The following is a 72,089-nucleotide window of genomic DNA, read 5'->3' as shown; positions in this document are numbered from 1 at the left end:
GCCCCCACCCCTAGGGTTTCCAACCCTAGGCGCAGGGGAAGGCCCAAGGGGGGCGCACCAGCCCACTAGGGGCTGGTTCCCCTCCCACTTCAGCCCATGGGGCCCTCCGGGATAGGTGGCCCCACCCGGTGGACCCCCGGGATCCTTCCGGTGGTCCCGGTACAATACCGATTACCCCGAAACTTTCCCGACGGCCGAAACTTGACTTCCTATATATAAATCTTCACCTCTGGACCATTCCGGAACTCCTCGTGATGTCCGGGATCTCATCCGGGACTCCGAACAGCTTTCGGGTTACCGTATGCTAATATCTCTACAACCCTAGCGTCACCGAACCTTAAGTGTGTAGACCCTACGGGTTCGGGAGACATGCAGACATGACCGAGACGCCTCTCCGGTCAATAACCAACAGCGGGATCTGGATACCCATGTTGGCTCCCACATGCTCCACGATGATCTCATCGGATGAACCATGATGTCAAGGATTCAATCAATCCGTATACAATTCCCTTTGTCAATCGGTACGTTACTTGCCTGAGACTCGATCGCCGGTATCCTAATACCTCGTTCAATCTCGTTACCGGCAAGTCACTTTACTCGTGTCGTAATGCATGATCCCGTGATCAACCACTTTGTCACATTGAGCTCATTATGATGATGCATTACCGAGTGGGCCCAGAGATACCTCTCCGTCATACGGAGTGACAAATCCCAGTCTCGATTCGTGCCAACCCAACAGACACTTTCGGAGATACCTGTAATGTACCTTTATAGTCACCCAGTTACATTGTGACGTTTGGCACACCCAAGGCACTCCTACGGTATCCAGGAGTTGCACAATCTCAGGGTCTAAGGAAATGATACTTGACATTCGGAAAAGCTATAGCAAACGAACTACATGATCTTTGAGCTATGCTTAGGATTGGGTCTTGTCCATCACATCATTCTCTTAATGATGTGATCCCATTATCAATGACATCCAATGTCCATAGTCAGGAAACCATGACTATCTTTTGATCAACGAGCTAGTCAACTAGAGGCTCACTAGGGACGTGTTGTGGTCTATGTATTCACACATGTATTACGATTTCCGGATAACACAATTATAGCATGAACAATAGACAATTATCATGAACAAAGAAATATAATAATAACCATTTTATTATTGCCTCTAGGGCATATTTCCAACAGGGGACACATCAATAACTTTTAGATCTTCATCTTTATTTTCATAGGAACTAGAAGAACACGCTTTTATAAAGGCATCTTTCTTAGAACGCATCCTAGCGGTTCTTTATTTTCACTCATCAATGGAAATTCTCATGGCTTTGAGAGACTCATTGATATCATTCTTAGGTGGAATAGATCTAAGTTTCAAAGAATCAACATCAAGAGCAATTCTATCAACGTTCCTAACCAACTCATCAATCTTAAGCAATTTTTCTTCAATCAAAGCATTGAAATTCTTTTGTGAAGTATCTTTAATATTAGATTCAAAATCAGAGGGCATCTTATTATAATTTCCATAAGAATTGTTGTAGGAATTACCATAATTATTAGAGGGATTACTAGGATAAGGCCTAGGATTAAAATTTCCTCTATACGCGTTGTTACCAAAATTGTTCCTACCAAAAAAATTCACATCCATAGATTCATTATTATTCTCAATCAAAGTACACAAGGGCATATCATTAGGATCATAAGAAACACTTTTACTAGCAAATAATTTCATAAGTTCATCCATCTTTCCACTCAAAACATTAATTTCTTCTATCGCATGCACCTTTTTATTAGTAGATCTTTCAGTATGCCATTGAGAATAATTAACCATAATATTATCTAGGAGTTTAGTAGCTTCTCCTAAAGTGATTTCCATAAAAGTGCCTCCCGCGGCCGAATCTAAAAGATTTCTAGAAGCAAAATTCAATCTGGCATAATTTTTTTGAATAATCATCCACAAATTCAAACCATGAGTGGGGCAATTACGTATCATTAATTTCATTCTCTCCCAAGCTTGTGCAACATGTTCATGATCAAGTTGCTTAAAATTCATAATATCATTTCTAAGAGAGATGGTCTTAGCGGAGGAAAATACTGAGATAAAAGCATCTTTGCACTTGTTCCATGAATCAATACTATTTTTAGGCAAAGACGAAAACCAAGTTATAGCACGATCTCTAAGTGAAAAAGGAAATAGCTTCAATTTAACAATATCATTATCCACATCTTTCTTGTTTTGTATATCACACAAATCAACAAAGCTATTAAGATGGGTAGCGGCATCTTCACTAGGAAGGCTGGAAAACGGATCTTTCATGACAAGATTCAACAAAGCAGTATTAATTTCACAAGATTCAGCATCGGTAAGAGGAACAATCGGAGTGCTAATAAAATCATTATTGTTGGTATTGGTGAAGTCACACAATTTAGTGTTATCTTGAGCCATCGTGACAATCAAGCAAACTAACACACAAGCAAACAAAAAGCAAGCGGGCAAAAAGAGGCAAATAGATAAAGAGAGGGAGTATAGAGAGAGAGAGAGGCGAATAAAATGTATGGTGAAGTGGGGGAGAGGAAAACGAGAGGCAAATGGCAAATAATGTAATGCGGGAGATAAGGGTATGTGATGGGTACTTGGTATATTGACTTTTGCGTAGACCTCCCCGGCAATGGCGCCAGAAATCCTTCTTGCTACCTCTTGAGCACTGCGTTGGTTTCCCCGAAGAGGAAGGGGTGATGCAGCAAAGTAGTGTAAGTATTTCCCTTAGTTTTTGAGAACCAAGGTATCAATCCAGTAGGAGGATACGCGCGAGTCCCTCGTACCTGCACAAAACAAATAAATCCTCGCAAGCAACGCAAATAGGGGTTGTCAATCCCTACTCGGCCACTTACGAGAGTGAGATCTGATAGATATGATAAGATAATTTTTTTTTGTATTTTTATGATAAAGATGCAAAGTAAAATAAAACTAAAGTAAAAGCAAAGGGAAATAACTAAGTATTGGTAGATTAATATGTTGAAGATAGACCCGGGGGCCATTGGTTTCACTAGTGGCTTCTCTCGAGAGCATAAGTATTCTACGGTGGGTGAACAAATTACTGTTGAGCAATTGACAAAATTGAGCATAGTTATGAGAATATCTAGGTAGGATCATGTATATAGGCATCACGTCCGAGACAAGTAGACCGACTCCTTCCTGCATCTACTACTATTACTCCACTCATCGACCGCTATCCAGCATGCATCTAGAGTATTAAGTTAATAAAAACAGAGTAACGCCTTAAGCAAGATGACATGATGTAGAGGGATAAACTCATGCAATATGATGAAAACCCCATCTTGTTATCCTCGATGGCAACAATACAATACGTGCCTTGCTGCCCCTACTGTCACTGGGAAAGGACACCGCAAGATTGAACCCAAAGCTAAGCACTTCTCCCATTGCAAGAAAGATCAATCTAGTAGGCCAAACCAAACTGATAATTCGAAGAGACTTGCAAAGATAACCAATCATACATAAAAGAATTCAGAGAAGATTCAAATATTGTTCATAGATAGACTTGATCATAAACCCACACTTCATCGATCTCAACAAACACACCGCAAAAAGAAGATTACATCGAATAGATCTCCACAAGAGAGGGGGAGAACTTTGTATTGAGATCCAAAAAGAGAGAAGAAGCCATCTAGCTAATAACTATGGACCCGTAGGTATGAAGTAAACTACTCACACTTCATCGGAGGGGCTATGGTGTTGATGTAGAAGCCCTCCGTGATTGATGCCCCCTCCAGCGGAGCTCCGGAACAGGCCCCAAGATGGGATCTCATGGATACAAAAAGTTGCGGCGGTGGAATTAGGGTTTTGGCTCCGTCTCTGATCGTTTGGGGGTACGTACGTATATATAGGAGGAAGGAGTACGTCGGTGGAGCAACAGGGGGCCCATGAGGGTGGAGGGCGCGCCTGGGGGAGGTAGGCGCACCCCCTACCTCGTGGCCTCCTCTTTTGTGTCTTGACGTAGGGTCCAAGTCTCCTGGGTCTTGTTCGTTGAGAAAATCACGTTCCCGAAGGTTTCATTCCATTTGGACTCCGTTTGATATTCCTTTTCTTTGAAACCCTAAAACAGGCAAAAAAGAACAATTCTGGGTTGGGCCACCGGTTAATAGGTTAGTCCCAAAAATAATATAAAAGTGGATAATAAAGCCCAATAATGTCCAAAATAGTAGATAATATAGCATGGAGCAATCAAAAATTATAGATACGTTGGAGACGTATCATTCACCCAGTGCAATCCACTTGCGCATTAAAAGGGGGGCTCCTGAGCATCGTGACTCGGGAGCTCTTACTGGCTCTCCAGCCCTCACCCCCTGACCTTGACCACGGCATCGCGACCTGGCATACCAGCGGCGCTGAGCTTGCTCGACGGCCGGGACGTGAGGACGTCCTAACCGCCTTGCAGGAACACACAGTCACCAAGACTCAAGACCAGGCACAACCCGCCTTGAGGTAGGGCCTCATGAGTCCCGCGCTGGCTCACGAGTGCCCAGATACACCTCGCAGCCCTGCCGTGTAAGCCACGTGTCAGGGCGGGGCTGTACACGCCCCGGGGGCTCCTCCCGGAGGGGTCCCCCATCCCACGCACAAGTGGAAGCACCATGCTCCGCGCTGGCCGTCGACACTGCCGAGGAGCGGCTATGCCCGTGGACAAGCGGAAGCACTATGCTCCGCACTGGTGATAAACAACTGAGGGCGGCCCATGGTCGTACCAACCTCAGGGAGCCCAGAGCTCAACGTCCAGCCCCACCGCAATGCCTCCCCTCGGGAGAGCCACGCGAGGGGGCTAGGCACGGGGGCTGCGCTCGGGCCACACCCAAGCGCACACCACCCAACCAGGTCTCCCAGACCTGGGCATCGCGTGCCCCTCCCGAGGCCTCAGTGAGGGCAGGTATGGAAATTATTTGTGTGTCAAGGGGGACTCCTGAGCATCACGACTCAGGAGCCTAACTGGTCACGTAGCCCCTCACTCCTTGGTCCATCCTGGTCTCCGGTCGGTCCAATGGCGGTTGAGGTATGTGCGGGGCCAGGCCCTGCCGACGTAGAACATCAGTCTATCCCCGCAAACGCTCCCCGTAAGTTGTTTGCGCGTCAAGGGGGACTCCTGAGCACCGCGACTCAGGAGCCGAACTGGTCACGTAGCCCCTCACTCCTTGGTCCGTCCTGTTTTCCGGTCGGCCCAATGGCGGCTGAGGTATGCGCGGGGCCGGCCTCTGCCGATGCAGAACGCAAAGCAAATAGGAAGAAAATCACAAAATCTTGAAGCAAATATTACAAACATATTGTCCTCACACATCAAATGAAAAGTCTAAACGCCTAATGCATGTTGCAGGAACGAAACAGGAGAATAGCCGCAGGTCACCCTTGGACGCCGCCATCACCTGCAGAAGGCGCTACCTCATGAGCAACGTTGTCTTCTCCTTCACCACCAGCTGCAGGATCGACGACATCGCCGGACAGAGGAGCAGAGACAAAGCCATGGAACTTCTCCAACAAGGCATCCACCTGACCTTGCACAGCTGTGGCGGAGGCCTCGTATTGGTCTTCAGCCACATGCTCCAGCAGCTCGTCAAGGCAAGCGTCGGGATCGCGAAGGTGCAGGTGGCTGAAGACGCGAGCCAATGCAACTGAAGACAGGACATGAGCCTCTGCCTCCACCATAGGACCAACGCCGTCAACGACTTCCTCGAGCGCCTGCACCAAGAGAGGAAGCACCTGGGCAGGTCCGTCCTCGTCGGTGGCCAGCGACCTCTCCAGGCCGTGCTCGTAAAGCGTCTTCAGCGTCGTGCGGGACCTCTTCTCGAGATCGGCAAAGGCCGCACGGTCTTCGGTCAGGACTCGCACCTTGGCGTCGAGCTCAGCCTCCCTCACCTTCACCTCCCGCTCTAGCTTTTCCAACTGGCTGCGCTCGACGGCCTGCGTCCGCCCCAACTCCGCCAGCTCGGCATCACGGTTCTTGACGGCGTCCTCCCGGGCCTTCATTTCCCCCTCATTCGCTTGGTGGAAGCGTGCTTCTTCGGCGAGCTTGGCGCGCAATCCCTACAATTCGTCCTCCAGTGCCTGGCAGCGGTCGTGGGTGACCTCGGCGTCTTTCAACGCCATCTCATGACCAGCTGCGGCGTTGGCGGCACCCTGCTTCTCCTTCTCATAAGCCGCAGCGGCCTGGCCCAGTGCTGCGCGAACCGCCAAGTCGGAATGGAGCCAGCCTAAAGCCAGCTCCAGGCGCCCGGCCACAAGGCGTGGGTCTGCGTCCAGGAGATCCGCCTGCAGCTGGGTCATCTCCGAGAGAGCACGTTCCAAAGTAGCAGCAGGATCAGAAGAACCTGGGAGTGGAGGCGCAGCAGCGGGAGGGGGCGACATCATCACTAGGGCCTGGGAGACCGCGACTTTCGGAGCAGCTGGGACCTCATTAGCCGCGCCAAGCACCGGCACCTCCGGAGCTAGCGGGGCCATGGGGGCTGGTTCCGCGTGGCAATGCTCCTCCTGGCCCCGCGAGGACGACCGGGCTAGGGAGATGCGGGCGCTGCTCCCCCCCTTTCCCTGAGGAAGGGGGCACAGGCGCCGCATCCTCTTTCCTCTTCTTCGCAGAAGACGTCGGCCTGATCAACCAAGGGGCTAGCGTCAGGAAATGGCGTGTACAAACAGGGACAAGGCGAAGCTCGAGACACTTACCGATCCACCGCAAAATACTTCCGCTTGGGAAGTTTGAAGCCTGACAGCATCGGGACGGAGGCGGCATCGCGAGGCACCAGTGACGACCTACCCCTGTCGGGACCAGGGGCTTCTCACTCTCCCTTTGGTGGGCGTCGGCCTCGCATCATCAGGAAGGGCGCTGAGGATCTCAGCCTTGCTCAGAGGGGAAGTCTCTGATACTTCTCCGTCGTATCTACTTTTCCAAACACTTTTGCCCTTGTTTTGGACTCTAACTTGCATGATTTGAATGGAACTAACCCGGACTAACGCTGTTTTCAGCAGAATTGCCATGGTGTTATTTATATGCAGAAACAAAAGTTCTCGAAATGACCTGAAACTTCACAGAACATCTATTCGGAAATAATAAAAAATCCCTGCAAAAGATGAAGACCAGGGGCCCACCACCTGTCCACGAGGGTGGGGGGCGCGCCTGCCCCCCTAGGGCGTGCCCCCTACCTCGTGGGCCCCCTGGAGCTCCTCCGACCTCAACTCCAACTCTACATATTTGGTTTCGGAGAGAGAAAATTCAAGGAGAATAATTCATCGCGTTTTACGATACGAAGCCGCCGCCAAGCCCTAAAACCTCTCGGGAGGGCTGATCTGGAGTCCGTTCGGGGCTCCGGAGAGGGGAATCCGTCACCATCGTCATCATCAACCATCCTCCATCACCAATTTCATGATGCTCACCGCCGTGCGTGAGTAATTCCATTGTAGGCTTGCTGGACGGTGATAGGTTGGATGAGATCTATCATGTAATCGAGTTAGTTTTGTTAGGGTTTGATCCCTATTATCCACTATGTTCCGAGATTGATGTTGCTATGACTTTGCTATGCTTAATGCTTGTGACTAGGGCCCGAGTGCCATGATTTTAGATTTGAACCTATTATGTTTTCATCAATATATGAGTGTTCTTGATCCTATCTTGCAAGTCTATAGTCACCTACTATGTGTTATGATTCGGCAACCCCGAAGTGACAATAATCGGGACCACTCCCGGTGATGACCATAGTTTGAGGAGTTCATGTATTCACTATGTGCTAATGCTTTATTCCGATACTCTATTAAAAGGAGGCCTTAATATCCCTTAGTTTCCATTAGGATCCCGCTGCCACGGGAGGGTAGGACAAAAGATGTCATGCAAGTTCTTTTTCATAAGAACGTATGACTATATTCGGAATACATGCCTACATTACATTGATGAATTGGAGCTAGTTCTATGTCGCCCTATGTTATGATTGTTACATGATGAACCGCATCCGGCATAATTCTCCATCACCGATCCATTGTCTACGAGCTTTCCATATACCGTTCTTTGCTTATTTACTTTTCCGTTGCTATTGCTATCATCATTACAAAATACCAAAAACATTACTTTTGCTACTATTACCTTTTGCTACCGTTACCACTACTATCATATTACTTTGCTACTAAATACTTTGCTGTAGATATTAAGTTTCCAGGTGTGGTTGAATTGACAACTCAACTGCTAATACTTGAGAATATTGTTTGGTTCCCCTTGTGTCGAATCAATAAATTTGGGTTGAATACTCTACCCTCAAAAACTGTTGCGATCCCCTATACTTGTGGGTTATCAAGACTATTTTCTGGCACCGTTGCCGAGGAGCATAACTCTATTCTTTGAGTCACTTGGGATTTATATCTGCTTATCATTATGAAGAACTTGAGAGATCCAAAAACCGAGATTTATCCCTCAACTACGAGGGGAGGTAAGGAATTGTCATCTAGCTCTGCACTTGATTCACCTTCTGTTTTGAGTAAGCTTGCGACACCTAAACTTGCTTCTGCTATTCGTTCTGATATGTCGCATGTTATTGATGATGCCACTTCTGCTATGCATGATACTCATGATGAAACTACTTCTATGCTTGATACTACTATGCCACTTGGTGAATTTCTTGATGAACAACTTGCTAGGGTTAGAGAGAATGAAAATATTGAATCTGATAATATTGATGAAAGTGATGATGAAGACTCTTCCCCTAATAATGAATCACATGTTATTCCTAAGGGTTATGTTTTTGAAAAAGAAGCTTCTTTAGCTATTTTAGCTTGCAAAGATAGATACGAACTCAAGAGGTTATTAGCTAAATGGAAGCAGCAATCTCTAAATGCTAGAATGAAACCTGACCCTGTGTTTGCTACTTCACATATCTTTGTTACTGATAAGGATTATGAATTCTCTGTTAATCCTGATATAATTACTTTGGTTGAATCTGATCCTTTTCATGGCTATGAATCTGAAACTGTTGTGGCACATCTTACTAAATTAAATGATATAGCCACCCTGTTCACTAATGATGAGAGAACTCGCTACTTCTATATCCTTAAAATATTTCCGTTCTCAGTAAAGGGTGACGCTAAGATATGGTTTAATTCTCTGGATCCTGGTTGTGTGCGTAGTCCCCAGGATATGATTTATTACTTCTCTGCTAAATATTTCCCTGCTCATAAGAAACAAGCTGCTTTAAGGGATATATATAATTTTGTGCAAATTGAAGAAGAGAGTCTCCCACAAGCTTGGGGGAGGCTTCTCCAATTACTTAATGCTTTGCCTGACCATCCTCTTAAGAAAAATGAAATACTTGATATCTTTTATAATGGACTAACCGATGCCTCCAGAGATTACCTGGATAGTTGTGCTGGTTCTGTTTTTAGGGAAAGAACGCCGGATGACGCTGAAATTCTATTGAATAATATGTTGACAAATGAAAATAATTGGACACTTCCTGAGCCAGCTCCTGAGCCTATTCCTAAACCAACTCCGAAGAAGAGGGGTGTTCTATTTCTCAGTCCTGAAGATATGCAAGAGGCAAAGAAATCTATGAAAGAAAAAGGTATTAAAGCTGAAGATGTTAAGAATTTACCTCCTATTGAAGAAATACATGGTCTAAATTTACCGCCTGTTGAAGAAACATATGACCTTAATCCATTACCTATTGAAGAAACTCATGGTCTTAATAACCCGACACAGGTAGTAAAGGTAAATTCTCTCTATAGATATGATAAAACTGAAATCCCGTTTACTAAATTTGCTAGCCCATGCTTAGATGAGTTTGATAAATTTATGGTTAAGCAAGAAGACTTCAATACTTATTTTGGTAGACAATTGAAATACAATTCAAATATGCTTGAACACTTGGGTGATTATATGGCTAATGTCAAAGGTGAACTTAAACTTATTAGTAAACATGCTTCTATGGTTACCACTCAAGTAGAACAAGTACTTAAAGCTCAAAATGACTTGCTCAATGAATTGAATAGTAAGAAAATGATAATGCTGTTAGAGTTATGACTAGAGGTGGAAAATGACTCAGGAACCCTTGTATCCTAAAGGCCACCCTAAGAGAATTGAGCAACATTCTCAGAGAAATAATGTAGATGCACCTAGTCCTTCTAAAAGGAAGAAAAAGAAAAATGATAGGACTTTGCATGCTTCTAGTGAACCTATTACTGAAACACCTGAGAATCCAAATGATATTTCTATTTCTGATGCTGAAACACAATCTGGTAATGAACCTGAAACTAGTGATAATGTTAATGATAATGTTCATGATGATGCTCAACCTAGTAATGATAATGATATAGAAATTGAACCTGTTGTTGATCTTGATAACCCACAATCAAAGAATCAACATTATGATAAGAAAGACTTTATTGCTAGAAAACACGGTATAGAAAGAGAACCATGGGTTCAGAAACCCATGCCTTTTCCTCCCAAACCATCCAAGAAAACGGATGATGAGGATTTTGAGCGCTTTGCTGAAATGATTAGACCTATCTTTTTGCGTATGCGATTAACTGATATGCTCAAAATGAATCCTTATGCTAAGTATATGAAAGATATTGTTACAAATAAAAGAAACATACCGGAAGCTGAAATTTCCACCATGCTTGCTACTTATACTTTTAAGGGTGGAATACCAAAGAAACTTGGAGATCCAAGAGTACCTACTATACCATGCTCCATTAAAAGAAATTATGTTAAAACTGCTTTATGTGATCTTGGAGCCGGTGTTAGTGTTATGCCTCTCTCTTTATATCGTAGACTTTATTTGAATAAGTTGGCACCTACTGAAATATCTTTGCAAATGGCTGATAAATCAACTGCTATACCTGTCGGTATTTGTGAGGATGTGCCTGTTGTAGTTGCAAACGTTACTATTTAACGGACTTTATTATTCTTGATATTCCTGAGGACGATAGTATGTCTATTATTCTTGGAAGACCCTTTTTGAATACTGCAGGGGCTGTTATTGATTGCACTAAAGGCAATGTCACTTTTCATGTTAATGGTAATGAGCATACGGTACACTTTCCGAGGAAACAATCTCAAGTTCATAGTATCAACTCTATTGGAAAAATTCCATCGATTATATTTGGAGGTTTTGAATTTCCTCTTCCTACTGTCAAGAAGAAATATGATATTCTTATTATTGGGGATGTGCATATCCCCGTTGAGGTAACATAGTGTTATTCGAAATTTCTCCGGTTCCATGTTATTCAGAATGAGTTTGTTAACAAGACTTGATCAACCTTGTTAGTGGATTCCTTTTGATGAGCATGACATGGATGAAACTAGAAGGCACAACCTTTTGTACCTTCCTTTTACTTTCTATTATTTATATTAAATAAAATAAAATAAGTAGTTTCGTCTGTTACCTGAATTATCCATGCAATATAAAAATACCCCTAAAATAAAAGTTCTCCAAATGCCCTGAAATTTAAATATGATTTTCTGGAATATTTGAGAATATCTAGAATTGAGAACACAGCAGGGGGATCAACCACCTGGCCACGAGGGTGGAGGGCGCACCCTACCCCCTGGGCGCGCCCCCCTGCCTCGTGGGCCCATGGTGGACCTCCTCCACTTATTCCTGCACCCACACACTTCTTGTTCCTCCCACAAACACGAATATCCAGCTCAAGCACGAGTTCTAGCTCATTTTGCTGCCATTTTCGATCTCCTTGTTCAAAGCACCCTCACAAAACTGCTTGGGGGGATTGTTCCTTGGTATGTGACTCCTCTGAAAGTGCGTTATATCGACTAGAGGGGGGTGAATAGGCGATTTTTATGAATTCTTCACTGAGGAATTTGCTAGTGAGGAAATTCCTTAGTGAAGAACTAATAGCAGCGGAATAAGTACTCAAAAGTAAACATAACAGAAAAATAGCATAGTCATCATGATGAAATGAAGATAGGCACAGAGTACAGGAAGCGTAAGCACAGGATAACACAACATGAAGACAAACAGACTGAAGAAATTGAACTGAGGAAATTGAGAAAGTCTTCAGTCAAAGTCTTCAAACACAGATATGAACAAACATATAACACAGTTATGGGGAAATGAAAGAGTTGAGGAGATAGAACCAGTAAGCTTGGTGAAGACAATGATTTGGTAGACCAGTTCCAACTGCTGTCTCAATTGTATGTCTGGTTGGAGCGGCTGAGTATTTAAACTCGAGGACACACAGTCCCGGACACCTAGTCCTGAACACGTAGCTCAGGACACAAAGTCCTCACCGTATTCTCCTTGAGCTAAGGTCACACAGACCTCGCCCAATCACTCGTGGTAAGTCTTCAAGTGACTTCTGAACCTTCACAAACTCGGTCACTCGATGATCCACAATTCCTCTTGGATGCTCTAGACCATGACACCTAACCATCTGGAAGAAGCACAGTCTTCAAAGGTAACAAGCGTCAGATCCACGCAGGATCAATCTCTTCAGTGATGCTCAATCACTTGGGGTTTGAAGGTGTTTGGGTTTGGGTTTTCCTCACTTGATGATTTTCGCTCAAAGTCCTTGGAGGATGGGTTGCTCTCAAATGACAAGTGTCAGTTTCTCTCGGAGCAGCCAACCAGCCAGTGGTTGTAGGGGGGCGGCTATTTATAGCCTAGGGAGCAGCCCGACATGATAAGACATAAATACCCTTCAATGATATGATCGTTAGGTGGGTAGATATTTTGGGACAGCTGGCGCATAGCACAACAACGGTCAGAATTTTGACTAGCAAAATCCTCAGGGCTATCATGTTCCTCACCGTGTAGGCAATCTGCACTGGGGAATTCCTAACTCCTCGGTCAGAACAAAGTCCTCAGAGACCAGAAGAATTTCGTCTCTGTCACTGAAGAATATGACTGAACTGTATGAGATTTCCAATGGCTTCACTTGAAGGGATTGGTAGGTGTAGGATTTTGAGTTGAGCATCACATGGAAATTTTTCCTTAGTATTTCCTCGACCCCCTTTAACAGTACGGTGTTTCCTATGACTCAAGAAAGAGAAAATGAAACTATGAAAACAAAAGTCTTCACGCTTCATGTTCCTCGAATGAATACCAAGTATTCAAGGTCACACCAATTTCTTCACTTTCAAAGTCTTCAGAAATCCAAAGTCTTCAGTCGAAGAACTTCATTTTTAGGTGTCGACTTTCTCTGTAAATATCAAACTCCTCATAGACTTATAAACATGTGTACACTCACAAACGCATTAGTCCCTTAACCTATAAGTCTTCAATACACCAAAATCACTAAGGGGCACTAGATGCACTTACAATCTCCCCCTTTTTGGTGATTGATGACAATATAGGTTAAGTTTTCAATGGGGATAAACATATGAAGTGTAAATACTGATATTGAGGAATTTGATTGCAAGACATATAAGAACTCCCCCTGAATATGTGCATGGTGAGGTATTTGCTTCTGAAGCATTGCACACTTGAATAGTAGAATCATGGAGATCTCCCCCTATATCTTGTAATTCATACACGCATTTGACATATCACAATGAAGAATTCAAAATGCATGATGAAATATGGTGACTGATGTAATTCAGCATGCGTGCATTAGCATATATGAGGAATAAGCATGTAGAAAAACATATCAAAAGTATCAGAGCACCATCGGGTTTAAGTTTACAACTCGATCCAATAAAGTCTTAGAAGAACGAGAGTTGTAACTTAATCAAAAGACGCCCATATAGAAAGACCCGCTTGAAGACTAACTCAAAATTCTCCCCCTTTGTCATCAAATGACCAAAAGGATCGAATATGAGGACTAACGCCCCTAAAGAATATCAAGTTGATGAAGGAGCGCCAGTGTTGTTGGGGTCGTTTGTCGTGGAAGGGCCTGCCGCAGTGTCGTCCAAGTCTTCATTCTCATCGGTGTCGCGAGATGAAGAAAATGAGTTGGCCACCAGAGAAGGAACCTTGACCTTCTTGAATTTCTTCGGAGGAGGTGCAGACCAGTCAAAATCTTCCTTGAGACCCATTTGCTTGAGATCTTCTTCACCATACAGATGTGACAGTATTGCCCAGGTGCGACCGAAAACTTCATGGAGGTAGTAATGGTTTTTCTTCACTGCATTGTGCATAGCAGTCATGTTGTGAATAAATGAACCAAACTGACGCTTAACCCATTTATGATTTCGATCCACCTTCTGGTGAAGACTAAGCAGAAGCTCATGATCAGTCATCACACGCGGAGCAGTGGCTTGAGGAGTAGACTTGGGTGCATTGGCAGAGTCATGTGTGGCAGAGTCATCATTGGTGGAATAAGATGCAACCTTGCGAAACCGTCCATCCAATGGACGAATGCCTTCATCTATAACAGCTGGTGCCTTGCCCTTTTCATCAACTGAGGAATAGGTCCGCTTGAGGACTTCAATCGGGGGCAAGTAGCTGAGGTGATTCTGAAAATCAGCTTTGTAGTTGAGTGAAGACCTTGTCCTGAGGAATCTCATAATCCAAGGTGCATAAGGCTTCAGCTCAAACGGAGAAAGTGCAACATTTGCCAGAGTCCTCATGAAGAAATCGTGATAATTGACAGGAATGCCATGAACGATATTGAATACCAGATTCTTCATGATGCCAACAATTTCCTCATCAGATGAGTCGTGGCCTTTGATGGGACTCATTGTCCTCGTTAGAATGCGATAGACAATTCTGGGCACATATAGTAATTCCTTCACGAGGAATTTGGTTCGTGGGGCCTGACCTGGCTTCAAAGGTTTCATCAGAACTTGCATGTAGTGATTTCTAAGCTTAGGTTCACTGTAAATGCAACGAGCTTCTTCAAGGGGAGGACTGAGTGGTAAGGCACGAAGCAATTCAGAAGCTGGTGCTGTGTAGTGAGTGTTTTCAGACATCCAATCCAGCACCCATGAATTCACATCTTCAGAATCTCCTATGATGTGCAGCGTCGCATAAAATTGAAGAATCGGTTCTTCATTCCAATCACAGATGTCAGAGCAAAAATTTAGCAGTCCAGCGTCGTGAAGAACACTAAGGACTGGCACGAAGCACGGCAGAGATTCCATATCCACGTGAGGAATGTGCTCATGGTAGAAGATTTTCTCTTTATTGAACAACACTGAGGAATAGAAATTAGCTTGATTAGCAGTCCAGAAACGCCTCTTCCTTATGCGAGCAGAATCATATGGCTTGTAGTCTGCGAAGAATACGTGCTCGCCAAAGAAATCATCAGCCTTGAATTTTTGCTTCCTTGAGAAGGGATCCTTTGGCTTGGGTAGAGGAGTGTCAGTGATTTGCATCACAACCTCAAGAATCTCAATCACAGGTTCTTCGGGCTGAGGAATTTCTGGTTCCTCTTCAGTGGCAGTCTGCGTCTTTAGATGTTCAGCAGCAGCAGTTTCTTCAGCACAAGTGGCTGGAATTTCTTCACGTACAGATGAAGTGGGGTGAGTTTCTTCAGAGCCCATTTGAACAGTTTGTGCAGGGGACTGAGGTATTTGCTGCAATGGTGTGAACATTGGAGAGTTTGGATGCTGACTTTCCTAGAATTCATCACTCATCACTCGTGTGGAGCAGCCAACGTCCACATCTTCATCTTCCATTTCTTCAACGCCAGCCTCTTCAGTTGTGAACTGAGGCATGGGAGAGGAGACAACAGGTGTTGAAGGGATCGTATCCACTTCAATTTCTTCAACAATCTGCTCTGATGAAGCAGCAGAATGATTTTCTTCATCAGATCCGCTAGGGATCTCATAGTATTCACCAAAATAAACAAGGTCCTTTGATGGCATGGTTGAGATCGGAACAACATCAATGGGATTAGCAAATGAACTTTTCATGGGCTTCATCTTCTTCGGGGCTGAAGAATTTGAAGCAGCTGGTGCTTTCCTTTTCTTCACTGCTTCTCGTTCTGCAACCTTGGTTTTCTTCACATCTGATGCAGATGGAAGGATCGGAGTTGGTGTTGGCGCAGGAGGAGCAGAGGGATCTGGTTGATTTTCTTCAGGCACAACTGATGCAGTTGCCTGATTTCTTCATCTTCTTCAGGCACACCACTAGTGGATGCCCTGGCAATTTCTTCAGCGGCTGGAATGCAGTCATCAGCCCTGGAACTTACATTTTCTTCAGCAGCCTGATTTTCATCAGCGGTGCTGGTATGTTCTTCAGTCGGTTGAGCAGATGCTTCAGCCTGAGGAACTTCCTGTTGCGTTGGGGCTGCAACATTTGAGGTGAAGTTATCCGCAAGTTTCACAAAGCGCACCTTGGCTCCAAGCCAATCAGCGCGGTATGCGTCAAATTCATCACTGAGTTTCTTGATCTCAGTTTGAACGGTGATAAGTTCTTCAGTTGTCATGAAGACAACGTTTTTGTTCAGATAGCGGTCCTTCTTGTACTGCATTTTCTTGATCTGCCTGGCCTTCTCAAATTTCCATTTCTCTTCTTGAATGAAATGAGTCAGCATGTGATTTTGACCAGGAGTCAGCTTGAAGTCAGGCATGGGAGTGTTGGGGTCCTTGTGCCAAACATCAATGTACTCGAGGATCAACTTTGGATCCAAAAGTAGTGGCACATTTGTTCCCTTGATTCTAGCGGCCCTGACTTGCCTGTCTCTGATGATTTCTGCAAGTTCAGCATCATCAGCTTCGTCTTCTTCAGACGGCACTTGGAAAGCGACTTGCTTCTTCTGAGGACTAGGGCGAGGACCTCGTCCAGCAGTTGCCTTTGTCTTCAGCAGAGAGGGTCCTGTTGAAGAATTTGGTGCAGCTGAGGAACTAGCTGAGACACCTGAGGCAATGGAGATGCCTGCAGTATTTTGGCACGAGGCAAGATGCACAGGTGCTGAGGACTTTGTCGGAACAGCTGAGGACTTTGGAGGAGCAGGAGTTGCATGAGGAAATTGCCTTGAGGGCTTTGAAGATTCTGACCGTGAGGGCATTGCTGAGGAACTTGGCCTTGAGGGCACTGTTGGTGAAGCACTTGGCTTGCGTGCAGGCTTCTTTGCCATAGATTTCTTAGGCTTGACAAAGGCCTCAGTTGCAGTAGCAGCAGCAGAGTCTTCATTGAATTTCCTCACTGCCTCTTTTGCTTGTTTGGCCAACTTGGCCTGGCGCTTGTCCCATTCATCAGGAAAGTCCTCACCGCGTTTGATGCTGGTGGGATTTTCTACTTGGCTAGGTGCCAATGGAGCTCTTGGGCATGGAGGATTGAGTGCGAATTTCTTCATGTACTTTGGAGTTACATACATGTACTCCCTCCATTCTCTTGCCCATCTCCTTTCAATTTTCTGAATGCGCACCTTGCGCTGATTTTTATCTTCCTCAGGAGGTGTGCAGTACCTAGCATAGATGTCATCAGGGATCTCAAAGGCAGTCATGACCTCAGGCTTCTTTCCTCCTTTCTGTGGCCTTTTACCATCAGCCATTTTTTTCAGTTGAGGAATTTGAACAATCGAATTCTCTGAAGAAGTATGCAACTTTTCTTCGAGGAACGCTGTAAATGAGTTAAGTTGATGAGAACCTAGAGATTCAGCAGCTGACATGAGTACCTGTGAACAGAATATAGTTGCGAGGAATTTGGAGAGGTCATATGTGTTCTCAGAAGGTTTTTATAAAGAACAAGTTTGAGGAATTTGACCAGATGAGTCTTGAAGAATTTCACTAAGCGTTCTTTGTCTTAGGTTCCAGAGTTGTATAGATCGAAGATCCACACAATTGAGGAATCTTGAAGAAAAATGATGCTTAGAGAAACGAATCAAGAACAGATGACTTGTGAGGTGTTTAGTGTGTGAAGATATGAAGAAAAACACCTTTGAAGATTTTTTAGATAATCATTCGAATCAATGAGGGAAGTAAAAGTAACTTTTAATTACCCTGAAGGAAGAACACGACGAACTGGAGTGAGGAGATGTGAAGTTCGTCGGTGCGGATCTTCCACGCCCTAACTTGGCGAAGGAAGACAGCTACGGCGGCGGTGGAGCGAAGATTTCCGCGGCCGGCGCGAGTACGGCGGCGACGAGGTCGAGGTAGTGAAGCTCTTCCTCACCGACGACGATGAAGTAGCGGCAGCGCTAGGGTTTGAGAAGCTCGAGCTGGAGAGAGTTCGAGCGGAGTAAAGGAAGTGAGGAAGGGGAAGAGGGGTATTTATAGCCACGGTGAAAAACTGTTCGCCCGAGGAAATTGGACGAACGTGCCCCTGACCCTTCTCATTCGCATGACATGTGTCACCCACGTACTGAGAAGTGGAGATCGTGTTAGATCGTGGGTGAGTGGATAAGTATATCATGGGATGCAGAATGGTTTGAGCGGCAAAGCCAAAAATTTATATAGGATAGGTTTTAAAGTTCCGTTCGCAATTTCTTCAGCTGACAAGGACACAGTGAAGATTTTGAACGAGTTTCAAATAGAGCGCACATGAAGAATTTGTGAATAGATTGGGTTGAGTATAGCATAGAGGGGGAAGGGTCCGAGCACATTCACTTAGCAGAAAAACCAACTTGAAGAATTAGCAATAAGTGAATGTTGTAGAGGACATAAACTCATATATATAGCCAATGAAGAAAAACGACGGAAACAGTGAAGACAATGCAAAGTTGAAGGATTTGAACAACTGAGGAATTTCAACTTTTGGTGGTGGCGTGACCCACCGTATAAGAATGATGATTTCAGACACCGCGTACAATTATCATAGGGTTCTGAGAATCAAATTCTTCGTTAATTTCTTCACACTTAGAGTGTTATTCTCCATTGATTGAAGAAAAATGTTTCTTCATGTGTTGCACATCTAAGTCATCAATTTTGCATAAGTGTTAGGATGAGTGTCCTTTTCAAAGAACATTCGAAGATTCTAGGATATTTAGCGCACACCGCAACTTGCTAAATCTCTTCTCATCCAAGGGCTTTGTGAAGATATCGGCTAGCTGTTCTTCAGTCTTCACATGCTCAATAGAAATGTCGCCCTTGAACACATGATCACGAAGAAAATGATGACGAATCTGAATGTGCTTTGTCTTCGAGTGCTGAACTGGGTTGTGAGCAATCTTGATGGCACTCTCATTGTCATAGAAGAGAGACACATACTTCATGTTGACGCTGTAGTCCTTGAGAGTTTGCTTCATCCATAGCAATTGAGCATAGCAAGAACCAGCGGCAATATACATAGCTTCAGCAGTAGATAGTGATACGCAGTTCTGTTTCTTCGAGGACCAACAGACAAAAGATCGTTCGAGGAAATGACATGTACCAGATGTTGACTTGCGGTCCACACAATCACCAGCATAGTCAGAGTCAGAATATCCAATGAGATCAAAAGCCGAGCCCTTGGGGTACCATAATCCAAGTGTTGGTGTGTGAGGGAGTCCTGGATTAGGGGGTCTCCAGACAGCCGGACATTTGGATTATGAAGATACAAGATTGAAGACTTCATCTCGTGTCCGGATGGGCCTCTACTTGGCGTGGACGGCAAGCTAGGCAATACGGATATGTGTATCTCCTCCTTTGTAACCGACCTTGTGTAACCCTAGCCCCCTCCGGTGTCTATATAAACCGGAGGGTTTTAGTCCGTAGGACATATACAATCATACCATAGGCTAGCTTCTAGGGTTTAGCCTCTCCGATCCCGTGGTAGATCAATTCTTGTAATACTCATATCATCAAGAATAAATCAAGCAGGACGTAGGGTTTTACCTCCATCAAGAGGGCCCGAACCTGGGTAAAACATCGTGTCCCCTGCCTCCTATTACCATCCGCCTTAGACGCACAGTTCGGGACCCCCTACCCGAGATCCGTCGGTTTTGACACCGACATTGGTGCTTTCATTGAGAGTTCCTCTGTGTCGTCGCTGTTAGGCTTGATGGCTCCTACAATCATCAATAGCGATGCAGTCCAGGGTGAGACTTTTCTCCCCCGACAGATCTTTGTGTTCGGCGGCTTGGCACTACGGGCCAACTCGCTTGGCCATCTGGAGCAGATCGAAAGTTACGCCCCTGGCCACCAGGTCAGGTTTGGAAGCTTAAACTACACGGCCGATATCCGCGGAGACTTGATCTTCGACGGATTCGAGCCCCTGCCTTGTGCGCCGCGCGGTCACGATGAGTATGATTTAGCTCTACCGTCCGACCGTATTCAGGAGATCGCACCGACAGCCGCTCCGAGCCTCAATTCGGAGCCAGTTGCGCCATCCATGGACGGGTGGATAGACCCCGTCACGGAGGCCATATCCTCAGCGGCGATCGAGCCGAATATCGACCTTACCCTTCATGAGAGCCGCGTTGCCAAACTGCCGGATCCTTCTCCGGCCACGGGCTCCGAACCGCCTACTCCCATCGAATCTGATTGGGCGCCGATCATGGAGTTTATCTCCGCGGATATTTTTCAGCACTCGCCCTTTGGCGACATACTAAATCATTAAGGTCTCTCTCCTTGTCAGGAGAGTCCTGGCCGAACTACGTTCGGCAGGATTGGGATGCAGATGACGAAGAAATTCGCCGCCCACCCACCACCCACTTAGTAGCCACTTTCGATGACTTAACCGACACGCTCGACTTCGACTCTGAAGACATCGATGGTATGGACGACGATGCAGGAGGCGAAGAGGAACCACTGCCCACAGGGCACTAGACGCCCACTTCATCACATGACGTATACATGGTGGACACACCCAAAGAAAATAACGACGAGGAATGGAAGGACGCAGCGAAGGGTGGTTCCCTCGAGTAGCAGTCAAAGCAGCGGCGTAAACGCCGCTCCAAATCCCGCCTCAGCAGAAATAACGATCACATAGACCCAGCGTTAGAGCAGGGTGAACCATTGCCCGACCACGGCAACACGGAAAATCAAGCCGAACAACCCAACCCTGTCAAAGATAACAGTCCGGACGACATCACACCGGACAGGCGCCAGGAGCAACATAATGCCCACCAAAGGCTTGTTGCCACGACGAAGAGTCTGAAAAAACAGAAGCAAAGGCTCAAGGCTGCACAAGACACACTCAAAATCAAATGGAGTGAAGTACTCAACACGACAGCGAAATACGGCAGTAATCGCCACACCAAGAGCTATCTGAAGCAAAAGTTGCTACCTGAATTTGATGAGGAGGCCTTAGATCCTCCACAATTAAAAAATAAAACGGCCATCCGGTCGGATAGACGACCTCATAGCCAACATAAAGGGGCAATCGACGCCGCACATAAACCAGTACGCTATCCGCGTAAGGGCTCGCATCACAAGGACGGCGCAACCAGATCCATCTATGGACCACGCAGGCGCGCTCCAACATACAATACAACACAACAAACATCTGAATACTACGGTACACCCAAATACAGGGGTGCCACACACCCTCTATGTTTTACCGACGAGGTGCTGGATCATGAATTTCCATAGGGATTCAAACCTGTAAACATAGAGGCGTACGACGGAACAACAGACTCTGGGGTCTGGATTGAGGACTACATCCTCCATATCCATATGGCTCGAGGAGATGATCTCCACTCCATCAAGTACTTACCCCTCAAGCTCAAAGGACCAGCTCGGCACTGGCTCAAAAGCCTCCCCGAAAACTCCATCGGAAGCTGGGAAGAGCTCGAAGACGCCTTTCGGGAAAATTTTCAAGGGACATATGTCCGACCACCGGATGCAGACGATTTAAGCCATATAACTCAACAGCCCGGTGAGTCAGCCCGAAAACTTTGGAGCAGGTTCCTCACTAAAAAGAACCAAATAGTTGACTGTCCGGATGCCGAAGCCTTAGCAGCCTTCAAGCATAGCGTTCGAGACGAATGGCTTGCCAGACACCTCGGTCAAGAAAAGCCAAGAATAATGGCAGCATTAACAAGCCTCATGACCCGTTTCTGCGTGGGCGAGGACAGCTGGTTAGCCCGATGCAGCACCAGCGACCCAAGTACATCCGAAGTCAGGGATGGAAATGGGAAATCACGACGCAGCAAGAATAAGCGCTGGAATAAAGAAGACATCCCGAAGAGCACGGCGGTAAACGCCGGATTTAAAAGCTCTCGGCAAGGGCAGCAGAAGCCGCCCTCCAAAGGAGAGACGAATTGTCCAGCCTAAACAAAATTTTGGACCAAATATGTTAGATCCATAGCACCCCTGACAAACCTGCAAATCATACCCACAGAGAATGTTGGGTCTTCAAACAGTCCGGCAAGCTCAACGCCGAGCACAAGGGGCATGATACACCAAGTGAAGACGAGGACGAGCCTCGCAAGCAAAGCACAGGGGAACAGAAGAAATTCCCACCAGAAGTCAAAATAGTCAACGTGTTACACGTGCTAAAAGGGAGAGAAGCGGCACCTTTAGAGGAACATGCCCCAGGGCCTATCACCGCGGAGCTCCGCCACTGGTCATCCCAACCGATCACCTTCGACCATCGGGATTACTCGGCAAGTATCCGGCATGCAGGATGGGCTGCCTTGGTATTAGATCCAATAGTTAACGGATGCCACTTCACCCGAGTCCTGATGGATGGCGGTAGCAGTTTGAATCTGATATATTAGGACACAGTCCGCAAAATGGGGATAGACCCAACAAAAATTTGCCACAGCAATGCTACCTTTAAAGGAGTAACGCCAGGCCCGGAGGCTCACTGCAGGGGCTCCCTGCTACTAGAGGTTATATTCGGCTTCCCCGATAACTTCCGCATCGAAAACTTAACTTTCCACGTCGCTCCGTTCTAAAGTGGCTATCAAGCACTACTCGGACGTGAAGCTTTCGCCCGCTTTAACGCAATACCGCATTACGCTTCCCTCAAGCTCAAGATGCCCGGTCCACGCGGCATCATTACAGTAAATGGAAATATTGAGCGCTCCTTGCGCGCCGAAGACGGTGCGGCCGCTTTGGCCGCCGCACACTAAGCGGCCTCACCAACTCAAGCATTTGACAGGTCGTAAAGACCACGGACACGGCTAGACGAGTCCGGCTCAGTTATATGTAATTAATACAGGTTTGATGGCTATACCCCTATTACAATACAAGGGGCTCAACGCGCGCACAAAAGTGGCAATAAGGCTCACCTTTACTCATTTTCAACTATATATTGTTTATTTAGTATAACTTAACTTTTGCACGGCAACTTTCAATTAAGTTCCTCTCTTTTTCAGATGACCATCGTGCTACACCCGTCCAGGATAGGGCACAACAGAGACACAGGCGCAGACGTGCAGCAGGGACCCGTTCCAAGGATTCTTTGTAGATTAAGACCCTGCGTAAACCTTTTTTACTGTCTCTTGTTGATTTACATCCCTCGGATTCTCATTACAACCGAGAAGGATGCTGACGTCTTGGCATGTGGCCATGCCAGAATAATGCATGTACCTGGACACCAGGGGCTTATTACAAAGGGTACTGTTTATACCCGGTTTACACCATAAAGACCGAATACCTTAGGGAGTGTTCGGCGTCGCGAGTTTGGCCTTATATACATCAGCTCCGAATCATGTCTTTGGTCAAATGTTGGGTTTGCCCGGCTCCTGTGTTTTCCTGCCTTACGTTCCGCTCTATCGGCTAAGGCGGCACCAGGAGAACTACTGCGATTGTGCCCTGGTTCATCCGGACGAGCACCTCAGTAGAGAAAGCCGAAAATTGACTGTCATGATATAGCGTGAGACTGGTCAACCACTCGATGACCTATTGGAATCTTCGCGATTCCTCCGCATTAACGAAGGGCCGTTTCCCGGCTAGGCATGTACGCACCCCAAATCTGGACGAGTGCGGAGCCACCAGGGGCTATATAGTAGCCCCACTGTCAAACTCCTATGGCTAAGTGAAAGTGTTAAAGCATTATAGTCCGGTTGCCTAGTTCGCTGCGCTATCACCTCCTTATTAGGACCAAGACGTTGGATTAAGTGTGAATACGTGTCTTCTGCGAACACCCCCGCATTATATGCGTGGGGGCTGAAGCCGATGACTGCAATCTTTCAGGTTATATACATGTATACATAAACGGCCGCATAGGAGGCATCACAATACTTTCGGGCAAAAGTATAAATACAGCCTTGATAAATTCAATAAAACATTGTTTGTACAATGGGAATACATGTCACTCAAACATAACATTCTTCGATCACTGGGCCTCTATTGTACGAGCGCCCTCAAGAACTTCTTCAAAATAGTGCTCGACAGCCACTCGGCCTATGGCCGAACCCTGCGCCGTGACAGTGGTGGCATCCATCTCCACCCAGTATGTTTTGACACTGGCAAGGGCCATCCGCGAGCCTTCTATGCACGCCGACCTCTTCATCGCATTAATGCGCGGCACCGCACCAAGGAACTGCTGCACCAAGCTAAAATAGTTGTTCGGCTTTGGCTTTTCCGGCCAGAGATGATCCACGACAGACCTCATGGCGACTCCGGACAATCTATTGAGTTCGGCCCATTCGGCAAGCTGATCAGTCAATGGAAGCGGACGCTCTGGAACGTTAAATTGCGACCAGAACAACTTGTCCACTTCACAGTCTGTCTGATCTCGGAAGTATTCGGCCGCATCGACAGCGCTCGCCGCTAAGTCCAGATATGCGTCAGCCGAACTCCACGGCCGTTCCAGAGGGGCATACCGCGGATCGCCGAACTTCCTCCGCAGCATAAAGGGCTTCCCAGCCACAATGTCCCCGGCTTCACGCAGTTCCTCCTTCTTCGCTCTCATTGCAGAGCAGGTGTCTTTGGTCGCCATTGTGGCCTTTTCAAGGTCCGTAGCCTTCGCCCGGTTTTCTTCTTCAAGAAACTGGCAGCGGTCGGCAGTGTCTTTTAACTTCTCAGCCATTTTGGCCATTTTATCTTTGCTCTCGCTATGAGTGGCCTTCTCGGCTTTCAACTCTTCGTCCGCCTTCAAAGCGGCCGCATTACTACTCCTTGCTTGCTCCTTGGCTCGGGCAAGCTCTGCCCGCAGGGCCTCCACGGTGGCAGCTCCATCTGCAGTCACAACATATTAAAGATACTGGCATTACGCTGCTCTTACTATGTGACATTCACTATAAATATCACCTACCCTGTGCCTCGTCAAGCCGCTTGTTAACAAGCTCGATGTCGGCATCCGCCGCATCCAGTCGCCGTTCTAGTTCGGCAACCCCATCAGTCTGGATAGCCATCGGAGCTTCAGAGGCCTGCACATAACGGCAGTCTGGTTATTACCTGGGACTACGATCCTCTATTCGCCGCCGTTCTCGACGACAACCAGAGTCTCAGGGGCTACAATCTACACAGGGCGCACCTAAAAATGTGCGGATGCATATCATTTCACGTACCTCAAAGCCCGTCAGTAGACTCATAAAGGCTTCATGCAACCTGCTTTCGGCGGACGAAATCCTTTCAATCACTGTACCCATCAATGTACGGTGCTCTTCTGAGATAGTGGCTCGCCCTAGCAGATCCCGCAGTGCGTCCGACCGCATACCAGACAGTGCCGAATTCTTTTGGTTGCTCTCTTCAAGAGCCGGATACTGAGGGCTTCGGATGACCATGGGATTACCTTCTGGCCTTGCCGGATCCGGAGAAACTCTTTGTGATGACACTTCAAGGTCGCCCGCTTCTTGAGCCGGGGAGTCCGAGGGAGGCGTTTCGCTCTCCATCATCTCCGGAAGAAGATCCCCCGAAGACGAGCTCTACTGAGAAGGGCTCAGATCCGAACTGCAACATAGATGCTTCGGTTATCTTCCTCAGAAGTAAGGTAGAATATCTTCACTATTAAGTACTTTTTGATTACTTACAGCTCGTTAGAGGGCTGATCCCCGCACGGACTTTGTGCGGCAAGAGCACCCTCCGAGACGGGACCCTCTGGTGGAGTTTTCTTCTCCCGTTTGGAAACCTTAGTTTCCGGGTCATCAGAGGTAGTCCTCTTCCTCCGCCGGGGTGAGGGAATGTCAGATTCCTTCCCTTGGTTATCCTCCCTCGCAGAGGCGCTCGTTCCCTCGGTTGGAACAGGTAGCGGTGGAGGCCCGCTTTGGACCTCTCTATTCCCCCCTTCATCTTCCTTTGAGGGCACCGGGCAAGGTGCTGGCTCGAGCATTTTTTCTAGCACCAGATTGTCCAAGCCTTCAGGAAGGGGGTCCAAACACCGGATCATCTTCGCCTTTGTTATCCAGTCCTGGTCAAAGAGCGATCCTTCAGAATGATGTCATGATAAAAGAAAGACAGTGTGTTCGACTGGAGGATTACTTACTTGGGCCGTGGTGCGGTTGCTGCTCAGGCCCACGTCCTCGGAGGTGTCCGGACACTCTATTTGGGGTCCGAAGAACGACTTGTACATCTCCTCGTGCGTCAGGCCGAGGAAATTCTGAATAGCACGCGGTCCTTCTGGGTTGAATTCCCATAAACGGAGGGGCCGGGGTTTGCAAGGCTGGACTTGACGAACCAGCATGACTTGCACTACCATAACCAAACTAAAATCTCCCTCGAAGAGATCCCGGATGCGGCTCTGCAGTATGGGCACATCCTTGGCTGGACCCTAGCTCAGCCCCCTACTGATCCATGACATCAGTTATGGTGGACGGCCCAAGCGAAAGGCGGGGGAAGCTACCCACTTGGCACTTCTGGGAGCGGTGATGTAGAACCACTCCCATTGCCATAATCCGGACACCTCTGGAAAGGAACCTTTTGGCCACGGAGCTCCGGAAATCTTGCTTATTAATGCACCCCCGCATGCTGCATACTGCCCCTCGACCGTCTTCGGCTTCACATCAAAGGTCTTGAGTCACAGGCCGAAGTGAGGGGTAATGCGGAGGAAGGCCTCACATACGACAATAAATGCCGAGATGTGGAGAAAGAAATCCGGGGCTAGGTCGTGGAAATCAAGCCCGTAATAGAACATCAAACCCCTAACGAAGGGATCCAGAGTGAGGCCTAGTCCTCGAAGGAAGTGGGGGATGAACACAACGTCTTCATTGGGTTCAGGAGTAGGGACGACCTACCCTCGGGCAGGCAACCGGTGCGAAACTTCGGCGGTCAGGTATCTTGCCTCCCTCAACTTCTTGATATCCTCTTCCGTGACGGAGGAGGGCATCCACCGACCCTGGAGGCTGGATCCAGACATGATTGAAGGTCCGAAGCACCTAACCTAGGCTTTGGGTGTTAGAACTCGAGGCGGGGGAATGATTCGATTGAGCACGGGAGGAAAAAAGTTAAAGCCTTGTCCCTTTATAAAGAGGGTGAATATCAAGCGTCCTCCTCATGGCCGTTTGGGACTTGCCTAAAATCTAGGAGTCCTAAGCACAGTTGGGTTACCCACACCCGTATTGATGAGAATCCCATAATAAGGGGGACATGATCTCTGCTTTCACAAGACGTGTCAAGAAACTGCCTCGCGTTATGTGCGGGGCTAGTTAAAGGAAAAGGTTCGAATAATCACCGGGCCATGGCATAGTGTCATGTTGCCAAAATGTGTCAGCAAAATAGATTTGTGGAAATATTATTCTCTCTACGGTGGTATGTGGAACTTATTTTGCAGGGTCGGACACTATCCTTGTATTCAGATTTTTCTGTGGTGTATTCGGAGGAGGAACCCGCCTTGCAATGCCGAAGACAACACTGCGCACCGGACTCATCGTCATTGAAGCCTAGTTCAGGAGCTACTGAGGGAGTCCTGGATTAGGGGGTCTCCGGAAAGCCGGACTATATCCTTTGGCCGGACTGTTGGATTATGAAGATACAAGATTGAAGACTTCGTCTCGTGTCCGGATGGGACTCTACTTGGCGTGGACGGCAAGTTAGGCAATACGGATATGTGTATCTCCTCCTTTGTAACCGACCTTGTGTAACCCTAGCCCCCTCCGGTGTCTGTATAAACCGGAGGGTTTTAGTCCGTAGGACATATACAATCATACCATAGGCTAGCTTCTAGGGTTTAGCCTCTCCGATCTCGTGGTAGATCAACTCTTGTAATACTCATATCATCAAGAATAAATCAAGCAGTACGTAGGGTTTTACCTCCATCAAGAGGGCCCGAAACTGGGTAAAACATCGTGTCCCCTGCCTCCTATTACCATCCGCCTTAGACGCACAGTTCGGGACCCCCTACCCGAGATCTGCCGGTTTTGACACCGATAGTGTGTGAGGTAGATATCGAAGAATATGCTTCACAGCCTTATGGTGTGATTCCTTCGGTGTAGCTTGAAATCGGGCACACATGCAAACACTAAGCATAATATCTGGCCTAGATGCACATAAGTACAATAAAGAACCAATCATGGAGCGGTATACCTTATGATCGAAGTCAATACCATTTTCATCAATGCACAGATGGCCATTTGTGGGCATAGGAATTTTGACGCCCTTGCAATCTTGCATGCCGAATTTCCTCAGTACATCCTTGAGGTATTTCTCCTGAGATATGAATATGCCATTGCGCCGTTGACGAATTTGAAGACCTAAGAAGAATTTCAACTCTCCCATCATAGACATTTGATATTCTTCACTCATCATATAGGCAAATTCATCACTATAACGTTGGTCAGTACAGCCAAAGATAATATCATCAACATATATTTGCACACAAACAGTTCACCATCATAAGATTTAGTAAAGAGAGTAGGATCGAGTGAGCCGGGTGTGAAGCCATTCTTCATGAGGAATTCCTTCAAAGTATCATACCACGCCCGAGGGGCCTGCTTGAGGCCATAGAGGGCCTTGTTGAGTCTGAAGACTTTGTCAGGATTCTTTGGATCTTCAAAACCTGGGGGTTGAGCAACATAAACTTCTTCCTCAAGCTTACCATTGAGGAATGCACTTTTCACATCCATTTGATATAAAGTGATATCATGATGGTTAGCATAAGCAAGTAATATGCGAATAGCCTCAAGTCTAGCAATAGGTGCAAAAGTTTCATCGAAATCAATTCCTTCAACCTGTGTGTAGCCTTGAGCTACGAGCCGGGCCTTATTCCTCACCACAAGGCCGTTTTCATCTTGCTTGTTGCGGTAGATCCACTTTGTGCCAATGATATTGTGCTTGCAAGGATCTAGACATTTGACCAGTTCCCAGACATTGTTGAGCTCGAACTGATGTAATTCTTCTTGCATGATCTGAATCCACTCAGGCTCTAGAAATGCTTCATCTACCTTAGTGGGCTCTGTGAAAGAGACAAAAGCATAGTGCCCACAAAAGTTAGATAAATGTGAAGCTTTTGAGCGTGTGAGAGGACCTGGCGCTTTGATGTCATTGATGATCTTTTCAACTTGCACTTCTTTTGCAATGCGCGGATGAGCTGGTTGTCGTTGAGGAATTTGATCAGCATTCTCTTCAGCACCATTTTCTTCTGTATTTTCTCCAGGTGCATTAGCTCGACATTCTTCATGTTCTGGAATGAATTCTTCAGCAGATTCTTCAGTAGGAATGACATCCTCAGTAGCCTTGAACTTGATAGTTTCCTCAGGTGCTGGTTCATCTATCACAGTAGGTAGGTGATCTCTTTGCGAGCCATTAGTTTCATCGAACCGCACATCTACAGTTTCAACAACCTTGTGAAGAACGTTGTTGAAGACTCTGTAGGTGTGCGAGTCCTTTCCGTAACCAAGCATAAAACCTTCATGTGCTTTCGGTGCAAATTTTGAGTTGTGATGAGGATCTCTAATCCAACATTTAGCACCGAAGACTTTGAAATAACTTACATTGGGTTTCTTATCAGTGAGGAGTTCATAGGCAGTCTTCTTGAAGAATTTGTGAAGATATAGTCTGTTGATGATGTGGTACGCAGTATCAATTGCCTCAGTCCAGAAATGACGAGGCGTTTTGTATTCACCAAGCATAGTGCGAGCCATCTCAGCAAGAGTCCTGTTCTTGCGCTCCACGACGCTGTTCTGCTGAGGAGTATAAGGAGCAGATAACTCATGAGTAATACCAAGTTCATCAAGATAGTCATCGAGACCCGAATTCTTGAACTCAGTTCCATTGTCACTTCTGATGTGCTTGATCTTCACGCCAAAGTTGGTTGAAGCCCTCAAGGAAAATCGTTTGAAGACTTCCTGCACTTCATGTTTGTAAGTAACAAGGTGTACCCATGTGTAACGAGAGTAATCATCAACAATAACAAAGCCATATTGAGATGCTTCATTTGAAACAACAGAATAATGATTAGGACCGAAGAGATCCATGTGAAGCAATTCAAATGGACGAGTAGTGGTCATGATAGTCTTCGCTGGATGCTTAGCCTTTGTCATATTCCCAGCTTCACAGGCTCCGCATAGGTGATCCTTGAGGAATTTGACATTCTCGATGCCAATGACATGCTTCTTCTTCGCAAGCGTGTGCAGATTCCTCATGCCTGCATGACCAAGTCGTCGATGCCAGAGCCAGCCTTCTAAAGCTTTTGCAAGTAGGCACATGGATGGTTGTGGTCCTATAGAGAAATCAACAATATACAAGTCTCCTCTCCTAAAGCCTTCGAAGACTTTGGAATTGTCAACTTCCATAACCACAACACAATGGTACTTGCCAAAGACAACAACCATATCAAGATTGCAAAGCATTGAGACAGACATGAGGTTGTATCCTAAGGACTCGACAAGCATGACTTTGTCCATGTGTCGATCCTTTGTGATCGCAACCTTACCTAGACCCAATACCTGACTTTTGCCTTTGTCGGCAAAGATGATATGCTTCAAATGCGACGGAGATAATGGAGCATCCATCAATAGATTATTATCACTAGTCATGTGATTTGTACATCCACTATCGAGGACCCACTCAGTTGCTTTGGGTTGATCATCCTGCAGATGAATTAGTGCAACTTACGAACTCATATACTTCATCAATGAAGAGTATGACATCAATTCATAAGATCAATTTCATCAAGCAAAAGAACAGATAAAGCAGTAGGAGGACGTGAGAAATGAAAGTTCATTTCTTCATGATTAGCCTGCGTCCTTTCAGGCATACTCAGGTCTCCAGCAAATTCTTCAGACGATTACGTACGTCTGGAGACCTGACCCTGTAGAAGAGATTAGTTCTTTTTCTTCACCACCCACATCTGAAGGGGTGGCAAAGAGTTCATCATTCTGCGAGCTCCATACGAGAAAGATGGCATAGAAGCCAGTCCATTTCATTTTACATAAGAGGGGTTAGAGTAAGCATAAGAGTAAGCAGAGAAATTCTTGGAGGACTTATGGACATAATGATTTGAAGAATAATGCACATATCCATAATCCTTAGATCTTTCCTGCGAAACAGACAGGTTAGCACGATGATGTTCATATGAGGACTTTGATCCTTTTGAGGAATATGATCCATGTGAGGAGTTTGGTCTGTATGAGGACTTGGATCCATATGAAGAATTTGATCTGGGGTTCCTATTCTTCACAGGTGGCGTCATGATGACATTCACCTGAATATTTTCAAGGCATCTTTTGGGAACCCAGATTTTCTTCATAGGGGGACCGTTCCTGCAGTTAGTGCCAATATATCTAGCAAATACTTCACCATTCTGATTTTTGAACAGTTTATAGTTGGAGTCAAATGACTCATCATCAGAACGAGGGGATTCACATGCAAATCCAGATAAGTTAGATGGATCAACTGGAGGTCCCTTTGTAGCAACCCATGTAGTTTTGGAGTACTGCTCAGGCTTCCAATATGTACCATCAGCATTAAGTTTCCTCTCAAAGGCAATACCCTCTTTCCTAGGGTTCCTGTTGAGGATCTGCTTTTTAAGCACATCACAAAGAGTCTGATGCCCTTTGAGGCTTTTGTACATGCCTGTCATGTACAATTCCTTCAGCCCTGCATCGTCAGTGATACTAGCAATGTCCTCGGATGAGGAATTAGTGATAGCAGAGGCATGCGAAGATTTTGAAACATTAGCAGCATTGGAACATTCAGGTGAAGAATTAGCATATTCACGTTCAATGCACTTCAAGCATGGAGGAACAAATTCTTCCTGAGAAGCGCTGATTTGTTGAGCAAGTAATGAATCGCGCTCCTTCTGAAGATCTTCATAACTCACTCTTAGCTTCTCAAGGTCTTGCTTTCTTTGAAGAAATTCATAAGAAAGCTTCTCATGATCAGATAAGAGAGTGTTATGATGACCTTGAAGATTGTCAAACCTAGTCTGAAGTCTCTGAAGATTTTCAGTCAAGGCTTTAGTGCGATCCATTTCTTCACCCAACATATCATCACTTTTTTCTAGCATGTTTTGAACATTTTCAAAAGCCCTTTGTTGTTTTACAGCAATCTTAGCAAGTTTAGAATAGCTGGGCTTAAGGTTTTCATCAGATTCATTCTCACTTGATTTAGAGGAGGTATATTTGAGTACCTTGGAACTATACCTGGCCATTCCTCGGGCCGGGCCGGGCTTCGGGCCGGGCCAACCAAAGCCCGACGCAAAAAACCCAGGCCCGAGCCCGGCCCGGCCAGGCCATCGGGCCTAAAAATCGGGCCCGAGCCCGGCCCATCACACTAAAAGCCCGTCAGGCCTCAGGCCACGGGCCGGCCCTCTTCCTTAAATGGCGAAATCGATGGGCCCGGGCCCGGCCCGGCCCGGGCTTTGGGCTCAAAACCTAGGCCCGAGCCCGGCCCATGGACAAGGTCGGGCCGGGTCGGGTTGGGCCGACCGGGGCGGGCTGCCCATGGCCAGGTATACTTGGCACCCTTTGCCATGAAGCAATAGGTGGGAGTGTAGTCATCATCGCCTTCATCAGCCTTGTTGGTGAGGTCATTTTCTTTAGTGTTGAAGATAGACTTGCTGACGAATGCAATAACGAGAGCTAGGCTCGCCACTCCAGACTCGGACTCCTCAAATGTCTCATCTTCCTCATTTTCTTCAGATTCAGCCTCAGAGTCCACTTCCTTGCCAATGAATGCCCTAGCCTTCTTGGAGCTGCTCTTCTTGTGAGATGAAGACTGAGGATTTTGATGATGAAGATTTTGTGGATTTCTTCTTTTTCTTCGCATCATCAGAACTGTAATCCTTGTATATCTTCTTCTTTGATTCCTTTTCCCACTAAGGACAATCTTGAACGTAATGTCCAGGTTTCTTGTACTTGTGACAGAGCCTCCTCTTGTAGTCACTGGATGAGGAGTCATTGCTCCTTGAGGGTCTTCCAAAGCGACCACGTCTTGAGAACTTTTGGAACTTCTTCACGAGCAGTGCTAGATCATGGCTTAGTTCTTCAGGATCACCAAGGCTGCTACCAGAGTCTTCATCTTCGGACTCAGATACTGCCTTGGCCTTCAGTGCACGTGATCTGCCATAGCTCGAACCATAGAGATCTCTTTTTTCAGCAAGTTGGAACTCATGAGTATTTAGCCTCTCGAGAATATCAGCGGGATCAAGTGACTTGTAATCAGCACGTTCTTGTATCATCAATGCCAGAGTGTCAAATGAGGAATCAAGCGATCTCAGCAATTTCTTCACCACCTCATGGTTGGTGATGTCAGTGGCACCAAGTGCTTGAAGCTCATTTGAGATGTCAGTGAGGCGATCGAAGGTTTGTTGAACATTTTCATTGTCGAGTCTTTTGAAGAAGTTGAAGAGATTGCGAAGAACATCAACTCGAGAGTCACGCTGTGTTGAGACTCCTTCATTCACTTTGGACAGTCTATCCCAGATAAGCTTAGCAGTTTCCAAAGCACTCACTCTTCCATACTATCCTTTGCTCAGATGACCACATATGATATTCTTCGCTTGAGAATCGAGTTGCTTGAATCTCTTCACATCAGCAACATTCAGAGAAGGTGTGACTGAGGGAACACCATTTTCCACAACATACCAGAGATCGTTATCAATTGCCTCAAGATGCATTCGCATCTTATTCTTCCAGTAGGGGTAGTCCGTCCCATCGAAGGTAGGACACCCAGCAGAGACCTTGATCATACCTGTGGTCGACATAACTAAAACTCCAAGCGGTTAAACCAAAATCACATAGAACAAGGGAGTACCTTGCTCTGATACCAATTGAAAGTGTGTTATATCGACTAGAGGGGGTGAATAGGCGATTTTTATGAATTCTTAACTAAGGAATTTGTCGGTGAGGAAATTCCTTAGTGAAGAACTACTAGCAACGGAATAAGTACTCAAAAGTAAACATAACAGAACAACAGCATAGTCATCATGATGAAATGAAGACAAGCACAGAGTACAGGAAGCGTAAGCATAGAATAACACAAGATGAAGACAAACAGACTGAAGAAATTGAACTGAGGAAATTGAGAAAGTCTTCAGTCAAAGTCTTCAAACACAGATATGAACCACACAACACAGTTATGGGGAAATGAAAGAGTTGAGGAGATAGAACCAGTAAGCTTGGTGAAGACAATGATTTGGTAGACCAGTTCCAACTGTTGTCTCAGTTGTACGTCTGGTTGGAGCGGCTGAGTATTTAAACTCGAGGACACACAGTCCCGGACACCTAGTCCTGAACACGCAGCTCAGGACACAAAGTCCTCACTGTATTCTCCTTGAGCTAAGGTCACACAGACCTCGCCCAATCACTCGTGGTAAGTCTTCAGGTGACTTCCGAACCTTCACAAACTCGGTCACTCGGCGATCCACAATTCCTCTTGGATGCTCTAGACCATGACGCCTAACCATCTGGAAGAAGCACAGTCTTCAAAGGTAACAAGGGTCGGATCCACACAGGATCAATCTCTTCAGTGATGCTCAATCACTTGAGGTTTGAAGGTGTTTGGGTTTGGGTTTTCCTCACTTGATGATTTTCGCTCAAAGTCCTCGGAGGATGGGTTGATCTCAAATGAGAAGTGTCAGTTTCTCTCAGAGCAGCCAACCAGCTAGTGGTTGTAGGGGCGGCTATTTATAGCCTAGGGAGCAGCCCAACATGATAAGACATAAATACCCTTCAATGATATGACCGTTAGGTGGGTAGATATTTTGGGACAGCTGGCACATAGCACAGCAACGGTCGGAATTTTGAGTAGCAAAATCCTCAGTGCTATCATGTTCCTCACTGTGTAGGCAATCCACACTAGCGAATTCCTAACTCCTCAGTCAGAACAAATTCCTCAGAGACCAGAAGAACTTCGTCACTGTCACTGAAGAATATGACTGAACTGTATGAGATTTCCAATGGCTTCACTCGAAGGGATTGGTAGGTGTAGTATTTTGAGTTGAGCATCCCATGGAAATTTTTCCTTAGTATTTCCTCAACCCCCTTTAACAGTATGGTGTTTCCTATGACTCAAGAAAGAGAAAATGAAACTACAAAAACAAAAGTCTTCATGCTTCATGTTCCTCGAATGAATACCAAGTCTTCAAGGTCACGCCAATTTCTTCAATTTCAAAGTCTTCAGAAATCCAAAGTATTTAGTCAAAGAACTTCATTTTTAGGGGACTTCCTCTGTAAATATCAAACTCATCATAGACTTATAGACATGTGTACACTCACAAACGCATTAGTCCCTTAACCTATAAGTCTTCAATACACCAAAATCACTAAGGGGCACTAGATGCACTTACATCCTCCATTGGTCCAATTAGTTTTTGTTCTAGTGCTTTATTCATTGCATATTTTTGCTGCCTAGGTGACCATGTTCTTGAGCTTGCATGTCAAATTCATATGGTTCCAAGTAGTTTTGATGCATGATATAGGCTCTAGGCACTTGTAGGAGTAGTTGCTATCAATACTATTGAGTTTGGTTCACTTTTATTTGAAGTTACTAAAAATTTCAGAAATTTTTCAGAGGAAGAAATATGTTTAGGAAAATGTAACAAGGTGGCTCTTCAAGGAAACAAGAGCCCACGCTTGCAATGCGTGATGCTGATGATGAGCCACCAAGAAACACTCCAGTGCGTCCTTGTGAATGGCCTTCGGAAAACTTTATGGATCGAGCGGGAATTAAGGACAAAATTAACGCATATTTTCATAACGCTGATCTTGTGAACTTCGAGGAATAAAAGTGCCACCAGTATCACTATCTCGCTAGTTCCTTTGTGAGGAGGTTTGAATTTTCATCTTCACGCAATTCTCCAACTGTCATGTTCGATCTTTATGAAAAATCTTATACGATGGACTTAGAGGATTTTCCACTGCTTGCAAACTTCCACAATGGGGTAGTGTCAGGGAACCTCGCAAATCTGAATTTAGAGATTTTCTTGCTGATATAACTGTGGGGTAGTCCAGAGATATAACACAAGCTACCATAGGGAGCATTCATTTTCCTGCTATACATTATTTTGCTCTCTTCATAGGTAGATGCATTAACGGTAAAGATGAAGCATGTCACATGTGTGTCCCCGACCTCAGTATTCTTAGGAGTGTTGTGTTAGGAGATAAATCTTATAATTTGGGAGCCATTGTTGCACATAGGTTGCATCTGAATAGATTTAATGGAGATTTCTTTGATGGAATTTATGCAACCCACTTAGCTGATTTTCTTGGTGTAACTATACGTAATGATGATATTGAATTACCTCCTGCTTACCTAGACTTTAATGCTATGGTTCACCACCAGTTTGTCGAGAGGAATGAATCACCTCTCCAGTATCGTTTAATCTTTGACAGACATCGTGTTGTCCGTATTACTCTCCATGCTCCTGCCTTCTTTGATTATCAGGCAAAAGGAAGATATGTTATTACCAGAGAGGAGGCAGATGAGTACGAGAGGAGAGCGGAGGCCGCTCGTCGCCACGCTGCAGCTCAGGGGGCGACAGCCGCTGCATCTCAGTACGACCCCAACTATTACTATGGATATCAGCCAGGCCAGCCGTGGCCATAGACCAACTTAGGCCAAAGGCCTAAGCTTAGGGGAGTACATATTTCCCACCAACATTACATTCATGATCACACACTCATTGCTAGATGTCGGTGCTCATACTTTTTCATTGTATCATCCATGCTAGTTTATTTTCCTTTTCATGCTTTCTTCTTGTGTGTTTAATAAACCTTAAGAAAAACCAAAAAAATTAGTTGTAGCTTTTTATTAGTTTACTTTCCATGCTTGTAGTAGTAATTAAAAAGAAAACCCAAAAACATTTCATGTTCTTCTTGTGCTTGTTGGGAGCTTTCCCGTGTAAATAGTTTTATTTCTTTTCTTTTCTTTGGGGGTCTATAGGAGAAGATCATAATTAAATTGTTGAAGTGGCTCTTATATGCATTATTGTTGATTTAACCAAGAGCCCCTATTGCCTTGTCTTCTCCTGTTTGTTGAATGCTTGCAGATTCCAGCTTAGTCCAATGCACGTGCACTATTATTATTATTATCCACATCATTCGGTCGTGCAAGTGAAAGGCAATTATGACGATATATGATGGACTGACTGAGATGAGAAAACCTGGTATGAACTCGACCTCTTTTGTTTTTGTAAATATGATTAGTTCATCATTCCTGATTCAGCCTATTATGAATAAACATGTTTGCAATGACAACTAGAGATCATAGTTTCTTGTGCCATGCTTGATTAGCTAGGAGCTTATAATGGTTTACTTTGCGTGCCAACATGCTATTAAAATGGTTGTGATGTGGTATGATAGGGTGGTATCCTCCTCTGAATGATTTAAGTGACTTGACTTGGCACATGTTCACACATGTAGTTGAAACAAAATCAACATAGCCTTCACGATATTTATGTTCATGGTGGATTATATCCTACTCATGCTTGCATTCAGTGTTGATTATTTTAATGCATGTTCATGACTGTTGTCGCTCTCTAGCTGGTCGCTTCCCAGTCTTTTGCTAGCCTTCACTTGTACTAAGCGGGAATGCTGCTTGTGCATCCAATCCCTTAAACCCTAAAGTTATTCCATATGAGTCCACTATACCTTCCTATATGCGGTATCTACCTGCCGTTCCAAGTAAATTTGTATGTGCCAAACTCTAAACCTTCAAATAAATATCCTGTTTTGTATGCTCGAATAGCTCATGTATCAACTAGGGTTGTCCGTATCTTCCATGTTAGGCGGGTTATTCTCAAGAGGAGTGGACTCCGCTCCTCACTCACGAGAAAGTGGCTGGTCACCGGGATGCCCGGTCCCATGCTTTATGCAAACTAAATCAAAATAATTGCAAAACAAAACTCCCCCTGGGACTGTTGCTAGTTGGAGGCACTCGTTGTTTCAAGCAAGCCATGGATTGATGCTTGTTGGTGGAGGGGGAGTATAAACTTTACCATTCTGTTTGGGAACCGCCTATAATGTGTATAGCATGGAAGATATCGCCATCTCTTGGTTGTTGTGTTGACAATGAAAGTATACCGCTCAAAATATTATTCATCTCTATTTCAAAACCGAGCTCTGGCATCTCTACAAATCCCTGCTTCCCCTACGAAGGGCCTATCTATTTACTTTCATGTTGAGTCATCATCTTCTTATTAAAAAGCACCAGTTGGAGAGCACCACTTTCATTTGCATTCATTACTGTTAGTTTACATTGAGTATGACTTGACTGGATCTCTTTTACCATGAATTACAATGTCTTGTCAGTCCTTGATCTTTAAAGGTGCTCTGCATTTATGTTTTGCGGTCTCAGAAAGTGCTAGCGAGATACCATCTTGTTATATCATATTATGATTGTTTTGAGGAAGTGTTGTCATCCGAGATTTATTATTATTGCTCGCTAGTTGATTATGCCATTGATATGAGTAAACATGAGACCTATGCGTTATTTTAAATGTGGTTAGTCATAATATTTGCTGAAAACTTGAATGCTGGCTTTACATATTTACAACAATAAGAGCAAACAGAGTTTGTAAAAGTTTTTCTTTATCACTTTCAGTTTATCAACTGAATTGCTTGAGGACAAGCAAAGGTTTAAGCTTGGGGGAGTTGATACGTCTCCGTCGTATCTACTTTTCCAAACACTTTTGCCCTTGTTTTGGACTCTAACTTGCATGATTTGAATGGAACTAACCCGGACTAACGCTGTTTTCAGCAGAATTGCCATGGTGTTATTTATGTGCAGAAACAAAACTTCTCGGAATGACCTGAAACTTCACGGAACATCTATTCGGAAATAATAAAAAAATCCTTGCAAAAGACAAAGACCAGGGGGGCCACCACCTGTCCACGAGGGTGGGGGGCGCGCCTGCCCCCTAGGGCGCGCCCCCCTACCTCGTGGGCCCCCTGGAGCTCCTCCGACCTCAACTCCAACTCTATATATTTGGCTTCGGAGAGAAAAAAATCAGGGAGAAGAATTCATCACGTTTTACGATACGGAGCCACTGCCAAGCCCTAAAACCTCTCGGGAGGGCTGATCTGGAGTCCGTTCGGGGCTCCGGAGAGGGGAATCCGTCGCCATCGTCATCATCAACCATCCTCCATCACCAATTTCATGATGCTCACCGCCGTGCGTGAGTAATTCCATCGTAGGCTTGCTGGACGGTGATGGGTTGGATGAGATCTATCATGTAATCGAGTTAGTTTTGTTAGGGTTTGATCCCTAGTATCCACTATGTTCTGAGATTGATGTTGCTATGACTTTGCTATGCTTAATGCTTGTCACTAGGGCCCGAGTGCCATGATTTCAGATCTGAACCTATTATGTTTTCATCAATATATGAGTGTTCTTTGATCCTATCTTGCAAGTCTATAGTCACCTACTATGTGTTATGATCCGGCAACCCCGAAGTGACAATAATCGGGACCACTCCTGGTGATGACCATAGTTTGAGGAGTTCATGTATTCACTATGTGCTAATGCTTTGTTCCGGTACTCTATTAAAAGGAGGCCTTAATATCCCTTAGTTTCCATTAGGACCCCGCTGCCACGGGAGGGTAGGACAAAAGATGTCATGCAAGTTCTTTTCCATAAGCACGTATGACTATATTCGAAATACATGCCTACATTACATTAATGAATTGGAGCTAGTCCTATGTCACCCTATGTTATGATTGTTACATGATGAACCGCATCCGGCATAATTCTCCATCACCGATCCATTGCCTACGAGCTTTCCATATACCGTTCTTCGCTTATTTTACTTTTCCATTGCTATTGCTATCATCATTACAAAATACCAAAAACATTACTTTTGCTACTGCTACCTTTTGCTACCGTTACCACTATTATCATATTACTTTGCTACTAAATACTTTGCTGCAGATATTAAGTTTCCAAGTCTGGTTGAATTGACAACTCAGCTGCTAATACTTGAGAATATTCTTTGGCTCCCCTTGTGTCGAATCAATAAATTTGGGTTGAATACTCTACCCTCGAAAACTATTGCGATCCCCTATACTTGTGGGTTATCAGTCTCCCCCTCCCCTTCAGAGCCTTCTCCGGGTCCACCTCCTCTTCCCCCTCCCTGCGGGGCTCGCCAGAAGACACCTCCACCGGTTTCGGTGCCGCAGGGGCTCCCAGGAGCGCCGGCGGCACCAGCCCACGCGCACCAAAGGACGGCCTGGAGGCGACGAATTCCTCCCGATCCCTGCGCTGGAACAGGGGGAGAAAGGCGCTTGGTGGGTACTCCTGGTTGTCCCCAACTATGAGGCGCAAGACAGCATCCAATTCATCGTCAGGCAGGGCCCCTGGCCTCAGGCGGGTCATGTTCCCCTCTTCTTCAAGCTCCCACAGGGGCGTGCACACGCCTGGAGTGGAGCTACTCGCAGGGTCACGAACTCCCTTAGAAGCACAACCCCCGTCACCTTTGCCACCCTCGCGTTCCCCGGCTTCAGGTCGGTCACCATCTGCCCCAACACCAACGAGGCCCGCTCATCAGCAAGCTCCGCCCTGGGCCATCCCCCGTGGGAAGAGGGCGCCGCCGTGGGAAACGCCAAATGCGGGTCGGCGCACTTGGCGTCCATCATGACCCATTTGGATCGAATGTTGTCGGCCCTTTTCCCGGTACTCGAGATCGAGTTGGCCTTGCTGGATGCAACGAAATTAGCGCATCCGGAGATGTTACCCTCACTGACACGAAGGAAGAAATGGCGCAGGAGCGCCACGGACGGCATCACGCCCAGGTACGCCTCACAGTAGTAGGCGAAGATGGAAAGGAGGAGGACAAAGTTGGGATGGAGATGCAACGCCTGCAGCCCGTAGTGGTCGAGGACTTCGTAAAACAAATCGGAGAAGGGAGGAACCAACCGGACGGTGACGCTGCTCGAGAAGAAGGGGAAGAAGGTGATTTCCTCAGGCTCCGACGCGTCGAAGGCAAGCCGGAGCTCGGTCTTCCCCCACTCATTGCTCTCGCCCGCCGTCAGCAGGCGCACGGAAGCGAGGCTCTTCTCCGTGACGGTGGGCACCTCAAGGACCGGCTCGTACCAAGCCGGCGCTGAGGAAGCCTTGGCCTTGTGCGGCGCCATGGATCGCAGCTGCGGAATGAAATTGGAGCGGATCTGGAGATAGCGGTGGCGGAGAGCAAGGAAGGGGATCTGGAGCAAGGCGAGGGAGAAGCAATGAAGGCAAGTGCTGCCTGCGCCAACCTTTTGTCAGGGCGAGCAGTTGCCGAGGCAACATGGGGAAGCGGAGACGCCCACGTCCAATCAACCGCCACATGTCAACCGAGGCCGTGGGCTTTTGGGGCCCGCGGCGCTTCGTGCTTGGCCCTTGGCTTCGTCGCGAAGCCAAGCCTGAGCGCACCTTGGGCCCGGGGGCTACTGTCGGCGTCCTGGGAATGGGGGTCCCCAAACTTGCCTGCCTGTGGCCCGCGGCGTGGCGGAGCCAGCAGGCCGTACGGCCCATCTTCATCAATAAGGCACCCAAGACCCTCGCGAGGGGCCAAGGCTCGCGAGGCGGACGACACGAGACCTCCTCTCGACTGGCCTAGTCAGGCAGGCTCATGAGGAGCGGAGATATCAAGGCGAGGCGAACCTCACGAGGCTCTCGTGACGTGAGCCATGACGATCGATACCAGGCGGGCGTCAGGCGGGCGCCAGCGCGCGCAGCGTCCTTATTTCCTCTTTGGTGCAAAGGAGGCAAGCGCAGCCGCGGAGTACCGAGGCCTCAGGCAAAGGTTGCCATTTCGGTGCAACAAGACCAAAACCAGAAGGATGGCAAGACGGAGGTCATCGTGGAGCCCAAGACGGCGTCACCACCAGAGCCTTTCGCATGCGGAGACCATCTTTTGTCAGGATGGCTTGCACTAGCTGTCCCCCTTCAAATTTGCCCGCCATTGTTGGCTCCCTTTCCGCTCAACATTTGGGAAGAGGAACAGGGCCTCTATAAGTAGGACTAGCCACCACCATAGATGGGGGAGAGAGGAGAAGGGGGATCGGAAATCAAACGGAAGGAGGGGTGAGGAGACGACATTTTAGATCCCTCTCTCACCCACACAAGTTAGCCACGCATAAGAACACCTCAACCTCAGGAGGCTGTTCTTCCCATTGTATTGTTCGTCATCAGCCCAAGAGGCAATCCACCACCACCACACTGGAGTAGGGTGTTACACCACAACGGTGGCCCGAACCAGTATAAATCTTGTGTCTTTCTGTGTTGCGAGTTCGTCCGCGAGATCTTAGCAAGGTAGGGCATAGATCGGTAGAAGGAAAAGACTTCGCGCGCACCCCAGTGTTCGAACCTTAAGAATTTGCCGGAACCCCACATCCGACAGGGTGAGCATGTGTGCATTCACAGGATGAGTGTATGCGCGTATGTATGAACGCTTGCATCTGTACTATGTTCAGAAGAAAAAAAACATACGCTTCGTTCGACAGTTAACCAGTCAAACATTGACCTCTAGAAAAAACACAAAAAATTGAAAAAAAAAAACCCGCAGAAAATCGACAAAAGTTCGTGAATTCAACAATATTCATAGATTGTAAAAAACAGTTTACAAACTCCAAAAAAAATCTCAAAGTGGAAAAAAGGTCATCGAAATCCGGGAAAAAAAGTTCACAAATTTGAAGGAAGTCCATCGATTTAAAAAAAGGTTCACAAAATTATTATTTTTTAAAGATCAGAAAAAAGTTCGTGAAGTTGAAAAAAAAAATCATCTATTTTGAAAAAACATTCATTGATTTTGTAAAGAAGTTCATCCATTTTTTAAAAAGTTCATCGATTCCCCAAAAAAGTTCACAAGTTTGAAAATAAGGTCATCAATTTTGTAAAAAAATCATGGGAATTAAAAAATATCCATTGGTTTCAAAAAAGAGTTCATCGATTTAAAAAAAGTTTATTAGAACTGAAAAAGTTAATCAGTTTTGAAAAAAGTTAATCAAATTGAAAAAGAGTCCGTCAAATTTAGAAAACGTTCGACAATTTTTTTAAAAAGTTAATAGAATTTGAAAAAGGTTTGTTGGTTTGAAAAGAACGTTCAATGAATTTTTAAAAAATCACCAAATTTTGAGAAAAGTTCATGGTTTTGAAAAAAAACAAATTTGAGAAAAGTTCATTGAATTGGAAAAAAAGTTGAACGAATTTGAAAAAGTTCGTCAAATTCGAAAAATAGTTCAGTGGTTGGAAGAAATAGGTCGTCGAATTTTAAAAAGTTTGTGCATCTTTGAAAAAGAAAGAAAAACTGAAAATACAAACAAGAAAGAGAAAAGAAAAAGGAAAGAACAGAATGGGGAAATGGGAGTAACTGAACACAAGTCGTGTGTTGCCCCAGGCCGTTATTGCAACTCCCCGTGAAGGAGCTGCTTCAGGCGCCAGTTTGTAAAAACACTTGTAACCGGTGAAGGAGCTGCTTCAGGCGCCAGTTTGTAAAAACACCTGTAACCCGCGCCTGAAGCGCCAGACGCTAAATAGGATTTCCCTAACAATTTTGCTGCAAAATTGAATGCACGATGTTGCCTGGATAAGAATTTCCAAAATAAATTGCCTAGGGGTTACCAAGGCTACAACCTACACTCCCACAGATAAGGGCTGTCAAAAACAAAAAACAAAACAGCTACGTTTGGTTTGTTAACATATACTGTATGTTACAACTGCTGGAGCACTCATCACAGATACAATGAGTTAGCAAACATGATGCCACGGCGTAAGCTCTCACTAGCCGATCCAAACTTGTTCTCAAGGTTGACCTCCCCAACAGCTTCAGCAGCGGCTTTTAGCTGGCAAATAAATTAAGTCAGTTGGTTCGACAAAGGAAAACAAAGCAAGCTTATTTTCCTGACTATTTCCAGAACTTTGTAATATAAAAGTAAAGTGTTGGGCATGCAGAAAAGGGCAAAGAAGAAAATCGATGCCAATCACAACTTCTATATATGGAGATAAACATAAATAGATAACATTTCTTACATATCTTAGCTACAGTCCAACTTGTTCATCATATTCTGTCATGTCACAGTTGAGAGTAAATGCAGTTTATGGACATTTCGCTAGAAGGACATGTCACACTTGTATTCACATGCACATTGATCTAATGGATCAATCAAAGGCAGATTTTTTTTATTCGCATGCACTTTAAGTCAAATGGGATAATCAAAGACAGACACTCTCATTATCCAAGTGGTTTTAGTACTAGTGCCCGGAACCAACAGGTGGTTTACCTGATTCAGAAATTCATCCAGCCTCCTAACTAGCCGTATGATGCTTCCTTCAAAAATGTCAGTCATTTCTGTCACCTCTCCGAATGTGGCGCCCTGTGAGGAAAATGTTTCAGGACTCTACACATAATATAACTACAAAAACTGCAGCAGCAGTACAGATGCAGAGTATGATTGCATCAGATGTCGAGATTATGCATGATAAGAATCAATGTCACAATTGGAAATAAGATATCTTAATGCCTGGAGAATTTCCAAAAAGAAAAAATGGAACACAAGATCTATAGTTTAATGAACTGCATAGTCTGACCAACCTTTGACCAGCAGTATATGACGTCCATCAGGTAGGGTTTACAAGTTGATTCAACATATTCCTCAACATTGATGTCCAATTTGCATTCCCGTTGTACCTAAAACAAGAGTGAGAAATCAGAGTTCCCAATCAAGCACAGGGACTAGGGAGATGGGTGGCGATATAGTGATGATACAAGTATACAACAAGTATGCACCTCAGCTATTTTTCTTGCAGCCTCCTGGAGCTGCATCATTGGTTTAGAAAGCTCATTTCTCAGGCGTATTTGCTCACTTGACTTCTCACACGGAACAAAGCAGCTAACAACGGAAGCAACTTGATGATGATCAAGATCATTAAATGTACCTAGTCACATAAACATATTAATGCAATACTGAATATAAAGTAAGCAAAAACTGAACCCAGAGTCATATTAAACAGGTACCATTAAACATAAGCTCAGTGATAAGCAGCTCATCCCCAGTGTCTATCAAACAGGCAGCACGCCCCTTTAACTGGAGAACACCATCCGCATCAATATGACCCAGCATCTTCAGAACACGAGACCGGTTTTTCAGTTCATCCCTAAATTTTTGTAGCTGAATGGAGGAGAATGTGAGAACACATTTAGCTGTTTAACAAGGATCAACCATGCAAACATTCAACCAACCTGTGAATCCCGCATCTTTGACTTTAGTTGCTGAATTTCATGATTCAGTTCAGCTTTTCTTTGGTACCATGACAGTTGCTGCTCACTTTGATCAGACTGACACACAAAAATAGCAAAAAAAAATAAGTGCATCAAGTAAAAACAGGACTGGGCATTTCTTAATTGAAAGGTGACGATAAGGCATACCTTATGAAGTGGGTGAGAACATAGTTTCTGCTCAAGATCCTCAAGTTTATGAACCAGGTCAACTAATTCAGGTTCTTCAATACCCATGTCCTGTTAATTATACCAGAATGTCAAAAAATGACACCATAATTCAAAATTATTGCTTTAGGATGACAGGTGATATATTTTTAGGAAAGAATGATCGGAGAAACTTCTTTTTTTGCGGGCTATAGCATTTGTTTTCCCCGTCTGTATAACATGCATGGACGATGTACTGAGGAAAAACAGATATGATATATCTCATCTGGAGAGCTGTGCTAATGTGCATCTAAATCCTGACAAGATAAATTTGACTTCCTTTTTTTGGAACTTTCAGCCTCTAAACAAAAATGGTACTTCTAGTGCAAAATTAACAACGAGCTGAAAAGATTATGTAAGAAGAATTTTCACCGTAATTGGATGTAGCTTTGGAAGCCCTTGGGGGTAACGCTTTCCTAGTTCTTGAACTGCAAAAAGTATGTTTTGTCTTGCTTCAGGTGGTCGCAGATCAGATGGAATGCTGATTCTAATGCTGCTTAGACCACATACTAAAGGTAATGGTACAGGCACCTGCAAAAATCTCAACATTGGTCAAAAGTAAATTTTGGGCCATCGCTAAATGAGAATAATAAAATGATAGTCTAGCGAACTGAAGATAAACGACCACAATAAAATCCTTTGTCACGATCTTCAACTCACCACATGCATTTCTCCCTTCTCCCCAGGGCGAGGTGGGCATGGCTTCGAATGCAATCCGCTCTCACTCGAACTAGAAGAACAATGAAGCAAGGTATCCACTATATAGTTATTATTGCGGGATGCACTTAATGCAGGGGGGAGACTACTAGATGTTGAAGGTTTCTTTACAACATTTACAACCACACCCCATCCCCAGTCTGTTGAACCATCCCTCACCTTAACCTGCCATGATGCAAATTACTCAGTGAAATGGAATCTGTGTAAATTTTACAGAATCCACATCATAAGCGGCGATAACTGATGAAAATGTACATCTCATCCTCAAGCAAGAACAGAACCTAGGAGAAATAGTTACGTACCAGCCTTCCAGGAACCAAATATAACAAAGCTCTCTCTGGTCTAATCATCTCAGACATGATTTTCTTCTCAAGTTCAGATATATCAAGCCCCAATTTGTGATATTCAGCAAGATCATTCTGTACAAGTAGAGGTGATACATTGTTAGTCAAACAGAAGCGCAATAATGTATATTACAACCGAAATAGCATACCTCTCCCGAAGAGCCCAGCAAGCTAGCTTCATTTTCCAACCTTGTAATCTTCTGAACCACTTCAGGTAATGCCTGAAAAGCAAGGGAAGCTAATCTTTGGCATTCAAAAGGATATGTCATGAGAGGTATCTTTAAGGTTGATACAGACCTTTTCATACTGAAACTGGTGGAATGAATTCCGGATCACATGTTCAGCAGTAAATTGGCCCTCCGCGCGACTCAGCAAATTCAGAATGGTGTAGTAGCTCAGTCGGAAAGTACTGATGAGAGGTGCTGGTTTACCTAACACCATGTCCTTGATAACACTCATTTCCATCTGAAAAGTTAAATTATGTTAATACCAAAGGCCAAATGTCAAACTAAAGGAAGCACGTGAAAACAAAACAAAAGCTTTAGTGTATATATGTTGCATAAGAATCACAGCATACAAAATAGATCTTGAAAAGCAATTCAAGCATGAATATGTAACAAAACAAGTGTCTTGCAGGACAGCTTCAATAGCACAAAATGAATGTTAACACAACTACTAAGAATTCAGAGCAAATTAATTTTGCATAACAAGTATTGCAAGCTAAGTAAAGCTTGATATGAGAAGTAAATTCAAGCATGAACATAGAACAGTCTGTTGGGAGGACGACTTCAACAGAACAAAAAAATTCAACACAACTACTCAGGTGAGAACTAAGAACAGAGCATGTATCTTTCAAATGCAAAGTTCAATAGTCTAAAAAAATAAGCTCATAATGACTTCCGATTACATGCCACTGCATACCATAAATAACTAATAAAAACAGTTAAGTTTAAAAATCAAACTGGTAAACATCTACCAAAATCAGAACCATGACTACAAGTGAAATAGCAATGATTTGCGTTAGACAAAAATAAGGCAGTAATAAGTTATCACATTTCATTATCATAATCAACGCAGAAAGACAACTGCAAAATCTGGATGGAGGGTGCATTTGATCAAATTATTGTACTAGAAAGATATACTAATTCCGTGCATGATCATCACCACCATCATCATCATCAACAACAACAAAGCCTTTTGTCCCAAACAAGTTGGGGTAGGCTAGAGGTGAAACCCATAAGATCTCGCAGCCAACTCATGGTTCCATGCATGATCATCATGCTATATTAGTTGGAACAGAAGATTACACAGCCTTACCTTTTCATCTATCATTATAACACAAATGCCACGTTCATCCTTCCCACGCCGACCGGCTCTTCCACTCATCTAGAAAGAAAATACAAAATTATTGTGAGAAGGGCTCGTATATTCTATTCGACCTACTAACTCTACATATATATGCCTGACTTCACTTCATGTACATAAGATTTACCTGTATATATTCTCCAGAACCAATAAAACGGTTACTATCACCATCCCATTTTTTGACAGATGTAAAGACAACTGTTTTTGCAGGCATGTTCAGTCCCATGGCAAACTGAAGAATAACAATCATGAGTTAATCAAATGCTGCTACTAAAGAGTGAAAATAATTCAGAAAGTATAAAACAATAGTAATCTGATTTTCTCTAGTTCAAAAACCAAAATAGAAGTTCCTTTGAGGAGTACAATTCCAGATTATGCAGTCAATGGATAAAATAAGTTTAGCTCAAGTGGGATAATCAGGTTAAAGCGCACACCGTCTCAGTAGCAAAGAGAGCTTTCACAAGACCTTCTTGGAAGAGCAATTCCACCAGCTCCTTAATTATTGGAAGCAGTCCAGAATGGTGTACTGCAATACCTCGTTTAAGAAGAGGCAACATCAACTCTATAGCAGGTAAACCTCTATCTTCCTCGCTTAAACAGAAAATAGCACTACGGAAAACCTGTTCAATGCTATCCTTTTCTTCTTCAGTGTTGAAATCAAGTTTTGACATCGACATCGCATGGTGCTCACATTCCCTTCTACTAAAGCTGAAAATAATGACTGGTTGAAACTTGCGCTCCATAATCATCTGCAAATTAGCAATCATCGAAATTAAGCAGGGATATTGACTGGAAGAAACTAAACCAAACTATAAAACATCAACAGCTAAACAGTGAATATCATCAAGTGAAACACGAACTGTTCCCTAGTTTTAAAAGCCAGCAGGTGGTAAACTACAAAAATATGCATGCTTGTACAAGAAAGCATAAACCATCTATTATTTGTAAATTCAGAATGCACAATAAGGCCAGAATTTATCTTGCACTGAAGTATGTCAGTGGCTGCCTACCTTGACAATTCTGTATATGTCAGAAGTTCCAGAAGCATTCCCGCCTTTTGCAATTCGACCACTGGCTTTAGGCCCACCATTCTTCTTCCCATCTAGTTGACTAGGTTGCTTCGCAAATGTGTCTTGCAGCTTCAGAAAATTATCCTCCCTGAACTGACCATTTTCATCTACTACGAGGTAGAGACCAGACCCACCTATTGGGAACACGTAGTGCTGTAACGGTGTCGGCCTGAAGTCTGTGTACACCACATGACAAGGCTGCTTGTGCAGATTGCATATCCACTCAGCAAACTCAGTTGCATTCGACATGGTAGCAGAAAGAAAGACCATCTTGATGGCAGGTGGAAGGAAAACTATACTCTCTTCCCACACAACGCCTCTCTCCCGGTCCTTCATGTAGTGGATCTCATCAAATATAACCCAACCAACTTCCTTGATCACCTCAGAACCCCTATAGAGCATTGCCCTCAGGATTTCCGTCGTCATGACCAGGCAAGTAGCATTTGGCTGAAGCGTGACATCACCAGTCATCAAACCAACATCAGAAAACTCCTGACTAAGCTCACGGTACTTCTGATTGCTCAGAGCCTTCAGTGGAGAGGTATATATAACCCTCTGCTTGTCTCTAAACGACATTGCAATGGCGTACTCAGCAATGGCTGTCTTCCCCGCAGAGGTGTGAGCTGAGACCAAGACAGATTCGTTCCTCTCCAAGCAGGCGACCGAGACAGTCTGGAAGGGGTCGAGCTGAAACGGGTATGTCTTGGCCATGTTCCCATTAAACACAGGGTTTGAAAGGGTCCCATGTACGGCCTCGTCCTTAGACAAATCGTAGCCATTGGGGGCAGCAACCTCATGGATGCACGACCGGGCGAGGTTCTGACGCTTGGCAGCCGAGCCAGGCAGCGACTGCTGTCCATTCATAACAGCGGCAGCGGAACTGTCCTCGGAATCCAGCTCGGGTGCTTTGCGCTTGCTGGTATTTTCCACCTCTTCCATTTTTTTCGATAGGATCTACCTATCACATTAGAAACATGAGCCAATTGCAGCGATAGAATATCATAGACCTTACTTGCATTGCATGCCTAAAAATAAAAGAAGACATTACTTGCAGACACGAATGGGCAGGAGCAGCAGAGCTTGACTGGAATTACAGCTTAACATATCAAGGAAGTTGTGGATTTGGCAAAAGATGGCCAACTTGCAACATTCCAACACCACAGTACCAGTTAAAACGAGGCTAAAACCCTAAGCCACCGCAGTACCAAAATCAGACTATCTTTCGGTAATTGATGCCGGAAACGGAGCATCCCAAAAGCTTCGTAATACACTTCCCGCAATCACTTGCAGCAATTCCCACCACACAAAATCAATATACTCCAATTTAAAGAACTACCAGAGAAAAATGCTACAAAAGCGAAACGAATCGATCCGAGCAAGCTACATAACGTGGGGAATGGGGTTCAATTAAACCTTGGAACCTCAGGAACCTTAGAATCAGCATCATCCCAAAACCCTAGTGGAAAAACTGCAGAAAGGGGCCCCATAAGTCTTTTCCCCTTTCCTCGTGCTCGTGTTCTCGTGCGTGGAAACAGCTCGGCCTGGGAATGGTTTGGGCGGGAAACGGGTCCTACGCTCTTGGCACCTCCGCTGCCGTCGCAACGAGCACCGAATCGAGGCCCGGAACACGCATCGGAAGAACGTGCCCGCGAGGAGCTGGAGCAATAGACAGATCTCGGCGAGGGCTTACCTCTCTCACACTCTCTTGACGGCGAGGAAGGAGCAGCGCGGCGGGGAGGCGGCGCCAGATGAGCGGAGCTGGAGGAGGCAGGCAACCCCTCTCGCTCGCCTTCTGATGACGGGGAACGTGGTCGGGCAGCGCTCCGGCTGGTGGCAGGCAACCCCTCTCGCTCGCCCTTCGCTCGTCCGAATCCGTCGCAGAATCGCCGAGGGGCACCGAGAATGGGTTCGGACCGAAAGTACCAGCCCAAACCAAGCAGATCCAGTGCAGTTTTTGGCCACACCATCGCGGGGGCTACGAGGGTGTTTGTTTTCAGGAACTTATTGGTTTATGAATTTAAATAAGTCTCATCTAAATTAAATATGAGGGACTTATAGAGACTTAAAGTGGGTATTTGAAATTTATGAAATAAAACTTTTAAGAAGGGACTTATAAAGACTTATAGTTGTAATATGGTTTTATAAAGACTTATAAGTCCCAGGAACCGAACATGTAGAGATTTTTTATGGACTTGGGACTTATAAGTTGAAACTAAAAAAAGTCCTAAGACTTATAAACCAAATAAGGCCTATATCTCGCTTGTTGCGAGATTCCCGCCTAATCTCTCGCTCTCCCTGGAGCGGTTTTGAGAAGGTTCTAAGGACCGTTTTTACAACCTCTCATATAAAAAAAAATCTTCCTCTCTTTTATATGTGTTTTTATCGGTTTTCATTGTTTATTTTCTCCTTTCCTTTTTCTTATATAAATGCATGTTGTACATTTTTTTATACATCATGTAACATTTTTTTGACACACGTTGAACATTTTCTAAGTATATGATGGACATTACTTCAAATAGATGTTTATTTTTCCTAATAAATGTTAAATATTTTTAAATACACACTGAACACTTTTTGAGTGGTATGGAATATATTTTATATTATACAAACATTTTTTTGAAAGTTATGAATATACTTTTGGAACATGTGAACATTTTTAAATGTTATGTATATTTTTTGGATGGTATAAACATTTTTTAACTTACGTGAAAATCTTTTATATTGTATAAAAAATTTTAATTTCCATGGAATTTTTTCATAAATGTGTGAATGTTTAATTTTAAATGTTACGAAAAGTAATTAATAGTATGAAACATTTTTTTAAAATTATATTAACATTTTTTATTATTTTATATTAAAAAACATCATGAAAATTTTCTGAAACGCGTGAATATTTTTTTAAATGCCATGAACTTTTTTTAACTGTACAAACCTCTTTAAAAAAATTCTACGAAAACTTTACACCGCATTAACATCTTTTAAATTTGCAGTGAATATTTAAAACAAAATATAAATCTTAATTTTTGAAGTATATGTATTTTAAATGTTTTGAGATATAAACAAAAATTAGTGTATATGTGTATCCACATGGGTACGTGTATGACCTCATATGCGTGCGTGGTTATGACTTGGAAATAATTATTGGGGTCATGGTCCACCCCAAATAGGCTAGGCCTATTAGAGGGCAGCCCCTGGAATAAGTATAGGCCCCATGAACTGCCCCTTACCACCTTGCCTTACCCTACAAGTGAAGGGTGCGGCTAGGGTGGGAGAAGGGGCCCCAGCTCCTTTGGCCACCGCCCTTATGGGAGGGAGCCTCTCGTCCAAGTCGGCAACCCTCCCACAAGTCGGCCTCCTTCCCTCCCACCTATATATACTCATGGGGCACCCCTATTAAACACACAAGTTCCCGCGAAGTTCAGGCGCCCCCACTCCTTCTTGTTCTCCATAATAACTCTCCTCAAAGGGATGCTCCTCCCTCTACTTCTTCTCAGGCATCGTGAAGCTCTGGATGGCAAATTGCTTCCATCAAAGGTGTCATACATGTGCAATCCACAGAGGGGGCGTATGTTCGGTTCTAGTTCGAGGGATCGGTTCGTGGGACTTCAAGAACAAGATCTTCACCAACTCTTCTTCCGCTGCAACTTGTTGTTAGTAAAGATCTAATAACCTTGTATGCACATTTTCATAGTGATCTTGTTTAGATTCGTAGGCTTTTTTATTTTCTATTACGATTCCCAACAGTGACATCATGAGCGATCTATGAGTAGATGTGCAGGTTATGATCTAGTACATAGTTTTTTGTGTGGATATTGCACAATAATTTATAGTAGTAGATGAAACCTGTTGTGGTAGATATGATCTATTATTTAAGGAAAGTTTTGTGCGGGCAAAAGATAAGATCTATTGTGGTAGATGCAATCTTTTTCTCAATGTTCTTGCTTGCTTCCCTTGAATTTGCGTCTTTTCTATTCTTGGCGGCATGGTGGGGTTTTGCTACAAAGTTCTGGCTGTCACTGGTACACGTTGGTGCTATACAAACAGTTTTTAACCCCTTTTCGCGACGGCATTTGGAACCATCGTCAAGTGAGTGACTGCGATAGGGGGGTCCTTCCCACACGACTCAGGAACCGTCGGGGATATGCCCTCCTGGCACACACGCTCGGCAAAATGAGGTCGTGTGCGACTGACGAGCGCTCAAATACGGTTATGCGTACAGTAGTGCTAAAAAATACAATTATACAGGCGAAATCGTTTCCAGTCGTAAGTACATCCCACACAGTCGGTCCCCGCTAAACGTTTCCATTCGTATGTACATTCCACATAGTCGATCCAAGAAATTTGTTTCCATTAGTATGTACATCGCACGTGTTCTTCTATGACCAAATGTTTGTGATGCGCCCAACATCACAAACAGTCCATAGTTTTGAAGCGTGTATGATAAGGTGACTATCGCAAACATTTAATAAGGAAGAATTATGTGCGATGTTGTTGTTAATTGCACATGTTTTTCTTGGCTGATTGTGTGTGTAGTGGAGATTGATCGCACACATAGTGGATCCTAGAAACGTGTCTGATCTCCGCGTCTATCGCGGACGTTTCGCTTTAGCAAACAGTGTGCAGTGTAATCCCTAATTAATCCCTAATTTAAAAATCACATATTTTGAATTTGAAAGTAGGCAATCACTTATTTCATATCCAACCATGTTTATTACAAATATAGGTTCAACCACAAATGCATAATTCGATGCACAGGTACATATATCGAAGAACTACAGAAGCACCAAATAAAGAATGATGAACCACAGTTGTACTAAAAGACTGTAAAAAGAGAGGCGAAAGACATTCTGGTTGCTGGAGAAAGTGAAGCGGAATGCCCATATTGTGCCCTCCTCCATGCGTAATGCGCGCACGACTCTAGGCCAACCTCTTGTGATGGTTGCCCGTCCATCCTTCACTGTCTTCATTACGACTTCTCGGTGCTCATTGTAGTCTGGATGAAATACTTTAACCTTCATTGCATGTCCACCAGTCATGTACTTTGCGAGGTAATCTTGAGTGAACTGTTTCGGGAACCACTACGAACGAAAAAGATTCAGACATTGTTATCTAACAAGTCATTATGGGAAGTAAAAAGAGAAGGCTGCAGAGTTTGTAGTTACCATCCTACAGCTCATTGTTGTGTTGGATAGAGCATAAACAAATAATTTGCTTGCCACCATTCATATTTTTTTGCTAATAATCCTTATCAGTTCCCTCACTTGATGCTTGTTCATGAATATCTTATTGCCCCATACGCAAAAAGGGTCGATGCGTGGATCCTTGCCAAGGGTATATGTACCTACAAGCAACAAGTCAATATTAGAAACTAACAAGTGTCCAGGCCTGGATCTATATGCACTACATTATGAAACGACAGGGGGAGTACAAGCCGAGGGATGAAGCTGAAGGAAATATGCCCTAGAGGCAATAATAAAGTTATTATTTATTTTCTTATTTCATGATAAATGTTTATTATTCATGCTAGAATTGTATTAACCGGAAACATAATACATGTGTGAATACATAGACAAACATAGTGTCACTAGTATGCCTCTACTTGACTAGCTCGTTGAATCAATGATGGTTATGTTTCCTAACCGTAGACATGAGTTGTCATTTGATTAACGGGATCACATCATTAGAGAATGATGTGATTGACTTGCCCCATCCATTAGCTTAGCACGATGATCGTTTAGTTTGTTGCTATTGCTTTCTTCATGACTTATACATGTTCCTATGACTATGAGATTATGCAACTCCCGTTTACCGGAGGAACACTTTGTGTGCTACCAAACGTCACAATGTAACTGGGTGATTATAAAGGTGCTCTACAGGTGTCTCCGAAGGTACTTGTTGAGTTGGCGTATTTCGAGATTAGGATTTGTCACTCCGATTATCGGAGAGGTATCTCTGGACCCACTCGGTAATGCACATCACTATAAGCCTTGCAAGCATTGTAACTAATGAGTTAGTTGCAGGATGATGTATTACAGAACGAGTAAAGAGACTTGCCGGTAACGAGATTGAACTAGGTATTAAGATACCGACGATCGAATCTCGGGCAAGTAACATATCGATGACAAAGGAAACAACGTATGTTGTTATGCGGTTTGACCGATAAAGATCTTCGTAGAATATGTAGAAACCAATATGAGCATCCAGGTTCCGCTATTGGTTATTGACCGGAGACATGTCTCGGTCATGTCTACATAGTTCTCGAACCCGTAGGGTCTGCACGCTTAAAGTTTCAGTGACGATTTATATTATGAGTTATGTGATTTGATGTACCAAAGGTAGTTCGGAGTCCCAGATGACATTGGGGACATGACGAGGAGTCTCGAAATGGTCGAGATGTAAAGATCGATATATTGGACGACTATATTCGGACATCGGAAAGGTTCTGAGCGATTCGTGTATTTTTCGGAATACCGGGGAGTTATGGGAATACAGGGAAGTAGTATTGGGCCTTAATGGGGCTTAGTGGGAAGGAGAGGCAGCAGCCAGGAGGTGGCGCGCGCCCCTCCCAAGCCCAGTCTGAATTGGACAAGGGGTTTGGGGCGCGGCCCCCCTCTCCCTTTCTTCTCCACTCCCCTCCTTTCCCCCTTCTCCTAGTTGGACTAGGAAAGGAGGAAACCTACTCCTTTTTTTGCGGGGTGGAATATGGTGGAGGGGGGCACCGCACACGGCTGGGAGAGATCAACAGATCAACTTGTGCTAGGAGTACGAATCCTACTCCCTTGGCGCGCCCCTCCTAGGGCCGGCCTCCTCCTCCCTTGCTCCTTTATATACGGGGGCAGGGGCACCCCAAGACACACAAGTTGATATGTTGATCTCTCCCAGCCGTGTGCGGTGCCCCCCTCCACCATATTCCACCTCGGTCATATCATAGCGGTGCTTAGGCGAAGCCCTGTGTCGGTAGCAACATCATCACTGTCATCACGCCGTCGTGCTGACGGAACTCACCCGTGAAGCTCTGCTGGATCGGAGTTCGCTGGACGTCATCGAGCTGAACGTGTGCTAAACTCGGAGGTGCCGTGCGTTTGGTACTTGGATCGGCCGGATCGTGAAGACGTACGACTACATCAACCGTGTTGTGCTAACACTTCCGCTTTCGGTCTACGAGGGTACGTGGACAACACTCTCCCCTCTCGTTGCTATGCATCACCATGATCCTGTGTGTGCGTAGGATTTTTTTTTGAAATTACTACGTTCCCCAACAGTGGCATCAGAGCCTGGTTTTATGCATTGATATTATATGCACGAGTAGAACACAAGTGAGTTGTGGGTGATACAAGTCATACTTCTTACCAGCATGTCATACTTTGGTTCGGCGGTATTGTTGGATGAAGCGGCCCGGACCGACATTACGCGTACGCTTACGCGGGACTGGTTCTACCGACGTGCTTTGCACACAGGTGGCTGGCGGGTGTCAGTTTCTCCAACTTTAGTTGAACCGAGTGTGGCTACGCCTGTCGGCGTTCTGGGAACGGGGGTCCCCAGACTTGCCTGCCTGCGGCCTGCGGCGTGGCTCAAGTAGGGGCCCAGCAAGGCCCATCTTCATCGACTCAAGCTCAAGACCCTCGCGAGGGGTCAAGCCTCGCGGGGCGGACGACCAGAAGCTTCCTCAAAGGCAGCCTCTTCAGGAAGGCTCGCGAGGAGGTGGAGAGATCAAGGCAGGGGTACCTCGCGAGGAACCCGTGATGCAAGCCATGACGATCGAGACCAGGCGGGTGCCGGCCTGCGCAGTGTCCTTGTTTCCTCTTTGGTGCAAAGGGGGCAAGCACAGACAAAGGCATCAAGCAAAGGTTATCATTCCGGTGCAACGAGACCAAGACCAGCAGAGCGACAGGACGGAGGTCACCGTGGAGCCCAAGACGGCGTCACCGCCAGTACTTTTGGCAGCCGAAGACCACCTTTGGTCAGGATAACTTGTACCAGATGTTCCCCTTCAAAATGGCCAATTGTTGGCGCCCTTCCCGCTCATTATTTGGGGAGAGGCCCAGGGCCCCTATAAATAGAGCTAGCCACCACGGAGTAGAAGGGCGAGAAATCTAGTAGAGCCCTAGCACAGAGAGAGAGAGAGGCGACTGAACTCACCCTAGCAGTTCATAGCACTAGCTCAAGAACACCTCTCGCGAGGATGTTCTTCCTTTGAACTGTTCATCATCAGCCCCTGAGGCAATCCACCACACCACACACTGGAGTAGGGTATTACACCACAACGGTGGCCCGAACCAGTATAAACCTTGTGTCCCTTGTGTTGTTCGTTGTTTCCAGCTTAGATCACGCAAGGAGATTGGACGTAGATCGGTAGGGGAGAGATCTCCGCGCGCACCCCAGTGTTCGAACCTCAAGGGTCTGCCGGAACCCGAAATCCGACATTTGGCGCGCCAGGTAGGGGTGCGCCGGAATCTTTCTTCCGCTGTTCACGTGTGATCTTCCATCGTGTCCATGGCTGATGCTCGTCGGGCTCGCAACGAGCGCCGGGCTGCTCTCGCCACCTGCGTCGCCCAGACGGCGCCCGTCGGCGGTCACCCTCATCGTTCCCCGTCGCCTGCCGCCAACGCCGCCACCGGTCTGGCAGGGAACGAGCAGCAGGCCTCGTCCCAGCATCCATCGGTACGGCGGGAGGGCCGCACCGCCACACCGTCGCCAACTCCAGCCGCTTCGTCGTCCCACACCCGTCGCGCCCCCGCAGACGCACACGCTGCGCTGCTCCTGGCAAGAGAGCTCCTGCACTACCGCCCCGTCGACGACCTCTACGAGGACTGGCTCGCCCGCATCACCGAGCTCGTCAGCGCAGCAGGGGGCTCCCCCTTGCCGTCCTTCTCACTGCCTCGCCCTCCATTCCGCGCGGGAGGCAAAGATCAGGAGGTGCCTCCACCACCTCCTCCCCAAGAAGGTGCCCTGGCTCCAAGGCGCGCAGCCCCAGGGCGAGACCCTCCGCGTCCGGCGCCTGCGCAGCAAGAAAGGAGCTGCCAAGAGATCCCTCATCCCCGAGAAGGTGCTCGCGCACTCCCAGCACCGGCGCGCCAAGATCGCGTCCCTGCACCTCCACGCCAAGACCCCGCCCTGCTTCAAGCGGCGGCGCGCGACAATCCCCAAGAGCAAGGTCAGTACCATCAAAGGGCACCGGTGGCCACAGCCGGCTGCCGCGCCCTCACCCCCGAGCTACGCGGCGTCGCATGGCCAGGAAAGTTCAAGCCTGACCTGCCTCCTCGCTACGATGGCACGGCGGACCCTGCGGAGTTCCTGCAGCTCTACGAGCTGTGCATCGAAGCCGCCAACGGAGACGAAAGGGTCAATGCGAACTGGTTTCCCATGACGCTCAAGGACGGGGCCTGCACCTGGCTCCTGAACCTGGCCCCTGGCACGATCTCCTCATGGGACGAGATGCGCACCCGCTTCATCCCCAACTTCCAGGGCACTCGCGACCAGCCCCCGGCCGTGAGCGATCTGCGCCGCATCAAGCAGCAGCAAGGGGAAACCCTGCAGAAATACATCCAGTGCTTCAACAACGCTCGCCTCAAGATCCCCAAGGTGACTAAAGAAGCCATCATCTCGGCCTTCTCCGATGGCGTGCGCGACATCAAGATGAAGGAGGAGCTAGTAATCCACGAAGACCTGTGCACATCCCTGGAGCTGTTCAACTTGGCGACCAAGTGCGCCAGAGCTGAGGAAGGGCGCCTTTCCCTCATCGAACTCCTGGCTGCTGACCCAGAAGAGAAGAAACCGAAGGCCAAGGACGTGAAGCGTAAGGGGGCTGCCGTGCTTGCAGCAGAGCCAGACACCAAGCGAGGCAGGGATCAGCCCGAGTCATCCAAGGGCAGCCGGTACTGCGTGTACCACGACCTCCACACCCACAACACCAACGAATGTCAAGAGCTCAGGGCCGTGAGAGATAGACGTGTCGGCCGACGCCCCGAGCGCAATGACAGGGGCTATGGCCGAGGAGGAGGAAGAGGTGGCAGACGATGGGAAGACCGTGGCCCTCGCCAAGGGTGGCGTGACCGAGCTCGCGAGGATCGCTGGCAGGACCAGCCTCGTGAGGGAGGTTGGAGAGATCAGCCTCGTGAGGATCGCCTGCACGGTAACGCATGCCTTCCTCCTCTGCCATCACCACCAAGAAGGAACGAAGACCAACATCAAGACGAGGGGGCTGGGGGCTTCTAGGAGCCGCGCGCGATCGCTTGCATCTTGGGTGGCGCGCAGGCCCCAGCCTCACATCGCGTCTTCAAGTAGTTTGCTCGCGAGGTAAATGCAGTCCTCCCCAAGCTTGAGGCCACGCGCCCACTCAGGTGGTCTGCGTGCGCCATCACGTTCAGCTTAGCGGATCAGCTCAAGTGCGCGGCAACGGCCGGGGTCCTCCCGATGCTTTGCTCCCCGGTCATCAGCAACGTGCAGGTCACCAGGACCCTCATTGACGGCGGAGCAGGACTCAATGTCCTGTCCGTCAAGACGTTCGACAATCTCCAAGTGCCGTACGATCAGCTTCAGCCAACCAAGCCCTTCTCAGGAGTCACTAATGGTTCCACTGTTCCGATAGGGCAGGTTCGCCTTCCAGTCACCTTCGGGCAGCGCAACAACTACCGCACCGAGCTCATCGACTTCGATGTCGCCCACATTCGTCTGTCGTACAACGCCATCCTCGGGTACCCAGCCCTGGCCAAGTTCATGGCAATAACTCACCATGGATACAATGTCCTCAAGATGCCAGGAAGCGGTGGAGTCATCACTGTGCCCTGTGAGGAAAGGGACGCAGTGTGTTCACTTGAGCGCGCGTTTCAAGCCGCAGCAATTGAAGACCCAGACCATAGGAACGGAAAACTTCCCGAGGTGACCCTTAAGAAGAAGAAGGTTTCACCTGGCCCAAGCCACAAGGAGGCGGGCACCTCCGGAGGCATTGCGTCAGGATCGGCACCCGATCAGGGAGCGCCACCCTCTCTCGCATAGGAAGGCGCGCCCAGCGCCCTCCTCAGGCAGGGCTCGAGGGATCTTTCCTGGAGAGCCACCGACCTTGCCAAGGTCACGAGGGAGGCGCTCAGGCACCACTTGGAGGGGTGCTTCCAGGCATGTCTCCCTCAGGAAGGTACAAGGCACGGAAGACCGAACCCACAGGAGTTCATCTCAAGAAACACCCAGGAGCTGCAGGAGTCAAGAGTCATGTGCGGCAACCGCCGCTTACCCACCGTGGCCCCACATCCAGGCAAGGATGGTGGGCTGCGCATCTGCATCGACGTGCCAGGGCTCAACCGAGCCGCGTCTCAGGAGCGCCTCTGGCCTTCGCGCGTGGGGCGTTGCGAAGGTCCACCCCACAGCTACGTTCCCATGCCTTTCGGCCTGCCGAATGCAGTCACCGCTCATCATCGCCTGCTGAGGAGCATTCTGGAGGCTCAGGAAGTCAGGCATCATGCGGTCCTGGCGGAGATGGAGATGGCCCTCGGAGACCCACCTGCGCCTCCGGAGCCTCCCGAGCCTCCTGGGCCTGGGGGCTCATGAGGGTCGACGTCATCATCACGCCGTGCCCACTTCTTCAACATCACTTCGTCTTCAACGGCACCAGGTGACATCTTTCTAAGTTCTGTTTTAGCTGGGAGTGCCCACAGGGCCGCATCATTCCCAGGTCGCGTGGGTCCGTCCCTGCGGCATGTATCCGTTTTGCTTATGCTCTTTACTCACCTTGTTGGGGGCGCCCCTCGGGCTGCATCACCCCCGAGCTGCTCGGGCATGGCCCAGCAGCGTTTGCTTTTCTCGCATCTGCTTAAAATGAATTTTCTCTTTCACACTCAATTATCACCTGCTGCTTATCGCGGACTTCCCCGCTTTCATGCAAAGTGCTTGCACGTTAAAAGGGGGGTACCTGAGCATCGCGACTCATGGGCTCCTACTGGCTCTCCAGCCCTCACCCCCTGGCCTTGACCCACGGCATCGCGACCTGTCATACCAGCGGCGACTGAGCTAGCTCGAGGGCCGGGATCTGAGGATGTAGAGCATTTGCATTCTAACCACCCTGCAGGAACACACCATTGATAAAGGCCCAGAGCCAGGCGCAACCCGCCTCGAGGTAGGGCCTCATGAGTCCCGCGCTGGCTCACGAGTGCCCAGATACACCTCTCCTAGCCCTACCGTGCCGACCACGTGTCAGGGCGGGGCTGTACATGCCCCGGGGGCTCCTCCCGGAGGGGAGCCCCCTCCCACGTACCAGTGGAAGCACCATGCTCCGCGCTGTCTGACGACGCTGCCGAGGAGTGGCTATGCCCGTACACATACAGAAGCGCTATGCTCCGCGCTGGTGATAAACAACTGAGGGCGGCCTCCGGTTGTACCAACCTCAGGGAGCCCAGAGCTCAGTGTCCGACACCATCGCAACGCCTCCCCTCGGGAGTGCCGCGCGAGGGGGCTGGACACGGGGGCTACACCCGGGCCCCGCCCGAGCGCACGCCACCCAGCCAGGTCCCTTGGACCTGGTCGTCACGCGCCCCTCCCCGAGTGGAGCCAAGGTATGGAAACCCGTTTGAACGTGAAGGGGCACTCCTAAGCATCGCGACTCAGGAGCCTAACTTGCCCCGTAGCCCCTCACTCCTTAGTCCCGTCCTGGTTTCCAGTCGGGGCTAATGCTGAGTGAGGTACGCGCGGGGCCGGGCCCTACCGACGCAGAACGACCGATCCACTCCTTACTCCACCCTTTCCTACTTGTTGCTTGCGCGTCAAGGGGGACTCCTGAGCATCGCGACTCAGGAGCCTAACTTGCCACGTAGCCCCTCACTCCTTGGCCCCGTCCTGGTTTCCGATCGGGGCTAATGCTGGGTGAGGTATGCGCGGGGCTGGGCCCTGCCGACGTAGAGCGTGAGCAAGTAGGGGAGAAAAAAAAATGCAAATTTCAGGAAATTCAAAGCAAATATTACAAGCCATAGATTGTTTTACGACACCAAACACAAGTTTAAACGCCTCCGCGAGGCATGGTGCATGTTGCAGTAATAAAAACAGGAAAGAAGCTCGCGAGGACCTAACCCAGCAGTGCCTCAGCTGCCACCGCTCGGGCCAGGCGCTTCATCGAGGAACTACACCAAACTCAAGAGATAAGTCATGCCCTTGCAAGAGTTGTACCAACGCAGCGCAAAACCCTCGCCCAGTGCGGCTCTGTCACGGCGATGTTGCCTTCCTTTCTCGCTTAGCGAGGGCTGCTTGAGCGCTAAAGGGGACCTCCTGAGCATCGCGACTCGGGGGCTCTTACCGGACCTCGGGCCGCTCACCTCCTGGCCTTGACCACGGCATCGCGACCTGGCATACCAGCGACGGCTGAAGCCTGCCTGGGGACTGGGACCTGTCAGCGTAGAGCACCAAGTCCTCGTAAGGATAGAAAGGGGGAGCCGAGCCATGACAGAACAAGCACCTCACATTGATTCATATTAAGGATATAATGTTCACAAAAGACATGGCAGGCACCTTACATACCCCCACGAGGTGTTGCTTCGATTCCTCGCAGGGAACAAAAGTACTAATCCTAAGGAACGCTAATCGCCCGTGCCTCAGCAGGGGGCGCCATCATCAACAGTGGGCCGCCCAACGTCAGCGCCAACCCCATCCAGATCAGTGGCGTCGGCGGCTGGACGCAGCTGCCCCGCTCCGAGCACGGAGCGAGCTCGGGGGCTCGTAGCTATCGTCGCTCGTCTCCGGAGTCACGAGGAGCTCAGGGGAGCTGCTGGATTCCCCAGCTCCTCTGCTGCCGCCTGAGGAGCCGCTGGAGGACCGATGGGCGGGCCAGGTTCTCGCCAGTTCGTCGTCCCTGCCGCTCTCCTTGGGGCAGCACTCCAGCCGGCGTCCTTCAGCGTCAAAGACCTTGAAGAACATCAGGGAGGCGCCGTCGTATTCAAGATGAATTACGAGGGCGCCTATCGTCCGGCAGACCCGGGCGATTTCGCCCCAGCCCCAGGTCATGAAGACCTTGCCCGGAGCGACGACCGCGACCTCCGCTCCGGTCGCAAGGGTGCCGCAGTCAGCGTGCTGCAGCCAGAGCTCCAGAGCCCTGCTCGGCGGCATCTCGAAGGCGAAGGAAGGGGAGGCGGATCCAAGAGCTTGGAGGCATGGCGGCGTGGAGCACGAGCTCGTGAGAGGAGCGCTCGGCATGGAATCCAGGGGGAACAACGCGCACCACCGTGACTCGCCGACGTCGACGGCGGCACCGCCGATGTCGCTTGACGTCTTCTCCCCCAGGACCTACGACGCGGGCGTGCAAGGGTAGCGGAAACCCAGGCGGCGGCCGCTCGTACCAGGGCCTCGGTGCCTCCTGCTAAGCACCCTCATCTCATTGGCGGAGGGCCAACCGCTTCTTTGGCGGAAGTGGGTCAAGACCCTCTCGGGGGCCTTTCCCTTCTCTTCTGCAAAGAACCGGCGGATTGGTGCCATTGGCGTAAGGAGGAGCAAGAACAAAGAAGAAGAAGAAGAAGAGGAGCAGCAAGAAGGGATGGACTGAAGGAGCTCACCCGGCCCCGTACTTATAGCCAGAGGAGGCCAACCGTCGAGCACCATGATCGCAGGTAATCATGACCATTTTCTCTGCATGTAGGGACTTGTCAAGTCGTGCGGTCTCCGAGGCATCATGGGGAAGCGCATACGCCCACGTCCAATCAGTCGCCACGCGGCGCCCAAGGCCGCATGCTGTTGGGGCCCACGACGCTTTGCGCTTGCCCCTTCGCTCCCCTGCTAGGCCAAGCCCGGGCGCGCCTTGGGCCCGGGGGCTACCGTCGGCATTCTGGGAACGGGGGTCCCCAGACTTGCCTGCCTGCGGCGTGGCTCAAGTGGGGGCCCAGCACGGCCCATCTTCATCGACTCAAGCTCAAGACCCTCGCGAGGGGCCAAGCCTCGCGAGACGGACGACCGGAAGCTTCCTCAAAGGCAGCCTCTTCAGGAAGGCCCGCGAGAAGGTGGAGAGATCAAGGCAGGGGTACCTCGCGAGGAACCCGTGATGCAAGCCATGACGATCAAGACCAGGCGGGTGCCGGCCTGCGCAGTGTCCTTGTTTCCTCTTTGGTGCAAAGGGGGAAAGCATAGACAAAGGCATCAAGCAAAGGTTACCATTCCTGTGCAACGAGGCCAAGACCAGCAGAGCGGTAGGACGGAGGTCACCGTGGAGCCCAAGACGGCGTCATCGCCAGTACTTTTGGCAGCCGAAGACCACCTTTGGTCAGGATAACTTGTACCAGATGTTCCCCTTCAAAATGGCCAATTGTTGGCGCCCTTCCCGCTCATTATTTGGGGAGAGGCCCAGGGCCCCTATAAATAGAGCTAGGCACCACTGAGTAGAAGGGCGAGAAATCTGGTAGAGCCCTAGCAGAGAGAGAGAGGCGACTGAACTCACCCTAGCAGTTCATCGCACTAGCTCAAGAACACCTCTCGCGAGGCTGTTCTTCCTTTACACTGTTCATCATCAACCCCTGAGGCAATCCACCACACCACACACTGAAGTAGGGTATTACACCACAACGGTGGCCCGAACCAGTATAAACCTCGTGTCCCTTGTGTTGTTCGTTGTTTCCAGCTTAGATCACGCGAGGAGATTGGACGTAGATCGGTAGGGGAGAGATCTCCGCGCGCACCCCAGTGTTCGAACCTCAAGGGTCTGCCGGAACCCGAAATCCGACAACGCCCCGTCCTTGAGAAGGTTAAAATAGCACTAACTTGACGAACTATCGTTGTGGTTTTGATGCGTAGGTAAGAACGGTTCTTGCTCAGCCCGTAGCAACCACATAAAACTTGCAACAACAAAGTAGAGGACGTCTAACTTGTTTTTGCAGGGCATGTTGTGATGTGATATGGTCAAGACGTGATGAGATATAAATTGTTGTATGAGACGATCATGTTTTGTTGAAGTTATCGACAACTGGCAGAAACCTTATGGTTGTCTCTTTATTGCATAAGATGCAAGTGCCAAATAATTGTTTTACTTTATCGCTATGCGATAGCAATAGTTGCAAGAACAATAGTTGGGGAGACGACCATGTGACGACACATTGATATAGATCAAGATGATGGAGATCATGGTGTCATGCCGGTGACGATGGAGATCATGACGATGCTTTGGAGATGGAGATCAAAGGCACAAGATGATGATGGCCATATCATGTCACATATTTTGATTGCATGTGATGTTTATCTTTTGTGCATCTTATTTTGCTTTGGTTGACGGTAGCATTATAAGATAATCTCTCACTAAATTTCAAGATAAAAAGTGTTCTCCCTGAGTATGCACCGTTGCCAAAGTTCGTCGTGCCCAGACACCATATGATGATCGGGTGTGATAAGCTCTACGTCCATCTACAACGGGTGCAAGCCAGTTTTGCACACGCAGAATACTCGGGTTAAACTTGACAAGCCTAGCATATGCAGATATGGCCTCGGAACACTGAGACTGAAAGTTCGAGCGTGAATCATATAGTAGATATATGATCAACGTAGCGATGTTCACCATTGAAAACTACTCCATTTCACGTGATGATCGGTTATGGTTTAGTTGATATGGATCACGTGATCACTTAGATGATTAGAGGGATGTCTATCTAAGTGGGAGTTCTTAAGTAATTTTATTAATTGAACTTTAATTTATCATGAACTTAGTCCTGATAGTATTAGCATATCTATGTTGTAGATCAATAGCTCGCGTTTAGCTCCCCTGTTTTATTTTTTGATATGTTCCTAGAGAAAACTAAGTTGAAAGATGTTAGTAGCAATGACGCGGATTGGATCCGTGATCTGAGGATTATCCTCATTGCTGCACAAAAGAATTATGTCCTTGATGCACCGCTAGGTGACAGACCTATTGCAGGAGCAGATGTAGACATCATGAACATTTGGCTAGCTCAATATGATGACTACTTAATAGTTTAGTGCACCATGCTTAACAACTTAGAATCGAGACTTCAAAGACGTTTTTAACGTCATGGATCATATGAGATGTTCTAGGAGTTGAAGTTAATATTTCAAGCAAATATCCAAGTTGAGAGATATGAAGTCTCCAACAAGTTCTATAGCTGAAAGATTGAGGAGAATAGCTCAAGCAGTGAGCATGTGTTCAGATTGTCTGGGTACTACAATCGCTTAAATCAAGTGGGAGTTAATCTTCCAGATAAAATAGTGATTGACAGAATTCTCTAGTCACCATCACCAAGTTAGTAGAACTTTGTGATGAACTATAGTATGCAAGGGATGACGAAAACGATTCCCGAGCTTTTCATGATGATGAAATCGATGAAGGTAGAAATCCAGAAAGAGCATCAAGTGTTGATGATTAACAAGACCACTAGTTTCAAGAAAAGGGCAAAGGGAAAGAAAGGGAACTTCAAGAATAACGACAAGCAAGTTGCTGCTCAAGTGAAGAAGCCCAAGTCTGGACCTAAACCTGAGACTAAGTGCTTCTACTGCAAAGGGACTGGTCACTGGAAGCGGAACTGCCCCAAGTATTTGGCGGATAAGAAGGATGGCAAAGTGAACAATGCTATATTTGATATACATGTTATTGATGTGTACTTTACTAGTGTTTATAGAAACCCCTCGGTATTTGATACTGGTTCAGTTTCTAAGAGTAGTAACTCGAAATGAGAGTTGCAGAATGAACAGAGACTAGTTAAGGGTGAAGTGGCGATGTGTGTTGGAAGTGGTTCCAAGATTGATATGATCATCATCACACACTCCCTATACTTTCGAGATTAATGTTGAACCTAAATAAGTGTTATTTGGTGTTTGCGTTGAGCATGAATATGATTTGATCATGTTTATTGCAATACGGTTATTCATTTAAGTTAGAGAATAATTGTTATTCTGTTTACAGGAATAAAACCTTCTATGGTTATACACCCAATGAAATTGGTTTGTTGGATCTCGATCGTAGTGATACACATATTCACAATATTGAAGCCAAAAGATGCAAAGTTAATAATGATAGTGCAACTTATTTGTGGCACTGCCGTTTGGGTCATATTGGTATAAAGCGCATGAAGAAACTCCATGTTGATGGGCTTTTGGAATCACTTGATTATAAATCATTTTGATGCTTGCGAACCATGCCTCATGGGCAAGATGACTAAGACTCCGTTCTCCGGAACAATGGAGCGAGCAACTGACTTATTGGAAATAATACATGCTGATGTATGCAGTCCGATGAGTGTTGAGGCTCGCGGTGGGTATCATTATTTTTTGACCTTCACAGATGATTTGAGTAGATATGGTAATATCTACTTGATGAAACATAAGTCTGAAACATTTGAAAAGTTCAAAGAACTTCAGAGTGAAGTGGAAAATCATCGTGACAAGAAAATAAAGTTTCTACGATCTGACCGCAGAGACAAATATTTGAGTTACGAGTTTGGTCTTCAATTAAAACAATGTGGAATAGTTTCACAAAATCGTGCCACCTGGAACACCACATCATAATGGTGTGTCCGAACGTCATAACTGTACTATTATTGGATATAGTGCAATCTATGATGTTTCTTACCGATTAACCACTATAGTTTTGGGGTTATACATTAGAGACAGCTGCATTCACATTAAAAAGGGCACCATCTAAATCCGTTGAGATGACACCGTATGAACTGTGGTTTGGCAAGAAACCAAAGTTGTCGTTTCTTAAAGTTTGGGGTTGCGATGCTTATAAGAAAAGGTTTCATCCTAATAAGTTCAAACCCAAATCGGAGAAATGTGTCTTCATAGGATACCCAAAGGAGATAGTTGGGTACACCTTTTATCACAGATCCGAAGGCAAGACATTCGTTGCTGAGAATGGATCCTTTCTAGAGAAGGAGTTTCTCTCGAAAGAAGTGAGTGGGAGGAAAGTAGAACTTGATGAGGTAACTGTACCTGCTCCCTTATTGGAAAGTAGATCATCACAGAAATCTATTTCTGTGACTCCTACACCAATTAGTGAGGAAGCTAATGATGATGATCATATAACTTCAGATCAAGTTACTACCGAACCTCGTAGGTCAATTAGAGTGAGATCCGCACCAGAGTGGTACGGTAATCCTGTTCTGGAGGTCATGTTAATTGACCATGATGAACCTATGAACTATGAGGAAGCGATGATGAGCCCAGATTCCGCAAAATGGCTGGAGGCCATGAAATCTGAGATTGGATCCATGTATGAGAACAAAGTATGGACTTTGATTGACTTACCCAATAATAGGTGAGTCATTAAGAATAAATGGATCTTCAAGAGGAAGACGGACACTGATTGTAGTGTTACTATCTACAAAGCTCGAATTGTCGCAAAGTGTTTTTGACAAGTTCAAGGTGTTGAATATGATGAGATTTTCTCACTCATATCGATGTTCAAAAGTCTGTCCAAATCATGTTAGCAGTTGCCGCATTTTATGAAATCTGGCAAATGGATGTCAAAACTGTATTCCTTCAAGGATTTCTTAAAAAGAAGAGTTGTATACGATGCAACCATAAGGTTTTGTCAACCCTAAAGGTGCTAACAAAGTGAGCAAGCTCCAGCGATCCATCTATGGACTGGTGCTAGCATCTCAGAGTTGGAATATATGTTTTGATAAAGTGATCAAAGTATATGGTTTTATACAGACTTGCGGTGAAACCTGTATTTACAAGAAAGTGAGTGGGAGCACTACAACATTTCTGATAAGTATATGTGTATGATATATTGTTGATCGGAAAGAATGTAGAATTTTCTGGAAAGCATAAAGGAGTTTTTGAAAGGAGTTTTTCAAAGAAAGACCTCGATGAAGCTGCTTACAGATTGAGCATCAAGATCTATAGAGATAGATCTAGACGCTTGATAAGTTATTTCAATGAGTACATACCTTGACAAGATTTTGAAGTAGTTCAAAATGGAACAGTCAAAGAAAGGAGTTCTTGCCTATGTTGCAAGGTGTGAAGTTGAGTAAAGACTCAAAACCCAACCACAACAGCAAATAGAAAGAGAATGATAAGTCATTCCCTATGCCTCAGTCATAGGTTCTATAAAGTATGCTATGCTGTTTACCAGTCCTATTGTATACCTTAGCATCTTTCTGGCAAGGGAGTACACTAGTGATCTAGGAGTAGATCACTGGGCAGCGGTCAAAATTATCCTTAGAGGACTAAGGAAATGTTTCTTGGTTATGGAAGTGATAAAAGAGTTCGTCGTAAATAGTTACGTCGATTTAAGCTTTTTACATCAATCTAGATGACTCTAAGTCTCAATTTGGATACATATTGAAAGTGGGAGCAATTAGCTAGAGTAGCTCAGTGCAGAGCATTGTTGACATAGAAATTTGCAAAATACATAAGGATCTGAATGTGGCAGACCCGTAGACTAAACTTCTCTCACAAGCAAAACATGATCACTCTTTGGGTGTTAATCACATAGTGATGTGAACTAGATTATAGACTCTAGTAAACCCTTTGGGTATTACTCACATGGAGATGTGAACTAATCACATAAAGATGTGAACTAGATTATTGACTCTAGTGCAAGTGGGAGACTGAAGGAAATATGCCCTAGAGGCAATAATAAAGTTATTATTTATTTCCTTATCTCATGATAAATGTTTATTATTCATGCTAGAATTGTATTAACCGGAAACATAATACACGTGTGAATACATAGACAAACATAGTGTCACTAGTATGCCTCTACTTGAATAGCTCGTTGAATCAATGATGGTTATGTTTCCTAACCGTAGACATGAGTTGTCATTTGATTAACGGGATCACATCATTAGAGAATGATGTGATTGACTTGTCCCATACGTTAGCTTAGCACGATGATTGTTTAGTTTGTTGCTATTGCTTTCTTCATGACTTATACATGTTCCTATGACTATGAGATTATGCAACTCCCGTTTACCGGAGGAACACTTTGTGTGCTACCAAATGTCACAACGTAACTGGGTGATTATAAAGGTGCTCTACAGGTGTCTCCGAAGGTATTTTTTGAGTTGGTGTATTTCGAGATTAGGATTTGTCACTCTGATTGTCGGAGAGGTATCTCTGGGCCCACTCAGTAATGCACATCACTATAAGCCTTGCAAGCATTGTAACTAATGAGTTAGTTGCGGGATGATGTATTACCGAACGAGTAAAGAGACTTGCCGGTAACGAGATTGAACTAGGTATTGAGATACCGACGATCGAATCTCGGGCAAGTAACATACCGATGACAAAGGGAACAACGTATGTTGTTATGCGGTTTGACCGATAAAGATCTTCGTAGAATATGTAGGAACCAATATGAGCATCCAGGTTCCGCTATTGGTTATTGACCAGAGACATGTCTCAGTCATGTCTACATAGTTCTCGAACCCGTAGGGTCTGCATGCTTAAAGTTTCGGTGACGATTTGTATTATGAGTTATGTGATTTGATGTACCGAAGGTAGTTCGGAGTCCCGGATGAGATTGGGGACATGACGAGGAGTCTCGAAATGGTCGAGACATAAAGATCGATATATTGGACGACTATATTAGGACATCAAAAAGGTTCTGAGTGATTCGGGTATTTTTCGGAGTACCGGGGAGTTACAGGAATACAGGGAAGTAGTATTGGGCCTTAATGGGCCTTAGTGGGAAGGAGAGGCAGCAGCCAGGAGGTGGCGCACGCCCCTCCCAAGCCCAGTCCGAATTGGACAAGGGGTTTGGGGCACGGCCCCCCTCTCCCTTCCTTCTCCACTCCCCTCCTTTCCCCCCTTCTCCTAGTTGGACTAGGAAAGGAGGAAACCTACTCCTACTAGGAGTAGGAATCCTACTCCCTTGGCACGCCCCTCCTAGGGCCGCCTCCTCCTCCCTTGCTCCTTTATATACGGGGGAAGGGGGCACCCCAAGACACACAAGTTGATCTGTTGATCTCTCCCAACCGTGTGCGGTGCCCCCCTCCACCATATTCCACCTCGGTCATATCATAGCGGTGCTTAGGCGAAGCCCTGTGTCGGTAGCAACATCATCACCGTCATCACGCCGTCGTGCTGACGGAACTCTCCCGTGAAGCTCTGCTGGATCGGAGTTCGCTGGACGTCATCGAGTTGAACGTGTGCTGAACTCGGACGTGTCGTGCGTTCGGTACTTGGATCGGTCGGATCATGAAGACGTACGACTACATCAACCGCGTTGTGCTAACGCTTCCACTTTCGGTCTACGAGGGTACGTGGACAACACTCTCCCCTCTCGTTGCTATTCATCACCATGATCCGGTGTGTGCGTAGGATTTTTTTTGAAATTACTACGTTCCCCAACAGAAGCTAACCTCGGCGGAAAATGGTGGCCACTCCCGTTGTTGTCCTCCATAAGTAGTGGAAAGGCATCATAAGTACAACAACCTTAACATCAAACAAATATAGCAAAGGTAAACAACATCATCTCCAAAATGATAGCTTGAATGTGTTGGTTTCAGCATGCTGTTAAAGCAGATATAAAATGGAAGACAATGTTACCGATAGCAGGCTTAACAACCATCAAATATTGCAATTCAAACTGGTATTGTTGAAAATGAATAGAATGTAGGTAATGCTTATACATCACACTGGATAAATGTGTAAAACTTAAATAAAGGGCATGTGTTAACTACACCAGGCATAACTGGAACCAAATATAGCCATTCAAACTGGTATTGATGCAGTCGAGCGGCACAGTTCCGACTTGCACATAATGAACAACACATTGTGAATGACTGAAATAAACAAGGCATAAATGATCAATATAACAACTAAATATAGCCATTGAAAACTAGACAGAGTCTCACTTCAACCAACCTAACAAGCAAATACAGATAAACATGGCATATGCTTGAAAACTGGACAAATGCTCACTGCAACCAACCTAACAAGCAAATACAAATAAATAAGGCATCTGCTTGAAGACTAGACAAGTGCTAAAAAAGCAACCTAACAACCAAATACAGATAAACAAGGCATTTGCTTGATAACTGGACAAATGCTCACTGCAACCAAACTAAGAACCAAATACATATAAACAAGGCATCTGCTCGATAACTGGAAAATTGCTCACTGCAACCAACCTAACAACCAAATACAG

The 72,089-nt window shown here is 46.3% G+C and overlaps 1 protein-coding gene across 3 annotated transcripts; it reads right to left on the bottom strand.

Annotated features, from left to right (window-relative positions):
* Positions 1–43,618: 43,618 nt before the first annotated feature.
* LOC125550813 (DExH-box ATP-dependent RNA helicase DExH10) lies at positions 43,619–50,940 on the bottom strand. 3 transcript variants are annotated; one of them, XM_048713909.1, is made up of 17 exons: positions 50,718–50,940; positions 48,968–49,985; positions 48,392–48,706; positions 48,085–48,189; positions 47,910–47,978; positions 46,890–47,057; positions 46,742–46,813; positions 46,551–46,667; positions 46,192–46,413; positions 45,904–46,062; positions 45,475–45,564; positions 45,289–45,384; positions 45,064–45,217; positions 44,836–44,984; positions 44,641–44,736; positions 44,330–44,422; positions 43,619–43,891 (listed from the first exon to the last, which is right to left on the bottom strand). In XM_048713909.1, the coding sequence occupies exons 2-17, from the start codon at positions 49,964–49,966 to the stop codon at positions 43,781–43,783; spliced, it is 3,015 nt and encodes a 1,004-aa protein (XP_048569866.1). In that variant the 5' UTR covers positions 49,967–49,985; positions 50,718–50,940; the 3' UTR covers positions 43,619–43,780. The 3 variants fall into 3 exon arrangements, with proteins under 3 accessions (XP_048569866.1, XP_048569867.1, XP_048569868.1); XM_048713910.1 differs by having other exon boundaries at positions 48,968–49,981; positions 50,714–50,939; XM_048713911.1 differs by having other exon boundaries at positions 48,968–49,981; positions 50,718–50,939.
* Positions 50,941–72,089: the final 21,149 nt, after the last annotated feature.

The sequence above is a fragment of the Triticum urartu genome, chromosome 4 (assembly GCF_003073215.2).
Source record: "Triticum urartu cultivar G1812 chromosome 4, Tu2.1, whole genome shotgun sequence".
NCBI lineage: Eukaryota > Viridiplantae > Streptophyta > Magnoliopsida > Poales > Poaceae > Triticum > Triticum urartu.
The sequence above is the reverse complement of the archived record's forward strand: the minus strand, read 5'-3'. Positions and strand labels throughout refer to the sequence as shown.

What these genes read in the sequence shown, in the direction of transcription:
- LOC125550813 (XM_048713909.1), bottom strand. Translation starts at nt 49,966, where the DNA reads ATGGAAGAGGTGGAAAATACCAGCAAGCGCAAAGCACCCGAGCTGGAT. An exon ending in GTTCTGGAGAATATATACAG is followed by an intron (nt 47,979 to 48,084) that starts GTAAATCTTATG and finishes TTTTCTTTCTAG; the next exon opens with ATGAGTGGAAGAGCCGGTCG. An exon ending in TCATATACTGCTGGTCAAAG is followed by an intron (nt 44,423 to 44,640) that starts GTTGGTCAGACT and finishes TTTTCCTCACAG; the next exon opens with GGCGCCACATTCGGAGAGGT.